The sequence below is a fragment of the Marmota flaviventris genome, unplaced genomic scaffold, assembly GCF_047511675.1.
Source record: "Marmota flaviventris isolate mMarFla1 unplaced genomic scaffold, mMarFla1.hap1 Scaffold_526, whole genome shotgun sequence".
Classification (NCBI taxonomy): Eukaryota; Metazoa; Chordata; class Mammalia; order Rodentia; family Sciuridae; genus Marmota; species Marmota flaviventris.
In genome coordinates, this window is record NW_027288333.1 from 1 (window position 1) to 54,140 (window position 54,140).

General features: G+C 34.7%; 1 pseudogene; it reads right to left on the reverse strand.

Annotated features, from left to right (window-relative positions):
- Nucleotides 1-34,010: 34,010 nt before the first annotated feature.
- Nucleotides 34,011-36,020, reverse strand: LOC139704329 (ADP-ribosylation factor-like protein 2-binding protein pseudogene; annotated as a pseudogene).
- Between the last annotated feature and the right edge of the window lie 18,120 nt (nt 36,021-54,140).

Here is a 54,140-nt window from a genome sequence, read left to right on the forward strand (position 1 = left end):
GACCAAAAGCTTTGCCACAATCTTTGCATTTGTAGGGCTTCTCTCCAGTGTGAGTTCTGTTGTGGCAAATAAGGCTTGATTTTTGACCAAAAGCTTTGGCACAATCTTTACATTTGTAGGGATTCTCTCCCATGTGAGTTCTCCTGTGGCAAATTAGGAGTGATTCTAGACTGAAAGCTTTGCCACATTCTTTACATTTGTAAGGCTTCTCTCCCATGTGAGTTCCGATGTGGCAAGTAAGGTGTGATTTCTGACCGAAAGTCTTGCCACATTCTGTACATTTGTAGGGCTCCTCTCCAGTGTGAGTTCTGCTGTGGTATAAATAAGGTGTGATTTTTGACCAAAAACTTTGCCACAATCTTTACATTTGTAGGGCTTCTCTCCAGTGTGAGTTCTTCTGTGGCGAATAAGGTTTGATTTTTGACCAAAAGCATTTCCACATTCTTTACACTTGTAGGGCTTCTCTCCATTGTGTGTTCCTCTGTGGTAAATAAGACTTTTTTTTTTTTTTAACTAAAATCTTTGCAACATTCTTTATATTCGTAGGGCTTCTCTCCAGTATAAATTCTCTGGTGATGAACAAGGCCTGATTTTTTTATATGATTTCTGTTGTTCACTCTCACTTGTAGTTTTCCATATTTTCTTTTGTGGTAAATAGTCAAGATCACAACTTTCATATTTTGCACTTATCACTTCATGTAATATATGTTTTAGGCCCTTTTCTGGTGAATATTCTTGGATATGATTAGGAGTCATGGCTGAAATAAACAAAAATTTTAAAAAAATAATACCTATTAGACTGGGATAAATATATTTTGCATACATAACAAGAAATTAAGGTAAAATAAGTACATCAGGAGTGTAGCAGATTAGTAAGTCCAAAGTCACCATAAATCCAAAAAATATATTAGTTCAATAAAAATGTACAGAAAAAAAATTACCTTGGGAATATTATCCAAATTCTTGTAGAGACCACAGTATCCAAGAGGAGTACATCATTAAGAAGAGTAATATAATAAAGTGTAGAAAAGAATCTTTAACACCCTTTTGTCCTTCATAAGATAGTATTGGGTATTTAGGAAATATCTACCAGCTACCTTCACTGTCAGTAGAATAAGAGAAATGTAAAACATATACAAACATTTCTGGGTTTTTCAAAGTGTGTCCAAAAAATGATTTTTGTCTACCATGACATAGAGACATGAAAATAACTAGTAGATTTTGAGTGATAATACCATAAATATTCAACAAGGGTAAAGAGGCAGTGGACTCTTAAAAAGAAATATGAGCAAAAAATTTACTAAGAAATATACACATATATGTAAATAAAATTTTTTGTAACAACATTTTAAAAAATGATAAAAACCTTGCATAGCCTGTGGCCATAATATTTGGATGAATTCAACACATGACAATCAAGTATAATAAATTGATTTTTATATTTTTACATTCGTGTGATATGAGAATTTCCTTTATTGACAAATACAACTTTGTTTATTTATAAATATATCATGGTAATTTATACTATATATACAAGGTAAAATGACTAAATAGAATGAATTAGCAATCATTATTTCATATAATTATCAATTTTGTTCTTACAATGTATTGTTTTCCTTCTACTAGTATTTATGAAGAACATAATACACTCACTATGTGGTAAAATAAAACTCTTGACCCTATTATGCTCAATAAAATAAAAATATGGAGACTTTTACTATAATATCAACCCTACACAAAACACAGTGCCTGGTGACAAAATTTTGCTTACTAAATTTCTGACTTCCACGTGTGAATCAAATGCTCCTACAACTTAATATCTGCATGCCAACTTTCACTTAATTCAAAGTCCTGCATATATTTCTTATAACACTTTAAGAGACAAAATATTTTATAACTAAATAATAATAGTACATAAGTACATATTTTTAAACATTTGACATTGATGGGTACACACATTGAGTCCCTAGCTTTAATACTGAGAAAAATGTTGGCACTAAACACAAAAGCAGAGGTATCTTTCAATTTTCTGATTTAATTGTTCATGGATACATACTTAGTACTGGCAATTCTGGATCTTTACGTCATCCAACTTTTAATGTTTCATGTGTAATGCTTGAGATTACCCCCAAAATTCTATATCACAAACTACAACACAAGTCTTTTTAAAATTGTTTGAGCCATGCTCTTTCTAAATATCTGTGACTTCTCTCATACAAGACGTACTTTTGCATGACCTCCCAATTAGCAAATATAACAAGGATGCAGCACTGTTCTTGCCTATTTTTATTTATTTAAAAGTTTTTATACTTTTTTCCCGAAAATGGAGTATATAATCTACTGATGGCTCCTTTAATGAACAAATGAAAAATAGTACAGCAAATATAAACAAAGAGAAGCATGGCTAAATCCAAGAGACAAAAAAACAAAAATAAAACATTAAGAATTTAACATTAGGATACTGACAGTTATGAATTACTCAAAGAACACTAAATAACTATTTAAAAAAAGTTTAGAGACTGAAATTGAAAAATATTAACATCAATGAGCACAATGTTTATGTGAATAATTCTTTACGAAAAATGAGAGGGGCATTCCTAGTGTGCAAATCTGAAATTCAACAAATATGGCTTATCAAGCAGTACCAAGTTTAAGACAAGTCTAAGCAACTTGTAAAATACTGTAAAAATTAAAAATCTATAGGATATATAAAGAGAAGTGGGATATATATATATATATATATATATATATATATATATATATATATATATAGTGAAAAGAATCCAAGCATGCCACAATAAAATAACAATGATCCAGAAATTAAATCACTAATCAAAATAAAAAATATTTAAAAATTACAAAGTAGAAGTATAATGATTTATTCACTTCAAAATATTTATGATTACTAATGCATTATTGCAAAACACAAAACAAAAGAAAAAATTTAATAACAGAATTGAATCTACAATAGAAAATGTCAAGTAAGTTCCAGCAGAGAGCATGGAAAGAAACCAAGCATGATCTGCTCCTAGAGGCCCTATTTGTTTAAATATGGATAATGCTCCTGCCTTTACATCTCATCCTTTTGCACAATTTTTAATCAGTGAGATATAGTTTTAAATCATGAAATTTCTCATAATTTTTTGGATGAGCTTTTGTTGAGTGCACAAATTGTATGCTAATACTTGCCTTTTAAAACAGAAACAAACAAAGATCTAGCCTCTATTATATTAGTATGCATTAAATATTGTATTATTTACAGTTAATGTGCTCAATATACTACATAAAGTTAATACTCAAAATTGGTCATCTGCATTGAATAGACATTTTATTCTCAAACAGCCATTACCAATAAAATTATGTAATATATGAGGTTCCACCTGACCAGCATGACAAGCTCCTATGGCTTTGCTCACGTGGGGAAAAGCATAGACTGCTACACTTATGCTAACATGTCCTGTTTGGAATCTAGCTTCATGCTTGAAAAATAGCAATTACAAATGTACATCAGTGACTTCACAAGCTGATTTCTAAGTTTCATTTAACCCTGGAAGATAAGAGTTCATCCTCAAAAGAGGAGAAACATTAAAAGAGGACCCCACGATACTTAAATTCTAGTTACTTGTTGAGATATAAAACCATTAACAGCCTCAGCTCAACAGGTGTTGGCTAAAATGGGGTTAGAATGTACTCTAGATAACTTTGTTACTGCTTTGATTGCTAAACACACAAAACTCTGTAAATGCTTTGGTCTTAACAACAATTTTGCTCTGTTTTTGTACACCAGCTCTGGGAAACTCAGTACTGCCAGATCCTGGACTTCAAGAACCCATTACAATATCTTGACTCACTTGCATAAAATTGTTATACACCTGCAAAAATATCTCATGGTATTCATTGTTGTCTTAGCAGAATAATGTGTCCTTACCATCCACATAGTATTTAATAGGTCAAAATCCTGTGTAATTTATTCATAAAAGATCTATTCCTCTTGATAAAAACTGTGATGATTCAGTGAAGCTTCTCTCTAAGGCAGAATTTAACGCTTTGACATTCTCCTTGCTGAGTTTACCTGGACTAGCTCTATGGGCTTAAAAAAACTACTATGAAACTCACCTATCATAAATTTTTTCTTTTGTTTTGTGTTTTGCAATAATGCATTAGTAATCATAAATATTTTGAAGTGAATAAATCATTATACTTCTACTTTGTAATTTTTAAATATTTTTTATTTTGATTAGTGATTTAATTTCTGGATCATTGTTATTTTATTGTGGCATGCTTGGATTCTTTTCACTATATATATATATATATATATATATATATATATATATATATATATCCCACTTCTCTTTATATATCCTATAGATTTTTAATTTTTACAGTATTTTACAAGTTGCTTAGACTTGTCTTAAACTTGGTACTGCTTGATAAGCCATATTTGTTGAATTTCAGATTTGCACACTAGGAATGCCCCTCTCATTTTTCGTAAATAATTATTCACATAAACATTGTGCTCATTGATGTTAATATTTTTCAATTTCAGTCTCTAAACTTTTTTTAAATAGTTATTTAGTGTTCTTTGAGTAATTCATAACTGTCAGTATCCTAATGTTAAATTCTTAATGTTTTATTTTTGTCTCTTGGATTTAGCCATGCTTCTCTTTGTTTATATTTGCTGTACTATTTTTCATTTGTTAACAATATATTATCATAAACAATACTAGTCATGCCTCCATGGATGTAAATAGGCTTAATGAAGAACAAAAACAACATTGTCAAGCCATACTTGACAATTATGCTGCAATTGATTGTCTGTTATTGTTACATCATAAAGAATATCAGAAGTTTAATACCATGAGTTCCTTCAATTTAAGTTATAATAGTAATTTTATTTCAAAAAACTTAGATTACCTTAAAGATATCATTAATAGGGTTCAACAAGATGATGGATTTTGGACTTGTTGGATTGGTTAACTTCATGTTTACTCAATTTCATCTGGGTCAAAAATATTCATAGGTGGATGTTTACTGATGTTGGAACTTGCTGTTGTCTATGCCTGCCCTATTTTTCGCCCCCACCAGCATTAAGGAGATAAGTAATACTATTTATTCAAAAGCCCTTAAAAAGAGGGAGGTATTAGGTATTCTGATCTTGGAATAGACATGAAAGTGTGGGGGTGATTGTAACTGGCACCCTGCGTCCCACAATTGTAATGCCCAGCAGTTTCTCCCTGAAGATATTAAGACAACTCTACAGGTGTACTATCTAGTTTCTGTGGTAATGTCCTTAGGGAGAAGGGGCTCTATATTTGTATTAATTGTACCTTATCTTGGTTAGCTAGCACATGGGGTTAAAGAAACACTGGGTTAGAATGTAGTCATGGTATCAGAAGCTATGTAATTCTGGGGGATTATATGTGCAGCTGTTAAGAGGGGTGGCCAGTTTTTTTTCTTTTTTCCTTTTCACTGTGTGTGTGTGTGTTTCTCTCTTCTGTTTGCTCCTTTAAAGTTTCCTCACAAGAAGATTTTAAACAGATCATGCTGGCCCTCACAACAAAAGCTAAGTTTTGATGGTTAATCTGAATAAACTGGGACATCACTAAAGAAGAAAACAGAGAACAACAAGGAATTTGAAAATGTGATAAATATAGGGCAGTATGTGTTCAATGATTACAATCAAAATAAATAAACCTAAGCTTCTGAAAATTTCTTCTGCTGGGTGACTACTCTTTCAACATTTTTTAGTTTGGTTTTCTTCTTGACATTTGAATGACTCAACTGTGCCCGCTGCTATGTGTAGTCAGTCTACAATAGTTTACATCACTAAATTATACTAGGTACTACTTATCTAAAGTGAAGGATGTGCAACACACAAAGAAAGAGACAGATTAAAGAGTAAAATTATATATATATATATATATATATATATATATATATATATATATATATATATATATAGAGAGAGAGAGAGAGAGAGAGAGAGAGAGAGAGAGAGAGAGTAAAATATCTGTACTAAAAATGCCCTTTTTTTTTGAAACACAAATCTGAAACTCATTTTTATAGAGAAGTTCCCAGAAGATACTCTGCAACAGAAGTAAATTAAATAATAATTAGTAATTAATAATTTTAAAGGGAAGTTAAACTTACCCAGGAAAGCCAAGTTTCTATAGTTCTCTAGCATCACATCTCTATATAAATTTTTCTGAGCAGGCTGAAGGCATTCCCACTCCTCTTCAGTAAAATCAATGGCTATATCCATAAATGTTAACAGTTCCTAAAATAAAAAATAGGTAAATAAATAACATATTGACCACAGGAATATTTGCACAGTCTGTAATATAAATACAGTTGAAATTAGAGTGAGTAGACTATCATGTAGGTAGTGTTTTGGAACACAACTGTACTATTATCTACTTCTGCAGAAAAAGTGATTTAAGTTCAAAAAAGTATACATACTCCACATTTATGAAACACAATATAAAACTCAGGCATTATCACAAAAATATATATTTTGTAATTTTTTATTTCTTGAATCTAAATTATACATATTTTCAGATGAGAAAATCATGGTTATTAAGAACGGGAATTTTCAAATTTTAATTGTACAACCACTAATCAGAAATTTACTAATGTGTAGAATCTTATATGTTATTTCTCTGATAGAGCTGACTATTCTGAATGTGTAGTGAGATCTCTAGTAAGAGAAATTTTGAAATGCAACAAGGTAGGCAGAGCACTTAATGGAAATATTTAATAGTTTATTTAAGTTCAAACATTTTATGGTTTTTATGTATGTTAATTAATATAAAAAATAGCAACAACAATCCTGTTTGAATTTTTCCTTTTTATAATTTTAACATACAAAATTATATATATATATATATATATATATATATATATATATATATATATATATCTTCAAACAAATATAATTTTTTTTATTGGTTCTTTCTAGTTGTACCTGACAGTAAATTGATTTTAATGGTATTATGCAAGCATGGGATATATCTTATCCTAATTAAAATCCTGTTCTTTTGGTGGCTACAATGGTAGGATTCACTTACAGATATATATTTTATATTTCTATCCTTGTCCCTTTTATTTATTTATTTATTTATTTATTTACTTACTTATTTACTTATTTATTTTTGTTTACCATTGTGCAATCTACTGATCTTCTTTTCTTACCCTTCCCCACTTTATAAGATTTAGATTTCACATATCAGCAATAACTTTCAATATTTGGTTTTAAAGAAATGGTTTGTTTTACTTAGCATAAAATCTCCAGATGAGATCATCGTGCAGGGATACAGCACTGCAGTATTCTGCCAGCCGTGCAAGCACCGTACTCAGGGCTGAATTCTGGGTTCGAGACGGGAGAAGGAAGCAGTCCATCTCGGTTCTCCACACCGGTCAGACCACAGAGGAGGCCAGCGGCCACCATGTTGGAAAGCTGACGTCACCATCCCTGTTTTTTGACTGACCACAGCTCATTCAGCCATAGAACAGGGGAACAAAATGCTGCCATTCGCATAGGACACCAACATGGCAGAGATCTGATGTCATCAGAAAGCGGCAGAGGAGAGAACTTCATCAATACCAGCGGCGAACAGAACAGTTGGTCTCCTGGTAGGGTGGGTGAGGCACAGACACCCGAGTCTCTCTCGATTTGTCATCGAGCCAGAGGGGAGGAGCTGGGCCACCTCCAGCGTCCGGAGCAGGCCCAGCGGCTCGCCTGCGTGGTGACCGCGTGACCCCAATTGGAAGAGGGGGGGAGCGGAGCCGCCACCCACGCCTGCAAGGTGGGCAGACCCGCGACCCAGTGGTACACGGGCGTGGTAGGAGGGGCAGGGCAGAGCTGCCGCCTGCGCTTGCAAGGTAAGCAGAGACCTGTGACAGACTGGCGGGTCAGGCCCAGCCGCCTGCCAGCGTGGTACACACGTCACCCCAACTGGAGTAGGGCAGAGCAGATCCTTCGCCCACGCCCGGATCAGGCCCTGCCGGTGTGGTGGTCATGTGACCCCAATTGGAGTGGGGGCGGAGCGGAACCGCCCACTCGTGCCCACAGGGTGAGCAGACCTGTGACCAACCTGCAGATCAGGCCCAGGAGCCTGCCGGCGTGGTACACACATCACCCTAATTGGATGTACGGGCAGAGAAGAGTCACCGCCCGTGCCAGGAACAGGCCCAGCGACCTGCTAGCGGGTAGTCATGACACCCCAATTGGAGTAGGGGCAGAGCAGAGCCACCACCCGTGCCCGAAAGGTGGGCAGACCTGCAACCAACCAGCGGGACAGGCCCAGTGGCCTGCCGGTACAACAGACACGTCACCCCATTTGGAGTAGGGGCAGAGTAGAGCCACCGCCCGCGCCTGCAGGGTAGGCAAACCTGCAACCGACCGGCGGATCAGGCCCGGTGGCCTGCTGGTGTGGTACACTCGTCACCCCAATTGGAGTAGGGGCAGAACAGAGCCTCCGCCAGCGCCCAGAACAGGCCCAGTGACCTGCCGGCGTGGTAGTCACAACACCCCAATTGGAATAAGGAGAGAGCAGAGCCGCCGCCCGCGCCTGCAGGAAAGAAATGCAAGCAGTAATGAAAAGACAAGGAAAGAAAGGACCACAAGCAATGCAGGTCAACGCAACTTTAGAAGACGTAACAGCAGCAGCAGATGGAATGTCAGATAAAGAATTCAGGATATACATGCTTCAGATGATCTGGAGTATCAAGGAAGACATTAGACAGCAAAATCAGACAATGAAAGATCACTTCGGCAATGAATTACGCAAACAAATCCAGGAAGCAAAGGATCAACTATACAGGGAGATAGAGGTTATAAAAAACAAACAAAACAGAAATCCTAGAAATGCAGGAAGCAATAAACCAACTTTAAAAACTCAATGGAGAATACTACCAGCAGAGTAGAACACTTAGAAGATAGAACATCAGACAATGAAGACAAAGTATTTCAACTGGAAAAGAACATAGACAGCTCAGCAAGACTGTTAAGAAACCATGAGCAGAACATCCAAGAAATATGGGATAACATTAAGAGACCAAACTTAAGAGTCATTGGGATACAGGAAGTTACAGAGCTCCAAACCAAAGGAATGAGCAGTCCATTCAATGAAATAATATGAGAAAAACTTCCCAGACTTGAAGAATGAGACAGAATCCCAAATCCTAGAAGCCTACAGGACGCCGAATGTGCAAAATCATAAGAGATCCACACCTAGACACATTATAATGAAGATGCCCAATATACAGAATAAGGAGAGAATTTTAAAAGCTACAAGAGAAAGGAAGCAGATTACATTTAGGGGTAAGCCAATCAGGATAACAGCTGATCTTTCAACACAGACTCTGAAAGCTAGAAGATCCTGGAATAACATATTTCAAACACTGAAAGAAAATGGGTTCCAACCAAGAATTGTGTATCCAGCGAAATTAAGCTTCAGGATGGAAGATGAAATTAAAACCTTCCATGATAAACAAAAGTTAAAAGAATTTGCAGCTAGAAAACCATCTCTTCAAAACATCTTGGCAAAACATTACAGGAAGAGGAAATGGAAAATAACAATGAAAACCAACAGTGGGAGGTAGGACAGTAAAGGGGGGGAAATAATCAAAGAGGAAAACAACCATGTTTAGTAACAGAAATAAACAAATATGGCTGGAAGAACAACCCAATATCTCAATAATAACCCTAAATGTTAATGGCTTAAAACTCACCAATTAGGAGACACAGGCTAGTAGAATGGATCACAAAACAAGACCCAACAATATGCTGCCTACAGGAGACGCAATTGATAGGAAAAGACATACATAGGCTGAAGGTGAAAGGTTGGGAAAAATCATATCACTCATATGGACTTCGGAAACAAGCAGGAGTGTCCATACTCATATCAAATAAAATAGATTTCAAGCCAAGTTAATCAAAAGAGATAAAGAGGGACACTACATACTGCTTAAGGGAACCATACACCAAGACATAACAATCATAAATATTTATGCCCCAAACAATGGTACAGCTATGTTCGTCAAACAAACTCTTCTCAAGTTCAAGAGTCTAATAGACCACCATACAATAATCATGGGAGACTTCAACACACCTCTCTCGCCACTGGACAGATCTTCCAAACAAAAGTTGAATAAGGAAACTATAGAACTCAATAACACAATTAATAACCTAGACTTAATTGACATATATAGAATATACCACCCACATCAAGCAGTCACACTTTTTTCTCAGCAGCACATGGGATCCTTCTCAAAAATAGATCATATATTATGTCACAGGGCAACTCTTAGACAATATAAAGGAGTAGAGATAATACCATGCATCTTATCTGATCATAATGGAATGAAACTGAAAATCAATGATAAAAGAAGGAAGGAAAAAGCATACGTCACTTGGAGAATGAACAATAGGTTACTGAATGATCAATGGGTTATAGAACACATCAAGGAGGAAATTAAAAAATTCTTAGAGATAAATGAAAACACAGACACAACATATCGGAATCTATGGGACACATTGAAAGCAGTTCTAAGAGGAAAATTCATTGCTTGGAGTTCATTCCTTAAAAAAAGAAAAAAACAACAAATAAATGATCTCATACTTCATCTCAAAATCCTAGAAAAAGAAGAGCAAAACAACAGCAAAAGGAGTAGAAGGCAAGAAATAATGAAAATCAGAGCTGAAATTAATGAAATCGAAACAAAAGAAACAATTGAAAAAATTGACAAAACTAAAAGTTGGTTCTTTGAAAAAATAAACAAAATCAACAGACCCTTAGCCATGGTAGCAAAGAGAAGAAGAGAGAGAACTCAAATTACTAGCATACGGGATGAAAAAGGCAATATCACAACAGACACTTCAGAAATACAGAAGATAATCAAAAACTATTTTGAATCCTTATACTCCAATAAATTAGAAGATAGTGAAGGCATAGATAAACTTCTTAAGTCATATGATCTGCCCAGATTGAGTCAGGAGGATATAGACAACCTAAACAGACCAATATCAATTGAGGAAATAGAAGAAACCATCAAAAGACTACCAACTAAGAAAAGCCCAGGACCGGATGGGTATACAGCAGAGTTTTACAAAACCTTTAAAGAAGAACTAATACCAATACTTTTCAAGCTACTTCAGGAAATAGAAAAAGAGGGAGAACTTCCAAATTCTTTGTATGAGGCCAACATCACCCTGATACCTAAACCAGACAAAGACACTTCAAAGAAAGAAAACTACAGACCAATATCTCTAATGAACCTAGATGCAAAAATCCTCAATAAAATTCTGGCGAATCGGATACAAAAATATATCAAAAAAATTGTGCACCATGATCAAGTAGGATTCATCCCTGGGATGCAAGGCTGGTTCAATATACGGAAATCAATAAATGTTATTCACCACATCAATAGACTTAAAAGTAAGAACCATATGATCATCTCGATAGATGCGGAAAAAGCATTCGACAAAGTACAGCATCCCTTTATGTTCAAAACTCTAGAAAAACTAGGGATAACAGGAACATACCTCAATATTGTAAAAGCAATCTATGCTAAGCCGCAGGCTAGCATCATTCTGAATGGAGAAAAATTGAAGGCATTCCCTCTAAAATCTGGAACAAGACAGGGATGCCCTCTCTCACCACTTCTGTTCAACATAGTTCTCGAAACACTGGCCAGAGCAATTAGACAGATGAAAGAAATTAAAGGCATAAAAATAGGAAAAGAAGAACTTAAATTATCACTATTTGCAGATGATATGATTCTATACCTAGCAGACCCAAAAGGCTCTACAAAGAAACTATTAGAGCTAATAAATGAATTCAGCAAAGTGGCAGGATATAAAATCAACACGCATAAATCAAAGGCATTCCTGTATATCAGTGACAAATCCTCTGAAATGGAAATGAGGACAACCACTCCATTCACAATATCTTCAAAAAAAATAAAATACTTGGGAATCAACCTAACAAAAGAGGTGAAAGACTTATACAATGAAAACTACAGAACCCTAAAGAGAGAACTAGAAGAAGATCTTAGAAGATGGAAAAATATACCCTGTTCATGGATAGGCAGAACTAACATCATCAAAATGGCGATATTACCAAAAGTTCTCTATAGGTTTAATGCAATGCCAATCAAAATCCCAACGGCATTTCTTGTAGAAATAGAGAAAGCAATCATGAAATTCATATGGAAAAATAAAAGACCCAGAATAGCAAAAACAATGCTAAGCAGGAAGTGTGAATCAGGCGGTATAGCGATACCAGACTTCAAACTATACTACAGAGCAATAGTAACAAAAACAGCATGGTACTGGTACCAAAACAGGCGGGTGGACCAATGGTACAGAATAGAGGACACAGAAACCAATCCACAAAACTACAACTATCTTATATTTGATAAAGGGGCTAAAAGCATGCAATGGAGGAAGGATAGCATCTTCAACAAATGCTGCTGGGAAAACTGGAAATCCATATGCAACAAAATGAAACTGAATCCCTTTCTCTCGCCATGCACAAAAGTGAATTCAAAATGGATCAAGGAGCTTGATATCAAATCAGAGACACGCCATCTGATAGAAGAAAAAGTTGGCTACGATCTACATTCGGTGGAGTCGGGCTCCAAATTCCTCAATAGGACACCCATAGCACAAAAGTTAATAACTAGAATCAACAAATGGGACTTACTCAAACTAAAAAGTTTTTTCTCAGCAAAAGAAACAATAAGAGAGGTAAATAGGGAGCCTACACCCTGGGAACAAATCTTTACTCCTCACACTTCAGATAGAGCCCTAATATCCAGAGTATACAAAGAACTCAAAAAATTAGACAATAAAATAACAAACAACCCAATCAACAAATGGGCCAAGGACCTGAACAGACACTTCTCAGAGGAGGACATACAGTCAATCAACAAGTACATGAAAAAATGCTCACCATCTCTAGCTGTCAGAGAAATGCAAATCAAAACCACCCTAAGATACCATCTCACTCCAGTAAGATTGGCAGCCATTATGAAGTCAAACAACAACAAGTGCTGGTGAGGATGTGGGGAAAAGGGTACACTTGTACATTGCTGGTGGGACTGCAAATTGGTGCAGCCAATTTGGAAAGCAGTATGGAGATTTCTTGGAAAGCTGGGAATGGAGCCACCATTTGACCCAGCTATTCCCCTTCTTGGTCTATTCCCCAAAGACCTAAAAAGAGCATGCTACAGGGACACTGCTACATCGATGTTCACAGCAGCACAATTCACAATAGCAAGACTGTGGAACCAACCTAGATGCCCTTCAATAGACGAATGGATAAAAAAAAATGTGGCATTTATACACAATGGAGTATTACTCTGCATTAAAAAATGACAAAATCATAGAATTTTCAGGGAAATGGATGGCATTAGAGCAGATTATGCTAAGTGAAGCTAGCCAATCCCTAAAAAACAAATGCCAAATGTCTTCTTTGATATAAGGAGAGTAACTAAGATCAGAGTAGGGACGAAGAGCAGGAGAAGAACATTAACATTTAACAGGGATGAGAGGTGGGAGGGAAAGGGAGAGAAAAGGGAAATTGCATGGAAATGGAAGGAGACCCTCAGGGTTATACAGTGGAGGGGGTAGAGAGAGAGGAGGGGAGGGGAGGGGAGAGGTGGGGAGGGGGGATGGTGGAGGATGGGAAAGGCAGCGGAGCACAACAGACACGAGTATGGCAATATGTAAATCAATGGATGTGTAACTGATGTTATTCTGCAATCTGTGTATGGGGTGAAGGTGGGAGTTCATAACCCACTTGAATCAAAGTGAGGAATATGATATGTCAAGAAATTTGTAATGTTTTGAACAACCAACAATAAAAAATTAAAAAAAAAATCTCCAGATTTCATCCATTTCCTGGCAAATGTCATAAAGTCATTCTTCTTTATGGCCGATTCATAGTTTATTGTGTACATAAGCAATATTTTTTATCCTGTCATCATTGAATGGACCCATTCATCATTGAATGGTTGGTTTTATACCTTAGCTATTGTGAATTGTGCTGCTATAAATATTAATGTGGCTGTGTCAATGTAGTATGCTGATTTTATGTCCTTTGGGTATATACAGTGCAGTCAAAAAACTGGGTAAACTTGTGGTTCAATTTCTTTAACAATATCCATACAGTTTATTATGTTTCACTTAGACCTCTATACAGCTGGAAAAATTGGAATTCATCTATACCTGAGGTGAAAATAAAATATACAAAAAAAATTTATTAAGCCATAAAATGACTAGAATTTATTATCAAATAGTACATCCCAATAAAAAGTAAAATTCAAAAACTAAAAGTAAAGAAAGTCTTAAGCAAAAGAGCAAAATTAGAAGCTATTAAAGATAAACATAACACAGAGTTACCAGTATCAATGTTGGTGCTTTTAAAAAGGAAATGAGCCCAGTCTAGTGATGGACAACTGTAGTTCCAGTGACTGAGGAGGATAAGAAAAAAGGATCATAAATTCTAAGACAATATTATATATAATATTGTCTTATATATATTGTATTGAGCAACTTAGGGAGGCACTTAGCAACTCAGTAATACTCTGTCTCTAAATAATATATATATATATATATACGACTGAGGATGTGGCTTTATTGTTAAGCACCCCTGGGTTCAATCTTCAGTACAAATTTTTTAAAAATCAGATACAATTAAAAAAGCACTAGCAAATTTGAAAATTCAATGAATAAAAATTATATCAATTATACAGTATATCATTGCAAATATAGGCATATATAATGATTTCTCACTTTATGGAAATACACTCTGGAAAATTTATCCTAAGAATCTTCTGCAATTTTCCAATACTCTGGGTGCAATGATAGAATCTAGATGGTATAGACTAGTACATGGCTAAGATATTTGCTAGATCCATGGTTGTACATAAAATCTACTGCTGACCAAAATACCATGATGCCACATGATTGATGTTATGAAGTAAAATCAATCAGGGTAAACCTCATAATAAAATAAATGGTGGAACTACAGAAAACACCAACAACAAAACTCTTAAAACATGCCAAGATATTGGGAAAAGAGTGCGATAATAAAATGCTATTTTATCCCTTCACTCATAAAACATAACAACATATTTTGACACATTAAATGCTGAATATAAGTTATTTCTAAATAATACTGAAATATATAAGAAAGTACAAAGCTCAAAAGTTTACTTACAAAAGGTAGGGTTCATATGATGGTGCACACCTGAAATATTTACTATTCTGGAGTCTAAGGCATGAAGTTCAAAATTTAAGGCCAACTGAAGAAATTGAGCAAACCCCATCTGGAAATAAAATTTAAAACAGAGCTGAGAATATGCTCAGCATTAAGACACTTTGGTTGAATCCCTAATATCACAAAAGAAAAAAAAATAGTTTTTTTTGTTTTCAAAATTATACAATATAATAGACTTAAACTTATGAATTACAAAATATTAATACAAAAAAATCTATTCATCAAATGATTACATTAAAATCTGCAAAACTGACAAGTTAAAAATAAGCCCTAATTTCTTCACATATAATCAAACACTTATAAGAAGAAGAAGTACAACAGAATGCATAAGAAAAAAAATTCTTGAAGAGTCACTTTAAAAAGGATATATCTAACTTTTCAATAATCATAAAAACTCAAAATCTTTAGAAATTAGGTAACATTGAATAAAATCACATCATATAGATGAATTAAATAGTATTGATGAATATGTGGAATAAATGCATTCACAAAAAAGGAAAATAATAATTTAAGCTTTTATTATCCATTTGTAGAAACTGTTTTGTAATCATATGTATATGATAGACCTGCAGAGGAAACAGAGACTAAAATTACAGCAACTGTTCATGAGAGTACATCCACATTCTTCCAGAGTTGAAACCAAGGGGCATGGCTAAAGAGGAGGAAATAATTATTAAATTTTGTAAAATGTAAATTCTAGGAGCTAGAATTTTTGTTGATGTATTATATCCAGTTTGACAAATACTATAAAATACCATGTATGTTTTATGCTGATGTCACATGAATGTTGCATTTCATATGCAAGTATGTTTACGAAAGGAATATGCAGTATTTGAGAAAATAAAAATACAGAAAAGAACATAAAAGACTCAAATATTCAACATATTTACAAAGGATAGAACTATTATAAAAATGATCATTTTCCCAAGGTACCCTTTAATAATAACTGGTCATAATTTTACCATTCTTTGCTTTTTGTGAAAGAAGAAATCAAAGCAAAAACTTCTAAAATTTTCCTGGAAAGATGAATGTATATAAAATTAGACAAGTACTCTCTCACATTTAAGAACAAATGTACTAGTGATCATTACCTGACACTAATGCATGCTATAATATTACAACAGTGTAGTAATTTTAAGATAAAAAAAATCACAATACAGAAAACTACATAGGGCATTTCATATGTATGCAAATATCTTTTTATTGTTAATTATTATAAGTATATAAATCAAAACATATCAATAAAATATTTAATGTTAATGAATGCTACAATCCAACTTCAAGGTAGATGTTAGAATAAAAGGCATAGATTACAAAAGCGACTTGTGTGCAGAATGTGTGTGACACTGGAATTATACACAAGCATCCACCAAGGAGCAGATATAAAGAGAGATAATTTTAAAAAATTAAATAAAAATAAATAAAAGCAGAATATAAGCCTACCTCCATTTATGGATACACCAAATAAATATATACTCCTGTTTTTAGTCCTTCTAAAAACTGTAAAGGAATTAGAGGCACACAAATTGGAAAACTGAAAAAAAAAATATCGACCAAGATGAGATAAGTAGAATGCACTTGAAGATTTTTCTGATTTGAGCAATATGCAAAATTACTGGAACAAAATGCCCAAATACAGTATTAATATAAATAAAGGAAGATTGATTTGCGTTTGAAATATATTATTTAACTCTAAATTGCCTGTAGTTTAAATGCTAATTTATCTGTACACACAGAGGAAGGAATAAAATATACATGAGCATTTACTCCAGGGGGGAAAAATAAGTGGTTTTCTATGGCCATGCAAGATCTATGGGCTTTATTCCATTAGGCCAGAGTGGAAGAGATGTTAAATCTTAAGGTAATCCCTAAATTCCTTAGAGGGATTTGCCAACATTCTCTAAAAATGCAAATAGCTGTTGCTGACAGTTGAACTTTTATCTAGACAGTATCAAAAAATTAACAGGGAAATACAGACCACCACTGAAAGCCAAAGTGGCAGTTCAGCACTTCCTGATGTCTCTCACCCAGCTCACTTTACTAATAACACCAGACCTAACCAATTCTTTCTGTAAGTAATTTGTCCCGATATTAACTTTTTCCATTCAATGGACTACATCTGAAACCTCAAACATTGAAAGCACTGGTAACTGTGCAGGTGCAAATCTACCTAGATCAAAAAGGAGTGTTCTCACATTGGTGTGAAAACATTGTAATGGGCTAAAATCTCGAATATTAGTGAAAAAAAAATGGTTACATTCACAGATCCCTCTTTATTTCTAAAATAGGTGCACATCAATTTTTTTTTCCAGTGAGCATAAGGCACCCTGGAATCTAAAAAGCTTGCATCAGAATTTTAGTGCACCATCCAACTATAAGATCTTCTGTATGAGCACAGCTGTTAGAATGGCTACTCTCAAAAAGTGGAATAGTAAGTAGTACTTCAATTATATGAATATGGAAGAAAGAAACACTGTGCTAGACTATAAAATTAGTGAAGACATTTAAAAAAAATGGAAGTTGAGAGTTCTCTCAGTTATTTATTTGAGAAACTAAGCTCTCTACATTTATATTGCTCTTGAACAAGAAAAGCCCCAAGTACTGGTCTGGACTTATGAGAGGCATTAGATGTGCCAGCTGAGGGATCCTCATATTACATAGTTCTGAAACACAGTTCCAGGAGAATACCAGAGTAGGGAATGAGAATGTTCTCATATACATTCCATAAAAGGAAATCTGAGCATAAAGACACTCTGACAGGTTGTCTGCCTTTGGAGACACAAAGGAAGAATAGAAACACATGAGTTTTCTAATATCAAGTGATTCTTCTTTACTTTTCAATCATGTAAAATGCTCATAAACAACAACAAAAAAATTTTGCTTTTGATATTTTTCTATGGTACTGGGGATTTGAAACAGCAGCATGTTAATTCTGGGCTACATACCCAGCCATGTTTTCAAATTTTGAGACAGGTTTTTCTAATTGTATAATTAGTCTACCTAAGTTCCTGATGTTTACCTGGAAATTGCAATCTTACTGACTTAGCCACTTGAGTCTCTGGAATTAATATGCATGAATCATTGCACCCAGAGAGAAAAAAATACTTTAAAATCTCATCCAGTTTTTGGTATAACAATTGAAAATACCATGTTCATTTGAAATGTAATATGGGTAAAGTAACTGATAATACTGCAAAAAAGTAACTGATAATACTGGGAAAGTGGGAAGTTGTCATTGAACAGGAAGCTAAAATTTTATGTATAAATACAACTCAACATACTGGAGCATAAATTTAAAATCACACTCAGCAACTGTTTGAAGATAAAAAAAATTAAAAGTACCAGGTATGTAGCTAAGTGGTACAGTACCTCTGGCTCAATCCAAAATACCACAATCTCCAAAAAAAAAAAAAAAAAAAAGAAAAGGAGAATGAATTCAGGAAGAAAGAAAAACTGAGATATCTATAGAGTATCTCACCCCACTCCTAGAGGAAAAAATACATGGAGTTGTGATTGGGATGATCTCCTCACTCCAGAATCCACAACACAATCTGAGAAGATTTGGAAATATTGCCACAAATGTTCTCACATAGAATTTAAGGTAGGGGCTGAAGATATTCTATAGGATACTATAGAACTTCCAGTGTCTACTGTTAATATATGGTCCAGTTGACTGGCCAGTGGAAATTCATGGCTGAACTTTCTCAGGAGAAGACACAGGATTGCAGAAACTAAAGATTACACCAGGGATTCTAGCCAACCATAGCCAGTTCCCACCATAGTTAGTGCAGCCAGTTTCAACCAGACTCACCATCCAGTCTCAGGATTTCACTGCACACTCATCATTTACTGTATTTTTAGGAACCACATGTCCTCTCTATAAATCACAAAGTACGTATACAGGAGAAAAAATAAGGTTCACTGAACATAAGTGAGGAAGCCTAGAAATGGATACCCACTCTGGCAGACTTCACACCAGATGGTCACAACTTGCTTCTCTTTACTGAATATGTGTACATTGGACAATGCTTATATAAGGGGTCCCGATTAGACACAACTTATGTCTTCATATGCTCAATCTAAGCCTAGTGAGTTTTTTGAGAGTCAGGAGATAACCTCAAATCCAGAAATAAATGATGTCCAATTGTAGGGTCTTGTCTGTACATTTATTTATTTATTTATTTTTCTTTTGAGGCTCTGGGAATTGAAATCCAGATCCTCAGGCTGCAGCGAAATTAAGGCAAGGTATCCTTGGAGAAGTAAAATCCAGCCAACCAAGACAAGCATTTGCATTTAAACTTGCATATGAGGCCTTTTGAATTTGAAGATTATATATGTAAATATATTATTTATTGATGGAAATAATACAGTGAAAATCTTGTAAAATTTCAGTTAACTTCTCTTGTATGGAAACAGTGAACATTAAAATTATATGAGGTGGAAAGATAATTATTTTTTAGAATTCATATAAAAATAGTAAAAATTGAATTTTATAATAAAACCCATAATTTCCACTCTATTAAAATTACCATTGTGAATTTAAAATATTACTAATAAAGTATATGTATTTTTGGAACAGCACCCTCAAAACTATGTCAAGACTCCAGAAAATCTCAGTTCACAGAACCATATTTGAGAGTTATGCTTGTCCTGAGTTCAGGAAGATGAAGGACATGATCACTTCTTTTATGCTACAGGTGAAAGATACATTTATTTTTTTTTTTAACCAATATTTCTTTTGACATATAAAAAACTAGAGAGAAACTGCCCTGAGTGAGGGCAAGGAGATTTAACCAGAAAGTGAATGGTGTGTGTGTGTGTGTGTGTGTGTGTGTGTGTGTGTGTGTGTGTAATACTACTACTACTACTACTACTACTAATAATAATAATAATAATAATAATAATAATAATTTATATATATATATATATATATATATATATATATATATATATATATATATATATATATATATTTTCCCACAGATCCAAAGTTTTGAGTATATTATTTAAATTGATTAATGGTATATTCCTTATTTTATGTCGTGGCCTTAGACCCAGTGGCCTGTCTATAACATTTTCTTTTTCTTCCTAGGATGAAAGCCCCTTAAGAAAGTGGGCTTGAAATGAAGATGAATCGTGTTGCTATCATAATGTCTTACACCTGTAATCCCAAGTAGGGGATTTGAAATTTTGCTTCTTTAAGAATAGTACTAAAGCACAAGAAATAGAAACAAGAGTCACTAGATGAGATGAATTCAAACTGAAAAGATTCTTCTCAGCAAAGGAAACACTCAGTGAGGCAAAAAGTGATACCAGAGAATAGGAGCAAATTTTTACCACATGCACTCAAATAGAAACCTAATTTCCAGGATATATAAAGAAGTTAAAAAACTTAATAACAGAAAACAAATTTCCCTATCCTTAAATGAAATGGGCTAAGGAACTGAAGAGACACACTTCTTAGAATATAAACAATCAATCAATAAATAAAAAATGTTCAACATCTCTAGCAATTAAAGAATTGCAAATCAAAACTACTCCAAAATGTAATCTTATTCCAATCAGAATTGCAATTATTAAAAATACAAGCAAAAATATATGTTGGTGAAGATATGAGGAAAAAGGCCCACTGTTACACTGTTGGTAGGACTCTAAATTGGTGACACCAATCTGGAAAAGAATAAGGAGATTCCTTAGAAAACTTGGAAAGAAACCAAAATTTACCCAGCTATCCCACTCCTCAGTTTAGACCAACAAGAGCTAAAAACAGCATAATACAGAGGCATATCCACATCAATGTTCATAGCAAAACAATTCACAATAGGTAAACTATAGAACCAATTTATATGCTCTTCCCTAGATGAATGGATAAAAAAATATGGTCTATTTACACAGTGGAATATTACTGAGCATTAAAAGAGAATAAAATTATGGAATTGGGAAGTAAATGCATGGAGTTAGAGAATATCATGTTAAAGCAAGTAATCCAATCCTCGTAAACCAAAGACAATAATGTTTTCTCTGCTAAGTGGATGGTGATCCACAATGAGGGAAGTGGGAGGTAGCATGGAAGAAATGAAGAAACTTTGAATAAGACAAAGAGGAGGGAGGTGATGGGAGATGTTATAGAGGTAGGTAAGATGGTGGAATGAGATGAAAATCTTGTTGTACACAAAGTAGAGTTACTTGGGTTTTGTAACTATACTTTCTGAACAACAAGAGAAATAAAATCTTGTGTTCCATTTGTGTGCTACAAAGTGAAATGCATTCTGCTATATTAGCAAGTTAGAACAAATTAATAAATTAATTGATTTTTAAAAATTCAGGAAAGAGACTTGACTTTCCATATATATATATATATATATATATATATATATATATATATATATATATATATATATAATGTATATAATTTATGAACAATTTTTTTCATATTTCTATCGATTTTTTTAAAGAAATGACAGCAGAAGCATTACAATTCTTATTTCATGTATAGAACACAATTTTTCATATCTCTCATTGTATATAAAGTATGGCGATAAAAATTTGTGTATTTGTGCATGTACTTTTGATGATGGTCTCTATCACATTCCACCATTCTTGCTAATCCCCTGACCCCTTTGTTTTCCTCCCACCCCTCTTCTTTATTGAGAATCCATCTATTTCTCTCATGCTCCCCCTCCCTACCCCATTATGAGTCAGCCTCCTTATATTTGGCATTTTTTGTTTTTTCAGAATTGGATAACATCACTTAGCATTATCTTCTCCAATGCTATCCATTTACATTCAAATGGCAGATATGATTATATACCTAGAAGACTCAAAAAACTCCACCAGAAAACTTCTAGAACTAGTAAATAAATTTAGCAAAGTAGCAAGATATAAAATCAACACCCATAAATCAAAGGCATTTCTTTATATCAGTGAAAACTCTACTGAGAAAGAAATGAAGAAAACTACCACATTTACAATAACTTCAAAAAAAAAAGATATTTGGGAATCAACTTAATGAAAGACGTGAAAGGTTTATACAAGGAAAACTACAGAAACCTAAAGAACAGAATCAAAAAACACCTTAGAAGATGGAAAGATCTACTTTGCTCATCAATAGGCACAATTAATATTATCAAAATAAAAATGCTCCCAAAGCACTATAAAGATTTACTGCAATTCTGATCAAAATCCTAATGGCATTCCTCATAGAAATAGAAAAAGCAACCATGAAATTTATGTGGAAAAATAAGAAACCAAGAATAGCTAAAGTAATCCTTAGCAGAAAGAGTGAAGCAGGTGGCATCACTATACCAGACCTTAAACCATACTACAGAACAATGGTAACAAAAACAGCATTGCATTTGCAAAACAAACAAACAAACAAACAAAAAAAAAAAAAAAAAAAAAAAAACCAGACTGCAGACGAATGGTACAGAATAGAGGTCACAGAGACGACTAACTTACAAAACTATAATTATTGTATATTAGACAAAGGTGTCAAAACATGCACTGGAGAAAAGATAGCCTCTTCAACAAACCACTATCTCTCACCATGCACAAAACTCAACTCTAAGTGTATCAAGATCTTGGAATTAAACCAGATACTCTGTGTCCAATGGAATGAAATACAGGCTCTAATCTTCATCATGTGGGATTAGGCCCCAATTTCTTTAATAAGACACTGAAAGCACAAGAATTAAAACAAATAATCAATAAATGGGATAGAATCAAACTAAAAAGTTTATTCTCAGCAAAAGAAACAATCTGTGAGGTGAAGACAGAGCCTACATTTTAGGAGGAATATTTTACCCCGCACATATCAGATAGAGCACCAATCTCTAGGGTACATAAAGAACTCAAAAAAACTAAACAAATACTAATAATTGTGATGTTTATGATGATGATGATGATGATGATGATGATGATAATAATAATAACCCAATCAAGAAATGGGCCAAGGATCTGAACAGAGAGTTCTTAGAAGAGAATATACAATCAATTAACATTTTTTAATATATATCTGATTGGTTATGGTCCTCCCTTTTCAGGACCAAGAACAGTTCTGGTTCAGTTTCTAAGGAGGGGAAACATGAGCAAGAATCATTCTCAACTCTCCTTTATAAATTATCAAATAAATTATCTATGTCATTTTCTAAACATAGCTGGACATGGGAAATATAGGTTTGGAGCAGAGAACATTTTTATTAGAAACACAGTGTAAAAGAAGGAAAAAAAAAAAAAAAACATAGTTATTTGTACCACATTGTACCACAAGAGAAACGAAACGTGGAATTCAGAAAAGAAAGATTCAAACTTTTATAATTGGGAATGTGGATGACATGGATGCCTAAAGTGAAAAGGTTATTACAAGCTTTTGAAAGAAAAATCATGTGAGTGGCACAGTGTATTCCAGGGGCTTTGTCAGCTGTGCACTACAGAACATACAGGTATTCATAGCCTCATGAAGAGCATTATTCATCTGTTCCCTCTAAAATTATTCCCATAGTACAGATGAAAAACATGGGTATCTGGATATTAAATGGCAATTCAGCAGCCCACAGAAAACTACCCAGAGACAGAACTGTATGAAATTTCTTCAAAGACCATCAATGTATTGTTAGCTCCTGACACAGGGATGTCAGTCTGAGGAAATATTATTTTCTCTCCATTTTGAAAAGAGTGCATTGAGAATACATTTCGGAGGCAACATAAAGACTTTTTTTTCTTTCATGTTAAGCAACTCTTCAGAAACAGAGCTCACAAGACAGATTTCTTAGAAGGGTAAATGCCTGGAGATTACAGAATAATAAAAAAAAAAAAAAAAAAAAAAAAAAAAACACATCAGTGGCCCTGAGTGACTCAGGAAGGAAATAAATCTAAAAGGCTTATTAGAAACTGAAAAGCAAAAAAAGTAACTATTTCTAAAAATAAATATGTTCATTAGTTGCTATCTCCACAACATGTCATTAAGTAAACAACAATTTATGTATGAATATTTCTAGGATTGGCCAAATTTTATTCCATATGATTTTATATTAAATCCCAAAATCCAGATAATAGAATTCATGATTCTCTGCCAAAAATATTACAGAAAAAAAATTTTTAAGGAGTGGATGTTTAGTAAGTATGTCATTTAACAATTTTATTACCATATGATTTTAAAGAAATTTATTCATTTTCCTGCAGCCATAGTGTAGAGAAATTTCTTATTTATTTTTCCTGTAGTAATTAACAAAGATAAGCCCTAGAATCCACTTTAAATAACCTACCCTTACAATCATACAAGAAACCTAAAATAAATGATGAGTAAAGAAAAAAGTCAATTAAAAATAATTTAAACATTTTTTTTTTTCAAATCAATCTCTAGCTGCATTTTTGGATCCTTTTCTCATCTTTTAAGCCAAAAATATATAAAAGACAAAAGTCTGAACTTCAAATTTATACATGAGATATGTTTATTAACTATAAAAATTCAAAATATTTAGAAATTTAAGAAATATAAAATAAAAACCCATCATGGGAAAAATTAAGTAATATTGATGAACATTTAAAACAAATTAATAATCATTAACTCAAAAGGAGTTTAAATTAGTATCTATTTGTGGAAACTATTTTGCTATTGAATATACACGATACTCCCCATCACAGAGACTTACTGAAATTAGAGCATATGTGATCATGAGAACATGTAAGTATGCAATGGTACTCATCCAAACACTTGAAGCCCAAGGGCATGGCTCAATACAATATACATCTTGGAAGAGATAAATAATAATCTGTAGGAAAAATGGTCACTGGGGCCAGTCACATTTCATAATATATCCAGTTTAAAAAAGAGCATAAAACACTATGTATAAATTTTACATAGGTGCCTTATGAAAGTGGTATTTCACATATGTACATTTTTAGAAACAAAATATGTAGAACTTATGAGAAAATAAAAGTCACAAAAAGCACATAAAAGACTGAATTATACATCCCATGTAAATAAGAAAACTCATCATTACAAAGGTTATCATTTCCCCCAAATTTACTGACAATAGATCTCACCAAAACTTCTATGCACAAATATGAATATATCACAGTGAAGTCTACTTTTATGTGTATTCTATAAAGCAATAATTTAAAAAACTGTAAATAAATATATGATAGAAGAAACTTGGAGAATAGGGAAAGGGGAACTACTGGATATTGAAGGGGAGCAAATTATATTTCATGTTTTATGGTTATGTCAAATAAACCTGACTATTAAATACAACAATAATGTAATAATAAAAAAAATCATCAAGCTTTACTTTAAATGAAGTAAGAAACCAAAGCATAAATTTTTAAAATTCATCTACAAAGTTATATGTAACTTTAGCCAAAAATCTTTTCAATTATAAGAGCAAAAAAAAAAAAAAAAAAAAAACTTATCATGGCCTACTATTCATATATATTGTGAAAATATAATATTACAATAATAAAGAATCACAATATAAATAAGATTCCCATATGAATACATATGTATGTGAAAACACTATGGTTTATTGCAATACTAAATTCTAGATAAATCAAACCATAACAAAAATAATCTCAGCAACTTAGCTAGGACCTTTCTCAAAATAAATTTAAACCTGTTAAGGCTGTTTACTGGTGAAGAGTCCTTGCTTCCCCAATGCTGAAGTATAACATCAGAGAAGTGTGCCAAGGCAAGTTTAGAGTGGAAAGTATAAGCTTTATTAAAGGACAGTAGAAAGGACTTCTCCCCAGAAGAAAAAGGGGACCCAAGAGGTAGAATCCATGAAAGGGATTTTTTTTTTTTAAACTAAGGTCTTTTTAGCTTTTTTATAGCTAAGGTCTTCCTTCAGCTATCCTGCATTCCTGTCACATTGCTGTCCTTTGTTCTGTTTTCTTGCAGTGTTGGAATGTAGGTGGGAAGGCCCAAAGTGTGGAGGACAGGTGGGCTGAAGGAGCAATCTGGGCAGGAAAGTCTTTTGGATTAGCATCTCCATGTTTGTGGTGAGCTGCTTCATTAAAATTTTCTTGGGATGGGCTCAGGGCCTTGGGGACATTTTCAATTCCCCCTATCCTGGATTCCATCCTCAATATGGCATTTATTCTTGATTTTACTGGATATTAGACCCAATTTACCTAACTACACTAACTACCTATCTGTAAATCTGGCTCCACTACCAAGGATATGGCTAAGTAGTACAGTATCCCGAGTTCACCTAACTTTAAACAAAATAATAATAATGAAGAAAGTAAAAATAAAAGAATGTCAAAATGAAAATTAGCTAGCTAAAAAGGAATTTAGGTACCCAAAAATGACAGCTCCTTTCCTGCAGGAAAATGGACCTTGGAGATTTGATTTTGATAATTATTCCACCTGTCAATCTCCAACATCTGGTAAGACACTGGGCTGCAGGAACACTCCTGCCACATAATATTTTATGCAGATTCTGAGGATGCCCTTTGAGCATAAGGAAGGCAGCAAAGAGTCTCTGCCACTGACATGTTCCCCACCTGGTTGGCCAGCAGGACTGAGGACATAGTGGCCAAGTGGAGGAGTAAAGCCTGTAGACTCCAGAGACTGCCCAGAGTCCCAATGTGCTAGCTCCTGTTTTCAACACAGCCAGTCTTGTGGTTCCAATAGTCTTCCTCCCCCAGCCTCTCTTGCTAGGCCAATGCACACTCGCCATTTCCTGATTCTCAGGAGTGGGGCTACTTGGGATCCTCAGTTCCTGCACAGCAGAACAACCTGTGACTCTGAAGTATGAGACTACAGATGGCAAAAATGGAGGACTCAGGAGATAAGAAGTGAAAGCCCACCCTCCTCCTCCCTGATGACACACGATTGGACAGTTCCCACAAAATGCTTTTGATTGGAAGGGGCTTCAGATCATGAACATTGAATCTGAGAGAAGTGAGCCCTTTTTTGAGTGACAGGGAATATTATCCAATCCAGGCATGAATAAGGGCTAGAATCTCAGGTTGTTGAGTGCTGTTTTTTTTTTTTTTTTTTTTTTTTTTTAACTGAGAAATGTACCCAAGAGTGTCAGGCTGCTATTATTTTGAGGCAAGGTTGTTTTCCCATTAGTGGGAACTAACCCAACCAACAGAACATTTTCATTTAAACTTACATATAAAGTCATTTCAGTTTATGGATTATATATGCTTGTATATTATTAAGGAATTAATATAAAATAATGACAATAATTATAAAATTTTATTTATTTAATTTTTGATCTCTGTTCTTTTTAGGTTACAGATTGAACTTTGAACTGGGAAGAAAACCCTAAAGTAAAAATGCTCAACAAAAACAACACATAAGGGGCTGTGATTGTGGCTCAGCAGTAGAGTGCTCACCTCCCATGTGCAAGACCCTGGGTTCAATCCTCAGTACCACATAAAAATAAATAAGTGAAATAAAGGTATTGTGTCCAGCTACATCTAAAAAAATACATAAAAAACATAAGGTACAAGGTGAGAAACCAGCCTCTACCTCAGAGCAAAGACTGTCCAAGGAAGGGGGCATGACTCTTGGCCTTGGAAAGACACACAGAGCACTCCTAGGCTCATACCCAACCTGCTGAGTTGTTTATCTACAAATAACAGGAGAGATCTGCTGTGCCTGGTGTCCCAGACTCAGTCAGGCTAGGTGGGGATCCATAACAACCCCCTAGCAGCCACCAATCAGCATGAGACAGGGAAAATTCCTGGGATTCCAAATGAAACTTCCAGTAGTTTATGGTGATTGATAAAATTTTGGGAAACCATATAGTTTAGCATATAATCCCCTCATGGCCTAAGCCAATCTGTTCAAATGAATCCCCATCTTGTACTAACCAATCCTGCTTACCCAACTTGTTCCCACCAGTGAATGTGCTAATCATGTTTTAGAGTTGTTTATGATTTTCCCAAGGCGTGTGATGATTTGCTAAGAGATGCTATGATGTATGTGGGGTTCCTGCCTTTCCCAAAGAGTTATAAAACTGCTGCAAACCCCAGGCTCAGGGCCTCTAAGCCACCAGTTTCTGTGTGCGTGGACTGAGCTAGCTTGGAATAAACACGTCTTTGGTGCTTACATATTGGTCTCTGGTGGTCTTTTGGTGGTCCCGCATTTGAGCATATCAGTCTCTCCTGAAACCCATGGAAAAATAATTCAGCACTCCAGTTCTCTAGGACTGTAGTTTTATAGCACAAAAAGTTACAAAAGGGGGGTGACTTGAGAACTTACACGAATAACAAAATTTTCACAAGCATAATACAAAGACACATAGTAGGTTAATGGTCTAAATGATTTAGCACTTAGGGAGTAAATTTAGATCAAAACATCAGAATTTATGATCCACCACTAAAGTTTCAGAGTGAGTTTTTATTTGGTCAGGGAAAGCCAGAATTTATGAGTCATCACTAAAGTTTCAGGGAGGGTTGTTTTCTCATCAGGGAAAACCAGACATGGGTGAGTTCAAGGCACTGGTAGGCATTTCAAGCAAATCACAGTAATTTATAATGAAGCAGAAATTAACTTTTCATGCATTTGTGATGAGATGGCTCCCAATCTTAAAAGGAAATTAGGCTGGATTTTTCACTTGCTATAGCCATAGCTTTTAAAGTATATGTTTCATACTTTCACAAGTATGAGAATTAAATTATTAATATTAATTACTACTAATTTTTTAAAAGACTGAATAAAATAGGAAATTAGATATTTGTTATTAAATGCATAAAAATTTTGATTAATATATTGATAATATTAAACATGGAAAATTTTGACAATGATAAAAAGACATTTAATATAAGGGATTCAATATTATAAGTCCCTCATGATCAGTGGGTCAGTCCTTCAATGATATTTTTCATTTTTTTAGGTCATTTTGAATTACACTTCTGCAAATGTTTGTTAAATATACAAATTTAAGATTTTGTATTTTGTAAAGTAGAAAAATGGCAGATTTGAGCTCCTTTCAGGATTTTAAAACTTATAAGCCATTTGGGGCATCTTAGCACTTTTTTTAAATATTTGCACACAGTCCAATTCTAGAGAAGAATGAGTTGGAGATATAGTCTACTGTTCTGAGCAAAAGAGAAATTGCATTAGGATATTTCTAAAGCTTTTAACTTTTGTAACTTTTCAGAATTTTTGGTGATTTGAAAAAATTATTTATTTTAAGAAATGAATTGTTTGAAATTAATTATTTATCTTTCCTGCATTATTTTTCAGTTTCATTGATTTTTTTAGAAGAACTAACAGAACAGAATTCCAAAAGAGTTCCATGTAAATTTAAAGGTATGTTTCTGATAATTGAGATAGAAAGCAGAAGCAAAACATCATCTAGTTTGGTGGTTCTGCCTCAAACTAAAGAGTTACTTATTTATTTCTGCTATTATTCACTAGGTTCCTGAGGTTGCAGAAATCACCAACCAACACACATAAAAGTCTTGTTAGTTTGATTCTCACAACCAATTCAAGCTAAAATACACTAGTATCACTGTAGTTTCAGACCAAAGGGTGTTTCTAAATAATAAAAATATGTATACATAAATATATAAATATAAAATAAAAGATAATATTAGATAGATTTTTTTTCCTGAATAATCATTTTTACAATATCCCTTTAGACACAGTTCTGGGAACAAAGTGTCACAAATAAGACATAAATCCTACATTGCTACACAGAGTAATTAAGGCACATACTAAGAGCTTGGTATAAAACTTAGCAGAGTGACATAAATAACTAGAGAACATCATAGAGACTTATACCTAAGTGCTAAGTAGCAAATTCATAGTCTAAGTACATGAAGAGACAAGTGATCATAGCAAATTTTATAACTCAGTTGCTGCTAATATACAGAGATAGAGATATTTATTAAGAGATGGTTTTATGCAGATTTTTGGTTTAAAAAGGGAAAGATCAAATAATGGAGGTGATTTAAACATGAGCAATAATATTTTTCTGCATTCAGTACCTTTTTTGCAGATATATGAATTATAATTAATTCCAACCAGAAAAATGCAGAAATAGTGAAAAGATTATTCACTAGGAGTAAAACTACTTAAAAAGAGAACCAAAACTTCCATTCCTGTCCAAATGTTTATTCCTGACAAAAAGACTGCTTCTTTTGAACAATTTCTGTAGATATGTTTTTTTTTGTAATAAATATTTTGGTGATTTTTTGCATATTACTTAATATATTTATGCTTCACATTTTCTCTTTTGTCCTATTTTACTACCTATATTCTGAAAGAAAAAAAAAAATTCTAACTCCTAAACTCACTTGATATTTGAGATATCTTTTAATTAATTTTTAAGCTTATATCATTTCTATAATGAATACTGTGCTTTCAGTAAAGAATGACTATTTTTATGCACCTGGCTCATTTACAGGAGTTTTGTTGTGTTCTTTGGTTTTATTTACAGTGACATTTAAAAAAAAGGTTAATGTTAAACCAAAACACAAAAGACCACCAACTTAAATTTTAAATCAAGATTGTATTGTGTACACAAAAGCTGGCCAGGACTGTCTCTTACAAGATTCCATGCTAGAGATCATCCCCCTGATCATCAGGAAAACGTTTTTACAGCACAAAAGTTACAAAGGAGGTGGGTGTCTAAGGTACTTACAGCTAACAAGATTTTGACAATCATAATACAAAGGCAAATAGCAGGTTAAGGATCTATGTGGCTAACATTTCAAGGTGGAAAATAAATTCAGCTCCAGACATTAGAATTTATAAGTTGCCACTGAAATTTAGAGAGAATTGTTATTTGGTCAGAAGGAGCCAGTATTTATGCGGCACCAGTAAGGTTTTAGAGAGGGTTGTTATCTGGTAAGGGATAGCCAGGCATAGGTGAATTCAAAACACAGGTAGAAATTACAAGCAAGTTTAAAACATCAAAATATTGTCAGGCCAAAGAGAAAATTTAGTTTCCTTACACAAAACAGAAATACACTTTTTACCTCTAAAAGCTCTAAGAGAAGACTTTATTTATTTTTGTATTTTCTCATATCTAATAGCTTATGGCATTCCTTTGTTTGTGACTATAAATGCTTCTCTTCTGTGTTTATGGGGCTTCCAAAACAAAAAAATATAGATAAGCCCTTCTCATAGGGAAGATTTTGCAAACATAGCAAGTAACTACCCTTTAACCCACAGGGTCTGACAACCATATTATAGGATATGAAAGACGCTCCAATATGCTTATTCTTCCAACCATTGTTTGCAAAGATTGACAAAAGTCAATTCATTGCACAGAATGAGTGAGGTGAGTCTCTGCTCTGCAGTCCAGAACAGGATGTAAAAGAGCCCCCAAAGTGAGTTTAAGACAGGGCTTTACATGACATAGCTGACAAAATCCTAAAAACAAAAGAGAACATAAATTCAGAGAGAACCATACCCACATAATCTCATTTGACAGAATCAAATTCATAAGAGGAACAGAGGACAGAGGTAAATCTAAAGGGATTTAACTATATTTTCTTTTTCTAAATTGCTATTAATGTCTCCCAGGATTATAGAGTTCTGGATCTCCTCAGTTACTACTTTATCATTACCTTCAACCTACAATGCATGAGGCACACTGAATTTACCCTCATACTCAGGTACTTATCACTTATTTTTTTCTATAGAAAAGCATATATATATTAATATATTTTTTCCCACATTTCCAAGATTCTACCCTGAAAATTTCTGTGATATCACTTCCCTGAAATGCATTTTCATTATTTCATGTCAGTTCACCTAAGTATTCTATATCATGTGTTGGAAAAGTTGAGACAACTCGAAGGCACTTCTTATTTGACTATTTATAAACTATAATTAAATGTCAACCTCAGTACCTCCAAAGAACTTAAGTCTCATTCACCTTTCTCATTTATAGTGCTTTATTTTTTAAGTAGGTAGCAGAAATTTTATTTTGAAGAAGAGTAAGTGATTTAAAGCCATTCAGTGTACTTTAGAGGATCCCAAAAACCTATGGTTGTGGTTCTTAAACACCCTTATCCCTGAAAGATCTAGATTACACTCCAGGTTGGACACTGATACTGTGCTTCCATGGGAAATGGTTTCTTGGTTGTGAATATTGTCTTTCCCTTTCCCCTATACTCTTGGAAATGTGTGCATTGTGTGAAGTTTTAGAATCACTATTTTCAACACAGTTAGCATGGACCCATTTGTTAATAGAAGGAATCTATATTCTGAAAAAAAAGACCTTCACCAAGGCCTAAAGAAGTGATAAAATAATCCCTGGAAAAAATAACAGTCATCCATTAGATTATTATTTTTTAAATACTAAGAATAAGTTTAGTTAGTAATACATTACCGTACTAGGAAAAGTGATATAAATGCAATTTTAATTTTTAAAGTAGTTTCTGATTACTACAAAGAGAGTATAAAAAGCTGGGTACATGGGCTGGAGTTGTGTCTCAGTTGTAGACTACTTTGCTAGAATGTGCAAAGCACTGAGTTTGATACTCAGCAATACACATAAAGATTTTTTTTGTTTTATTTTTTAAATACATGACAATGGAATGCATCACAATTCTTATTACACATATAAAACAGTTTTTCATACCTCTGTTTGTATATAAAGTATGTTCACATCAATTCCTGTCTTCATATATGTACTTTATTTTTGAGAGAGAGAGAGAGAGAGAGAGAGAGAGAGAGAGAGAGAGAGAGAGAGAGAGAGAATTTTATTATTTTTATTTTTTAGTGTTCTGCAGACACAACATTTTTGTTTGTATGTGGTGCTGAGGATAGAACCCCGGCTGCACGCATGCCACGCAAGTGCACTACCACTTCAGCCACATCCCCAGCCCCATATATGTACTTTAGATAATAGTGTCTATCACATTCCACAATCCTTGCTAATCTTTACACAACACTCCTACACTGGCCACTTCACATAAACTTGCCTCAGGGATTCAATGCATTAATCAAATAGATTTTATTCAGCCTATGCAGTGCTGTTGGAATGGCTATTATAAAAATCTAAAATTGTCATGTGTGGTGGCATATGCCTGAAATTCTAGAAGCTATGGGGGGGGGACACAGGAGAATTGTTAGTACAAAGACAGCCTCAGTAACATAACAAGGCTACAATCAACTTAATGAGAGCCTGTCTCAAAATATAACATAAAAAAGAATGTGGATGTATCTCAGTGGTATGCAACTCTGGGTTCAATACCCAGCACCAAACCATACAAAACCAAGCAAATATCTCATAATTAATAGGGATTCTAGGGTACAAAAATATGTAAAAATATTGGTGACAATATAAATTTAATAAATATATTTTTTTATAAAAGTGTTAAGGTTCTTTAAAAGCCCCAATTAAAAATGCCACATAATCCACTAGGAATAATTTGGGGTAGCAGTGCAAAATCATACATGCCTGTACTCCCAGTGGCTTAGGAGAATAAGAGGTAGAAAACTAGGGATTTATTTTCAAATTAAAGACCAGCTTCAAGAACTTGGCAACGTCCTAAGAAACTCAGTAAAACCCTCTCTCAAAAATAAATAAATAAATAAAAGTGTTGGAGACTGGGTATGTAGCACACTGGTAAAGTGCCCTGGGGTTAACCTCCAGTATTTAAATAAATAAAAAAAATAATAATAATTGTCATTAAAAAATGCCATACAATCCAGTAATAATAACTTTTGGTATGTATGTAAAAAATTTGGAATCCCTTTGCTAAATATATTGCCACACATCTATTTTTTTTTTTTTTTTTTTAGAATGATGGTTCTTGCAAAACACCTCAAATTTTACTCATGGTACAAAAAGTAATAAACGACACATTAGTACAGAAAAACACACAGCTTATAGCTCATCCTTTAAAACCAGAAGATAAGTGAAAAGTCAGCACAGATTCTTATTTTCACTATAAAAAGTAAAATAAAAAAGTACACAGGGGAACTGAACTGTTTTTTCCTTCTTTCCAGGGATGTGTGACACATAAGTTCTCTGTCAGTACTAAACTAAACAATGTAGTAAACCAAAGCTGACACACGAACAGTAAAGCTGTCCACTGCCTCCTCCTCATGCTGAGCTAGACCAGTGAACACCATCTTGGCAGGAGATTGTGATGGGAAGAAGAAATCGCAGAGTCTTTACCTACCCTAATAAAAAAAACAAACAACTGGCTTACACAGAAAGGGTTTTAAGCCAACATGCACAACACACCTGACATGCCATGACGCAGGGTTGCTTCAGCCTGTTCCAGCACATAGCAGACATTCTCTGGTGCTGCTGAAACAGGTGCACCAACATGAAAAGCATTTTTATCTTTACAGCACTAATGACTAAAAAGCACATAGCATATAATACTTTGATCTTTAGGTGGATTATCATGGAAGTTCCAAGATCATATCCACTAAGTTTGCCTGAGTATTCATCTATAAAAATATTTTTCAAAAATAATGCTTGAAAGAGACTTCTAGAAACAGTGGGACTATATCAGGACCAACAGAAGACAGTGTTACAAGGACCATGTATGTTAAGACTGGGAGTTGACTTTCACACGTAGCTTTTAGGTAAAGGACATCTCTCTTGGTTGACCCCACAGCCAGCACAAGCTGTGATCAGAGGAGACACAGAAATCGAAGGACAGGCAGCTGGCTCCAGTAGCTCCCTAGATAAATACTCCCAAACAGAAACCCCATTGAGGGTGAAGGACTGAAACTATGTCCCATGTAAAAAAGAGCAGTGAGTGCACAAAGGACTCATGCAAAGCCTGCTGGGAAGAGGAGGGTTCATGGTTGTGGTTATGCACACCAACATGTACCAGGGAAGGGCTCCCAGGTGGAATGGCTGACCTGGGCATGATCAGAGGGGCCTGACCCAAGCACCTGAGAGGTGACTAGGTGGGGAGGGGAAGAACACTAATACAAAACGGCTTGTCAGGAGAAGTGGGTCCAAAGGTCCGGTCATGTTGTTTCTGACCTGTCAATACTTAACACAAACCAAGGGCTGCAGAACAGAGTCTTTCTGAGATGGACTCTTCTGTCGTCATTAGCTGTAGTCTCTCTTAGTCTGTCAGACTGGTGACATCCAGAATGTTCCTGTTCATTGCCTGGAGATGGGACCTAGTGCCTCAAATTGTTCTGGGAAGCTGGCATAGAGGATGATTTGCACAATGAAGTCACCACTAAGCCACTGCTTAAGTCAGTCCCCGGCCTTCCTTTTCTGTATTGTAGTTGTGAAAGCTGCCATGTTAAATCCAGGAATCCGCTCCGGTAGCTGTTCTTCAATATATTTTTCCACCAGAGAAATATATTCGTTAAAAATGGGTGTGTAGATGAGTTTATTCTCTTCTGTATCTTCAAACTCCTGGTAGTACTTGTCCATGAAGTTTCTCTGTAATAACTGGAACTTGTCATCCATGATAATGTCCTCTAGATATCCAACCACAGCATCAAATTCTGCATCAGATGCAGAGGAGGACAGCGCCAAGCTCTCTTCCTCTAGGGTGTCCATCGCCGCGGCACCGCATCCACCTGGGCGGGCGAGCGGGCCTGTCGGCCTCCTATCCCGCCCGCGGCCCAGGCCCAGCCTCCGTCCTGCTCCGTGGAGCCCACACCCGCATCGAGGGCACGGCGGCCCACCAGCCGGAAGGAGGCCTCGCCGCCCAGGCCGCAGGCAGCCCACGGCCCAGCCGGCTCAGCGCGAGGCCCGGCCTCGGGCTCCTGGCTGCGGCCTCGCACCAGCAGGGCCTCCTCGCACAGCGAGGCCGCTCCGCTGCCGCCGCCTCGGGTCCAGACGTCCTCTATTTTTTATTGTACCTTTATTCACAGTATCTAATAAAAGGAAACAAATAAAGTACCTTTTAGAGAGAAAGTATATCAGAAAATGCCTTCCAGTTGCAAAGCATCCAATTAGTCCATCCCTTCAGAAGCTACACACTTAAAATTCAAAGTGGTCCCTAGAAGACAAGACTCAGAGAATGGTGTTTTCTAAATACTCCAAAAAATTTGGAATCTCTGGGAACCTTGTTTCAGATATTCTAAAACTCAGAACTAGCTCATATGGGAGGTCAGAATGAGAACACAAGACATAGTAAATTCTTTAATGGGGAATCTTAACTCAGACACTGACATAACCAAAAGCAGAGTTGCAGATAAAAAATAGATTCTGTTTCACTGATTTCTGGGTTATGGATTCAAATCAAATATATATTAGAAAAAAAGTTAAGGCTACTGGTTAAAATCTACATAAAACAGGTATTAAAAATGTACCAGGTGCTGGGTGTGTTAGTGCAAGCCTGTAATCCCAGTTGCTGAAGAGGCTGAGGAAGAATTATCAAAATTTCAAAGTCAGCCTTAGCAGAAGTGAGGTGTTAAGAAACACAGTGAGATCCTGTCTCTAAATAAAGTAAAAAAAAAAAAAATCCTGGGGATTTGTCTTAGTAGTCAAGTGTTCGTGAGTTCAATCTCCAATATCCCCCATGAAAAATGTACCAGGGGGCTGGGGCTGGGGCTCAGTGGAGCTCACTTCTCTGGCACATGTGAGGCACTGGAATATAAGGTCTATCAACAACTATATATATATATATATATATATATATATATATATATATATATATATATATATATAATCAACAACATTATATATATATCTATATATCAACAACATTATATATATCTATATATCTATATATCAACAACATTATATATATCTATATCTATATATCAACAACATTATATATATATATATATATATATATATATATATATATATATATATATATATATATATATCAACAACATTATATATATATAAAACCAAGATATTGACATGGACTTTGATCTAAATTGCGTGTAATTTAGCCCTTAAGATTGAAGTTGGTTGGGGCTGGGGATGTGGCTCAAGTGGTGGTGAGCTCGCCTGGCATGCGTGCAGCCCGGGTTCGATCCTGAGCACCACATACAAACAAAGATGTTGTGTCCGCCCAAAACTGAAAAATAAATATTAAATTTTTTTTAAAAAAATCTCTCTCTCTCCCTCTCTCTCTCTCTCTCACACACACACACTCTCTCTTTAAAAAAAAAAAAAAAAGATTGATGTTGGCCAGGCATGGTGGTGCCTGCCTGTAATATCAGCTGTTTACAAGACTGAGACATAAGGATCATGAATTCAAAACCAGTCTCATCAATGGTGAGGCACTAAGCAACTCAGTGAAACCCTGTCTCTAAGTAAAATACAAAATAAGGGTATGGATGTGGCTCAGTGGTAGAGTGCCCCTGACTTCAATCCCCAGTCTCCCCCCCCCCAAAAAAAATGGGGCTGAGTAAATAGCTCAGCTTGTAGAGTGCTTGCCTTCTAAGCATGAGGCCCTGGGGTCAATCCCCAGTACACACACACACACACACACACACACACACACAGAGAGAGAGAGAGAGAGAGAGAGAGAGAGAGAGATTGAAAGTGCATGTAATTTAAATTCAAGTTAGTCCCACTTTTATTTTTTTTCCTGTCACACCAGAATAAAAGAGTTTCCTGAAATATTTGGAATGTTTGTGTGGGTTATTTATTTATTTATTTTTTATTTACTTATTTTTATGTGGTGCTGAGGATCGAACCCAGGACCTTTCACGTGCTAGGTGAGTGCTCTACCACTGATCCACAACCCCAGATTGCCTGACCATAAATAAATAAACAAATTAATAAATAAATAAACCCTCAATTGATGACCCATTACAGTTTTTAAAAATCCTTAATTGGGACACATAAACCTCATTTAGGAGAGATTCATTATTTTTAATGTCACCTACTTTTATTCTGCTTTCTTCTCATATGAAAATCTCAGAATGATAAATTAAAATCTTTTAAAAATGCCCTCCAGTTCTTGAAGAAAAACATTATAAATGATGCATACATTTGAAATAAAAACATGGGAAAATGATTAATAATGCTGAAAGTGGAGTTTTGAGATTAACCAAAATTTCTCAGTTTGCAAATTGAATCTGAGTGCTTGTCTCATAAATTTTGAAGAAAAAAAATCCATTTAAGCAAGAAGAAATAGAACGCCCACCAGGTGGTATGAGGAATGATACCAGAAAAAAAAAAAAAAAAAAAAAAAAAAAAAAAACTCATTTTTGTGTGCCATCTTAGATGGTTTTGGGCAGAACAGGAAACATAATGCAAGGCCTTTTACATTTGAAATAGGCCTTAATGGTGCTCATTAACATATTTAGGTTAGCCACCAGGTGTGTTTGAGTGAGGCCCATTATCCACATTACGTGGTCATTATACTATCTATTCTATTTTATACTTATTTTCTGTGAACAGAGAACCCTAGTTTTGGATATGGGAACAGAGAGCTAGAAAACTAGGGGTTTATTCTAAGACCTATGGAGAGCTAAACTGAAGTTTTGGATTTCAGATTTTTGTTTTGGATTTGAGATACTGCTTCTGCTATATTTAAAAATCTCAGGACTCATGAGGAGAATGAGTTAAAAGCCAGCATCATCAAACTTGTGAGGCCCTAAGAAATTCAAGGGACCCTGTCTCTAAATAAAAATATTTAAAAAGGGGTGGGGATTATGAATCTGTGGATGAACACCTCTGGGTTGAATTTATGGTACCAAAAAGAAAACAACATACACTCAATAATAATAATAATAATAATAATAATAATAATAATAATAATAATAATTATAATAATAAACAAACAAACAAACAAGCAAACAAACCCTCATGAGTAACAAGCCCTAAAATTAACAGCCTCTCTCATGCATGAATACAATAAATGGATTTGGAGTTCTCTCCTGGTAATTATCTCAGTCTTCTCTTTGCAATCTGGAGACATGCTGGACTCATGGCACATGGAAGCCCACAAAGGGCTTTAGAAAGAAGCTGAAAACACCATACAATTATGGAATAAAATGCCCAGGTTTTCAACTGCTGATCTAAGCCTCACTAGACTAGTCAGAGGGAGGTGAAGGCTAAGCTACCACAGAGAGACCCTCTGGCCACAAGACTCTGGAGAGGACCGCGAGGAGTCCCTAGCCATGACTGCCAGTTTCCACTATTGCCACTCCTGTCAGCTTTAAGCCCCCTTCCTACACAGTCTCAATATAACAAGGCACACTTAGCATTTCCTGGCTCTCAGGGTTCTCAGCGTTCTCCCTGTGGTTTGTTTTCAGATTCTGCATAGCACAGACACCTGGGCTCCGGATCCAGAACAGAAGCCTACAAAAAGATTGAAAAAATGGCGGGTTCCAGACATCAAGGGAACAGAAGATTGTGGAAGCCCTCCCCCTCATCACTGGCTGCATGAGGATTGGACAGTTCTCACCTAAGTGACTGATTTGTCAAGGCTTCAGGCACTGCCTCCAATCTGAGCCAAGTGGGCACAGAATCAATGTCTGAATGACAGGCTGCTCCATTGTCATTGTTAACCGACTACAGATCAGGGCTGAGAATATAGCTTAGTCAGTAGAGTGCTTGTTTTGCTTATATAAGGCCATGGATTCAATCCCCTGCACTACACACATACACTCCCACCAAAAAAAATACATTAAGCAACGGACTTTGGAGACTAAGGTTATGGATCAGTGGTAGAGAACATCCCTAGCATGCATGAGGTACTTGGTTGAACACGAAGCACCGTATTAAAAAAGCCACCCAAGAGGGGGATGTGGCTCAAGCTGTAGCACACTCGCCTGGCATGCAGGCGGCCCAGGTTCGATCCTCAGCACCACATACAAACAAAGAAGTTGTGTCCGCCAAAAACTAAAACTAAATATTAAAAAAAGCCAACAAAGAAACTACTAATGATACTGTGTCCATCTACAACAAAAAAAATTCAAGAAAAAAAAATTTGTATTGGACTTGTGCACCCTCACTACAGAACTCATAAACACTTTTTATAAATAATATATACATATATGTCTTCAGAAAATGTATAAAATTCTCCTGTTATGTCTTTTCAAGTAACTTATATTACAGGTATGCTTCACAACCTGAAATCCTCCCCATCTCACTTATTATTATTATTATTATTATTATTATTATTATTATTATTATTATTATTTAAGGCCTGTTAATTGCATTAAATGCCTCTGTATGGGGTTATTTTAAGGCAAAGTTTTCTTCCAATAATAGGACCTCGCCCAGCGAGAAATGTATTGACACTTATAACTGTTTATAAGGTTAAAGCAATTTGTGAATAAATATGTATATATATTTTTATGAAAATGATATCACAATTACTTTAATATATATTTTTTTTAATTTTTCTATTCTTTGTCTCATAAAAAGAAACAGTTTGAACTTTAAACTCTTCAGCAATGTTCTTATATCCCTTCCCCCAAAAACGTGACTCACAAGTATAATTCAAATTATTGAGACTCATAAATTTTTGATCCTTTATTTTGACTAGTGAAGTCTAAAGATTTTCTTTTTATTTTCACCTTTAAATGAAGCCCACTTTTTATAGCTTTCTTGTTGTGTAACTGACATTTAATATTCTGCAATTTTTACCCCCATTCTGATCACTTTGGACTATTGATGTTTTCATGGAGGGGATCTTAAAGTGGTCATGCACAAGGTAGGAAATAAGACTGGTGATTGCTGAGTATGTAGATTTTGCTATACAAAATAAGTATTGGTGGATGATATGGGGGTAGGGAGAAAAAGAGCAATGAAAAAAAGGAGAAAAACTTGAACAATAGAGGGGTTCACATGCTACAAGTCTACAATGATAGCGTGAATATAGAGGGTAGTGTTCTTGGAAGCAGCAATAAAATTTGAGGGAAAGAAAAACGTATTTTTTTGCACAGTTCCCAAGTGAGAGAGCCAGGTGAATGGGTTCTGTGTTCAACTCTTCCCACCTAGGAGTGGAATTTATAGTTCATAGGGTATGTCTCAGTAAGTAGTAAAACACCATTTCTATGTACCTTTACACTTTTTCATGGCTACAAGCTGACTTTGACAATTCTAGTCACATTACATCTTTGCACTTGTTAGCTATTCATTAATTAATTCATTACATTACATTATTTATTTGTTTTTTATTAATTCACTTTTTCTTTAGTTGTCAATTTTTTTACCTTACTGGTGATTACATAATTGCATAAATATTCTGAAGGTTGACTTTTGGTTAAATATTGTTTTATGTGTTTATTCATACATTTGCTTTTCATTGAAATGTTTTTCCTTTACCAAGCCTGATTTATATTAGACCTCAATCTTCATTTATGAAGACTAGATAAAATCACATTATTCCAAATAACTCAAGGATTTATCATCTTTGCAGAACCCTAATCACCTGCTAAAGTTGACCCAGTCTGGGTCATCTAAAAGCTGCGTCAAAACTCCTCTTTTTTCTTATATACACTTTAATAAAGAATTTCTCTCTCACTTTTATATTTTGGAGAGTAGACTGACTTCCCAAGCAGTAGTTAATAACCTAGATGAGTTTTCCAACTAGCTCACTATTACGTTTAAATTATTTAATCCTTGACACTAACTGCTGAGAGCCATAGCTAAGTAAGAATGACTCATGGCAATTTCCTTGTCAGCTTACCCCATGTTGCTTAGACAGAGGACTCTCCACTGTGGAAATGGGCTTGCCTTGGACCCAGGTCATTTGCAGTGACATTGCATGTATGTTTGAGTAAGGTGACCCTGCTCAAGGACAAGGATGGATTCGGGTTTAGGGAGAATCCTGCTGGATTAGGGTGGGTCCAGGTTTAGGGTGTATCCTGCTGGGAATAGGGAGTATCCTGCTGCCTCAGGTGCTTGCTCCTTGGGTTTAGGGTGGTTCCAGGTTTAAGGAGGACCCTGCTGGGACTAGGGCATATCCTGCTGCCTCAGGCCCAGCCCGCTCCTTGAGTTCCCTTTGAGTTCTCCCGGGATTCAGAGAGTATTTTGGGATGCAGAGCCCAGTGCAAGTGCTTTTTCCCCAGAACGTGCGTGTAGAGTGCTGGTGACAGTTCAGGAATAAAGAATTGCTGTTTGAATCTACAAGGCTGTGAGTGGCTCGTGATTTTGTGCCCAGGCAGACTGCGGCAACTAACAGTGTCACTGATTAATTTTTTTTTTTTAAATTTTTGCAAGATCTCTCTCTCTCTCTGTCTCTCTCTCTCTCTCTCTCTCTCTCTCTCTCTCTCTCTCATATGACAAATTGAAATCAGATATGCTTTTTTACTAAGAAACACTCTCAGCCTTTAATAAAATATTCTATAAAGAAAAAGGGTTTCACTGATTTTCTTAGAGCCTCACTAAATTGCTGAGGCTGGCTGACTTTAATCTAATGTTATAGAAGTTTGCAATATATATATATATATGAGAGAGAGGGAGAGAGAGAGAGAGAGAGAGAGAGAGAGAGAGAGAGAGAGAGAGAGAGAGAGAGAGAGAGAGTAGTGTTCATTTGACTCTTTCTCTTGGGGACTGTGCCAGAGTTACCTTTTTCTTTCACTTCTACCTTATTTCTGCCTCCAAAGAAACTACCCTTTACCCTCATACTACCATTGATCCACCATTAGACTTTTTAAATCTGAACTCTTGAGTTGGTCATTCTTTCTCTCTTTCCTTCACAGCACTTTTTTCTCTACCCGTACCTATTCCACCAATACTTTTTCATGAATACTCACTACTACATACTCAGTATCCACCAAGGTCACATCTTGATCCATCCCTGTTCTGCCTTTTCCATGGATCACTTTGAGATCCCCTCCACCCAGATATCAATAGTCCAGAGTAAGGTCAGGTAAGGGTGTTATATATACAGGTTTTTAAAAGTCATTTACATAACAATAAGCCTATTAAAATTGGGATGTATTTTGTCTTAGGTTAAAAAAGAAAATCTACAGACTGCACTGTTATACTGAATTGTTTAAAATTTATTAATCTCAATAATTTGGAAAAAGAAATTCTATAAAAAGGAGAATAAAGGAAAGAACATAATACATAAAATTGACAAATTTGAGGACACACCAAGGGTACATAACAAGGAGTGTCATATATCAGTGCTTTCAAAAGACAAATTAATTTGAAATAAATGTAGTTAATGTGAGATGTAGTAATCATTTTTAAATTATATATAATGGTAGTATACATGTATATGTACAAAATGCATCTCATATAATTATGAGTATACATTGCAAAAAATTAACTCTACAGTATTTATTTAATTTTTCTGACAACACTGTAAATACCTACATCTAGGTTTATGTATTACCAAATGTTCAGGATACATTTTGTACTTCATAAAGTACAAAGAACATAATGCCATCATTTATCTTTAATTTTTAAATATTTTTTTAATTATATATGATAACAGAATGCATTACAATTCTTATTACACATATACAGCACAATTTTTCATTTCTCTGGTTTTATACAAATTATATTTACATGAATTCACTTCTTCATACATATACTTTATATAACAATATACATCATATTCCACCATCATTTTTAACCCCATGATCCCTCCCCTCACCTCCCAACCCCCAAAAGGTCATTTTGATACACAATGATATATGCTATAAAGTTATAGAAAAGAGTATATACCTTATAATAATATGAAGAGATAAGGTTTTGTAACTAATACATAGAATAATAATAATAATAATAATAATAATAATAATAATAATAAACTTGCCATTTAGACATTAATAAATTATACACCTAGCACTATTGACATCTTTTCCAAAAAAATTGACATCTTTTCCAAAAAAAGGGGGAGTTATTTGTGGGGGAAAATGGTATTCTATGCTTTCTTAATATCAAGAATAAATTATTTTCAGAAGTAATATATATTTCAATATAAAAATAAAATAGAACCAGGTTCCATGGCACACACCTCTAATCCCAATGGATTGTGAGGCTAAGGCAAGATAATCCTGAGTTTAAAGCCAGCCTCAGAATCATAGCAAGGCCCTAAGCTACTATGTGTGACCCAGTCTCTGTGTGCCTCTGATTTAAATTTCCAGTAAGAAACAACAACAACAAAAAGAATACAATGTATTGATGAGGACACAGAACAAATTATCATGAACTAAAGATGGAGTAGAAATTGCTGTTATTTCATCATGAAAACTGTATATATATATATATATATATATATATATATATATATATATATATATATATTTCTCACCATGTAGCTTAGACCTGTAGAAATTATAGTATGTGTGTACAACGACAGTGTACAAGTATGTGATAGCATAAGACTAGAGCTATACTTGTCAATACAGTAGAAATGTGCAGCCTAGGAGGAAAGAGGAGGTGATTCAGAAAAATAAAAATAATAAAGTTTGAGAAAAAATGGTTCTGGAGCCCAGAAAGATTTTTGGTTTAATTAGAGTACAAAATACCACATAAGTATTATACTGAAGTTACATCTGTTAAATACATCACATGTATAATGGATTTCAAGGAAAATATGTGGAACTTATCACAAACAAAATAAAAATGTACAAAAGCACATAAAATAGCATGTGTGTAAATAAAACTAATCATTACAAAGACAACTATTTTAACTCAATTTAATATATAATATTTTCCTGTCAAAATTTTAGCATGTTTTTCTTTAAATACAAGGAGAGAGCTGGACCTGTTGGTGCACAATTGTAATCCCAGTACCTTGGGAGGTGTATTGTGAGCTCAAAGCCAGCATCAGCAAAAGTGAGGCCCTAAGCAATTCAGTGAGATACCGTGTCTAAATGTCATACAAAATATGTTTGGGGCTGTGGCTCAATTCCCCTGAGTTTAATTCCAAGTACCAAATAAAAGAAAAGAAAGAAGGGACCAAAAAATTATCTTAGAAATAAAATATATGTAAAATACCCCAAAACCTTTAATAAAAAAAAACAACAAATAATATATTGTTATGAGACACATTTAATGTATATTATGAAACTATATTGCAATAATACAGACCAATATATCATAATATAAAACAAATCTGAAACCATATGTAGATCAATAGTATTGTTAAGAGCAATAGAAAGGTATATGTAAAACCGACCATATGAAAAATAACATTAGACGTGAATGAATGAATCTATCCAACCTAAAGTTAGAATTGGGACATAGAGGCAAAGAATGTGCAAGATAGTCAGTTCCAAACTTAGCAACACTATAAAAAGCAAATATTAACAGGGAATGATGTTGAAAATAAAGCAGAATATTAAATGAGACACTGTCCCTCCATCTATAGATAAATTTAAGGAAAAAACTACTGTGAGTATCTCTTTGGCAAAATCATGAATGAGTAGAGAGATTTAGATACACTGGATATTAGTCCAGTCTTAAGTAATGTACCACATTTGGGACAAAATTCCCAATTACCATCATCACCTCTAGTGAACAGAAATGTGAGAGAGGTGCTGAGGATGTTGCTCAGTTTTTAGAGTGCTTGCCTTTATGCACAAGGCCCTGGGTTCAATCTCTAGCACCACAAAAAAAAAAAAAAAAAAAAAAAAAAAAAAGAAAAAAGAAGGAAATATGAAAGAAATGATACAAAAAATCGGTGATATCTAGGAGCCATAAAATTTTTCACAAGTGTTTCATTAGCTGTGACCAAGACACAAAAATACCCAAATATCAAAGCTGTCAATTTATCTCAAAAAAAATCTGCCAGCATATTTTCCCAATTGCTGTTGCTGACAGATGAAGTTCACTCTAGCTTGTATTATAGGTGACATAGGGAGGAATCCAGTAAACTACTCTAAGCCTGACTGAGATTTTAGCACTTCCTGAATCCTGCCCAACCCTGATACACTAGTAATAAGGCCAGAACTACCAATTCCTCCTAGAAAAAGTTTTTTTTTTTTTTTTTTTTTTTTTTTTTTTGTGGGTGTGTGTATGTGTGTATTGAATGTTTCACATTTAACATATTTTGTTTATGTTACTATGTCCTGGATACACTAGTAATAATGCCAGAACTACCAATTGCTCCTAGAAAGTTTTTTTTTGTGTGTGTGTATGTGGATGTGTGTGTCAATGTGTGTACTGAATATCTCAACTTTAACATATTTTATTTACCTTACTGAGTCCTGAAGTTCCAAACTCTAGAACAAAAGGTGATTGAGCTAATGTAAATCTCTGTAGATTTCAAACAAATGAATTTACATCCTTTTCCCAGCACTTTTATGAACTATGATACCAAACAGCTGTTCAGAAAGGAGCTTAAAAAACAATGATCCCTGTTTATTCCAACAAATCTTTACAGAATAGTCCTACATTGGCTACTTCATATGAACTTTCCTCAGAGATAAAATGCATCAGTCAAAGAGATTTTCTGTAGCCTGGGCAGTGTTGTTGAAAAGGTTATTATAATAATCTAAAAGAGCTAGGTGTGGTGGCAAATATACTAGAGGCTGGAGAGGCAAGTCAGGAGGATTGTGATTTGAAAGACAGCCTTAACAACATAGAAAGGCTATAAGCAACTTATTGAGATATTAGTGATATATCACCTGTCTCAAAAAAAAAAAAAAAAAGGACTGGAGACATAACTCAGTGGTAAACACCCATGGAGTTCAATTTCTAGCACCAAACCACACCAAACGAAACAAATATCTGAAAGATAGTAGGGACTCCAGAGTATAGATGTATATGCATAGATAAAAATTTTGGTTACAATATAAAGTTAATAAAGATACTTTTGAAAAAAATTTCATGGTTGTTTTTTTAAAGAGAGAGAGAGAGAGAGAGAGAGAGAGAGAGAGAGAGAGAGAGAGAGAGAGAATTTTAATATTTACTTATTCATTTTATTTTTCGGCAGACACAACATCTTTATTTGTACGTGGTGCTGAGGATAAAACCCAGTGCCACACGAATGCCAGGCAAGTGCACTACTGCTTGAGCCACATTCCCAGCCCCTATAATTGTTCTTAAGAGCTCAAAATAAAAATGCCATATAATCCACTAATAATAATTTTTTTGAAGCAGGGTATCATTGTGAATGTCTGTACTCTCAGTGGCTTGGGAGGATGAAACAGGAGGAACTTAAATGCAAGACCAGCCTCAGAAACTTGGCAATGGCTTAAGTGACTCAGTGATATCCTGTCTTATTAAAAAAAAATAGGGATGTAACACAGTGGTAAAGTGCCTAAATAAGTAAAAATAAATAACAATAACAATTCTTGGTTTAAAAAATGCCCTATAACCCAGTAATTATAATTCTGGATAAATATCTAAAGAAATTGGAACACTTTTGTTAAAGATATTACTTCACTTCCATTTTTATTGTAGGTTTATTCACAGTATCTAATAAAAGGAATCAAATGACGTGCCTTTTAGATGCAAGGTATTGATGAAAAGGTTTCTTCCAGCTGCAGATCATCCATCTACTTGCCTTAAAGGCTGCATACTTATAATTCAAACTGCTCCCGAAAAGGCAAGACTCAGATATGGATTCTTCTGAGTACTCCAAGAAATTTTGGTACCTCCGGAAAAATTCTGTAAGACTTTTCCAAAATTAAGGAATACGTAAATTTTGGAGTTTGGGATGTGGACAACATACAGTAAATTCTCCAAGGGAGAATCTTAATTCAGACACTGTGATAAGGTGTCTGGTCTGGGGAAGAAAGAGGAAGTAAAATCAGAGTTTGAGATAAAACTAGACTTTGCTTCACTGATTTCTAGGTTATTGATTTAATCCAAACAGATATTGGAAAAGGGTTAAAGCTACTAATTAAAATTTATGTAAAACAGGTATTTAAAAAGTACCAGGAAAGAGCTGAAGGTGTGGCTCAGTGGTACAGTGCTTGCCTAGCATATATGAGGCCGTGAGCTTAATTCTCAGCGCCCCATATAAAAAAATTAAATATAAATAAATATTTAAAAAAACACCAGGTAAGGATTTAGGGTTGTTGCTCAGTAGTAGAGTACTTGGATAGTATGCATGAGGCAGTCTGTTTGATACTGGACCCACATTAATAACAACAATAATAATAATAAATATATTTTGTTCATCCACAACTAAGAAAAAAATTATTTTAAACAAGTACAACAGTGCTATGGCCTGTAACCTTCTAATTATCTGTGTTCTAATTAAGCCCTTGCAATTCAACTTTCTTGTTATTTAAATTAAAGTCCATTTCCACTTTTATTTCCTGCCATACCAGGTCTAAGGAGTTTGCTTGAATATTAGGAATCCTTCTAAATGTCACTTTAATAAAGTCGTTTTACATATTTAAAAACTCAGTTGAAAGCAAACTTGGTGGCATAGGCCATAACCCCTGTGGCACAGAAGAATTATACATGGATATCATGAGTTCAAAGCTACCATCAGCAAAAACAAGGCACTAAGCAACTAAGTGAGACCCTCTCTCTAAATAAATACAAAAAAAGGACTGGGGATGTATCTCAGTGCCCCTGAGTTAAATACCTGGTACAAAAAAAGAAGAAAAATGAAAAAAAATTCACTTGAGGACAAATACATTAAAGAAACAAACAAACAAACAAAAAACACCTTAATTTTGGACAAATTAACTACACTATTGTGAGGATGGCCTTAGGCCTGGCTTAAAAAAAACTCCATTTTAAAAACTTCAGTTTGAAACATGCAGTCCCACCAGGCATGCCTAAAGAAGCCCTGAAGTATTGCCTTCAGACATAAACAAATCACTTCCCCTCACCATAAACAGAGTGAGGCCTCTGGCAGGTTGTCCTCACCTAATAAGAGGGAAGGGTGAGAAGACCAAGGTGCAGACCATCAGACCAGATGTTTCTGGCCCTAGAGTAAATGATGTCATGGAAAAATCTGGTGGTAACTAACAAGGATTGAAAAAAGGGTAAAAAAGCTGCAAAATTTAGTATAAAGAGTAGAGCAAATGAACAGATGTTCAGCCAGCTCAATAAAAAATGCACTTGAGCTGGGGAGGCTGATGAGGACTTGGAATGACATCTCATCACTTCTCACCATTTGTATTTTCCTCGCCACTCTTAAACTCTACAGCCACACCTTAGTGAGAGGGGGGAAGGTAAAAGACTATATGATGTTCTTCTCATGTGATGAAAACTTAATTTCAGTGGGGAGAAACCCAATGGGGAAAATAAAACCAAGAGGCAAGATCTCCCACACACCCGAAATATATACTTTTATGAATAAAAATTTTATCAAAATTACTTTAAAATTTCATTTAACTTTTGTGCTGTCTGGTCTTATGAGAAAGCAAATTTTATTTTAAACTTCTAAGCAATGTCCTAAGGCATTAATATTTTCCCAGAGGGAAAAACAATATAATGCATTAGTATAATTTAAAAATTTCTAGTATTCATAATAAAAATTAAGAAGGACAGCTTAAATCAATTTAATAACTTAAACCACTATATCCAAAATATTATTATTTTTGAAAATATAAATTGACTAATAAATAAATGTATTTTTCAAGCTTCATCCTAAAATTCACTCTTGACGTCTCAGGGATATCTATGTTCACCACAGCTATATTATATGTTTGAGATTCATAAATACCCTAACCTCAGCAAGGTGAAAAAAATGAACAACTCAGTTCTGTGTCATAGGTTATGGAATAAACATACCAAACAACATTCTCTTAGGGCCAAAGAACAGGAGAGACTCTGCACTTTGAGAGAGAAGCCATCTACAACTCAGAAGTGTACAAAAGTGGAAACTGTTTCTCACAGGTTTCTGGGCATGGGTCCATATTCATTTTAGATAGCATACTTTAACCAAAAGAGGTTGATATCACTGGAGAGAAGACTCTAGGTAATCAGATCATCAGTAATCCAGAAACTAGAGTCTAAACATTTAAAAAAATTATTTTGCAGTTTTGTCTTTAGCCTAATGCAGGGTTGTTATTTCAATTTTTCTTCTTTAGTATGGGGTACTCTGAGAATATCATCAAACATTAAAGGCATAGAAGTCTATACATATTTCCATATAATTCAATAAAGCCTGTCAAGAGATTAAAGTTTAAATTTAAATTAATAAAAATTTAACCAGTACCTATAAGGCACATTATGTTTTTCACATAACTTCTGTTCCACATATGATTGAATCCTGGCATTTGGCCCATGTTTAGTGAATTAGATATCTATCACTGAATAAGAAGAAACCATATAAAAATTATTGTCTCAAGTGTGGGCTTATCATCAATTAAGCCTGGGTTCATATGGGATCTTTTTACTGCATTAGGTGATAGTTGGTAAGGTTACTGAACTTCAGAGGGAGATATGGTTGCCAAAAAAAGCACCCTTCTTCTCAGAATCAAATAAATTAAGGTGGGCTCATTCCCATGGAGGTGACAGTGTTATGAAAGTAAAAACAAAGTATTCAAAGTGTTTCCTGACTAATACACTTTCATAGTCACAGATTTACATAAGTCACTCACAAAAAATAAGAGCTCAGATCCAAAATTTGTGAAATATACTCTGCACTTTGGCTACAAGAGGAGTAAAAACACATTGTCAACTTTATGTATACAGATAGGGCTAAAGAATTGCTAATATGTTGACACTCGGTATCATTCTGTTTTTTGTAATGGATGAGGTTTACATAGCTGTTCAGTGTGAAAGAATATTTGAAAGGTCTCCTGAATATTAAGCAACTTTACTGGAATTCAGGATCAATTCTCTGTGACCCCAAAGCCACAACTCACATCCTCTAGACTACATGAATTATCAATCTTTCATTATTGTCTTAGAAGTTAGATAGTGGCACAATAAAGCAGAATATTTTTTTTTGTACCAAGGACCGGACTCAGAACACTTTATCATAAATCACATCTCCAGCCCATTTGTTTTTAAAGACAAGCCAAGTTCTTACTAAGATGCTTAAGGCCCCACTGAGTTGCTGAGTCTAGCCTTGAACTTAAAATCCTTCTTCCTCAGCCTCTTAAGTCACTGAAATTGCAGACATACATTACAATATTGGCTCTTGTTTCCTGGTTTATGAATAGGCAAAATTGAAATGATAAGCAGAGAAGCAGCTGTTATAATCACCCCTTTATTCTGGCTTAATTCCTAAGGTTTAAATATTGAAACCCATATTTCAATGTATACTGAAGGTAACATTATCTATTATAGTAAACAGTCTGTTGATCTCCATCTTATCCAGACAATTATTTACTGCCTAAACTTGATTTAATTTGAAAATGTTACTCAATATGTTTGAACTTCTGGTTTTTCTTCTGGAATTATTAGGATACTAGGTTCAAACCATACAGCCTATGGAAAATTATGGTGTGCTTATAGCTAAAGAGAAGACTATATGATAAATAAAATTTTAAACTCATGAGGATGAGTTATTTTCTTTATTTTTATGTAACCTTGGTGAATAAGATACAGAGTACACAACCAAACCTTAAATCTTTTAAAGCAGGCTCTAACTCTAGTTAATAAAGAAAAATATCAAATACAAAAAGTTGTGTTGCAAAATCACATAGCAGTTGGTTTGTTATCAGAAGCACAGGAATGGGTTTCTGCCATATAATAATATCAGTATGACTTCAATATATATGATATCTTTAGATGCAGCCACACAGCAGTTGATCAATGAGAAGTTGCAAGAATGATGAGCTTGTTTAGATACCATCTGGAGATGGGTTTTAGTAATCCTAGACAGGGGGATTGTGTTCTAGTCATATCACAATACAGCATATTTTTGAGGCCTGTGGATGCAGAGCTCTTACCTCCTTGCTAATAGATCTTTGCAGAAGACTTCAGGTGTGTAGATTTTTTGATGATGAAACCTATAAGAGTGGATCATTGGAAAGGCCAAACATGGCTATAGCTACTCTGTTGTTGATGCTTCCAAAAGGTTATTGTTATTATTATGATGATGATTATTATAAGTATTATTATCATTTATTTAAGTAATGAATACCTTGATTAAGTGTATACATTAATTGTCATAAACATTTTTTTCTGAGCATGTCTTCACTATGTAAAATATTGATCATGCACCTTTGTTTTCTGGCCTATATATGAAAGGGCCTATGGAATGATGCAGGATTCTGAGGGCTGAATGCTCCGGGCTACCTGGAGCTATTGTTACCTCTGCATAAGCATGACTACACTGCCAAATCTTCCTCACATCTCTCAATTGCTAGAGACCAAAATTTTACATCCTGGGTCTCAACATCCACACAGCAACTCGCATAGTCTTTAGGATATTTGCAGGTGAGAGATATCTCAGTCCTGATAGATTAATGGAGATTTTTAGGGGAGTAGTGGCAACTATGGACACGAAGAAGCATACAACACTTTGTTGCCTCAGTCCAATTACAGTGAACTCCTGTGGAGAGCTGTGACATAGTGGGATTAGTTCCTTGTAAACAGAAATAAGGATTCTGACTGCACTGTGCACAAACATGAACCTTGGAAGTTGAACTATCAATGAACTGCTGAAGCCCAGGCCTCAGCCCCTGGCCAAAGAAAAAAGTGGCAGCAGTGGCATAGATGATTTGGAGAAGTAGTCAAATGAGTCATGTGCAGCTGCTGTGGCCATGGGATGAATGGTTTCTATAGATCTGACAGCAAAAACTGATGCAAGTGTATGAGAGACTACCAGAATGAGAAATTGCAAAATAATCAAGAAGTATAGGAATCCAAAGTATATCCAGTAGAGTAAGATCTCTGTATTTTGAAAATACCCATCAACCTTCTCCATTGTGATGATTGAGTCTGGGGAGAAGAAGAAGGATAAAGGCCTTCAAGTCCAGTCAATGGATGATGCATAAAATGAAACAACAGCAGCCAATGGCTCCAGTGAACAACTGGCATGGCCAGCCCAGGTATCCAAGTTTACCCCATTTTACCTGTTAAGCAGAACTGGTGGACTTTTAAAAATAATTTACCCAGGTGGCAAGAGAGCAAGATTATTATTTTTTGTCTGTAAGAATTAGAGATAAACAGCGTTCTGTGTTGCACCTTAAGAATGGAGAGGTTAGCATTGCTCCTTACAGTTGAAGTTGTAAAATGCTCAATGCCATGAGGCATTTAAGGACAAAAAAAGACCAAGTATGTTAGTACCTGGCCAGGCTTCCAGAGGGCTGTATTTTTAGCAAGTAACCAAGGTCATAAACACTCATATTCAATCTATGTACTCAAGGTCAAAAACATTTGTTTGTGAGCATGCTCTTACATCAGTAAAATGTTGTTGATATGCCTTCTTTGTCTGACCTGCATAAAAAAAAAAAACATTCTATTTAATAATTTGGGGGGCTGAGGGATAGAAGCTAGAGTTTGGTTATGGGCTATTGCTGCCTTCAAAAGTAGCATGCCTACCATCCCAAAAGTTCCTCACGTCTTCATTCAACTGCTTGAGCCCCAAACCTTGCTTTTTTGATATAAGCCCCTGCACAACAGCCACAGATGTGAAATCATTTTTAATTTGAGACTATCACAAATCCTCTGCTTTATGTAAGTAGTATTGTGTTGTTTTGTAGACATACTCTCAGATAAAATTCATACAGTGGAGATTTAGTATATTATTTATTTTAGATTACACATATGGCCTTAATGTTGTCTCACCCTCACTTTTTTAATGTAGTGTTTCATATTCTCCATTTACAAAACTTTTGTGATACAGATACAGTCCTTTTGTTGCAGTTTCCATAGCATCCTGCATTTTCATCATGACTGAAATGAAATATGGCTGTTTTCAAATTTCTCCTGATAAGAAATTTTAAAAATATTGCTTGTTCTTGATTTTTCAATTCAATTTTCAGCAATTTCCCAAGTTTATTTTAAATCCTTGCTATTAGCTTTAGATGTTTTTCTCAAACATATTATCCCCATTGAATAAAAAGTTCATCAGATGTAAAAATTTTGGTTTTCTTTTTTTTTTATTCTTTCTTTTCTTTTTTTAAGGGGAGAGGAATGAATACTTAACCCAGGGTAGTTCTCCTAAACCCCTATATCATCAGGCTTTTTAAATTGTATT